The 72,089-nt window shown below is 37.9% G+C and overlaps 2 protein-coding genes across 9 annotated transcripts; one reads left to right on the forward strand and one right to left on the reverse strand.

The window, feature by feature from the left end:
• Positions 1–15,731: 15,731 nt before the first annotated feature.
• On the forward strand, positions 15,732–30,319 carry si:ch211-212d10.1 (granzyme G). 5 transcript variants are annotated; one of them, XM_051693226.1, is made up of 5 exons: positions 15,732–15,947; positions 16,174–16,330; positions 20,732–20,855; positions 21,047–21,274; positions 26,370–26,694. In XM_051693226.1, exons 1-5 carry the CDS (start codon positions 15,893–15,895, stop codon positions 26,565–26,567), a joined length of 762 nt encoding a protein of 253 aa, XP_051549186.1. In that variant the 5' UTR covers positions 15,732–15,892; the 3' UTR covers positions 26,568–26,694. The 5 variants fall into 5 exon arrangements, with proteins under 5 accessions (XP_051549186.1, XP_051549187.1, XP_051549184.1 ...); XM_051693227.1 differs by lacking the exon at positions 26,370–26,694 and adding an exon at positions 21,381–21,623 and having other exon boundaries at positions 15,890–15,947; XM_051693224.1 differs by lacking the exons at positions 15,732–15,947; positions 16,174–16,330; positions 20,732–20,855; positions 21,047–21,274; positions 26,370–26,694 and adding exons at positions 21,832–22,365; positions 27,634–27,778; positions 29,350–29,473; positions 29,662–29,889; positions 29,982–30,319.
• Positions 30,320–30,475: 156 nt separating this feature from the next.
• On the reverse strand, positions 30,476–36,173 carry cirbpb (cold inducible RNA binding protein b). 4 transcript variants are annotated; one of them, XM_051693230.1, is made up of 8 exons: positions 36,065–36,173; positions 35,299–35,405; positions 34,840–34,946; positions 34,055–34,172; positions 33,194–33,371; positions 33,042–33,100; positions 30,844–30,915; positions 30,476–30,688 (listed from the first exon to the last, which is right to left on the reverse strand). In XM_051693230.1, exons 2-7 carry the CDS (start codon positions 35,396–35,398, stop codon positions 30,911–30,913), a joined length of 567 nt encoding a protein of 188 aa, XP_051549190.1. In that variant the 5' UTR covers positions 35,399–35,405; positions 36,065–36,173; the 3' UTR covers positions 30,476–30,688; positions 30,844–30,910. The 4 variants fall into 4 exon arrangements, with proteins under 4 accessions (XP_051549190.1, XP_051549189.1, XP_051549192.1 ...); XM_051693229.1 differs by having other exon boundaries at positions 30,844–32,684; XM_051693232.1 differs by having other exon boundaries at positions 33,042–33,114.
• Between the last annotated feature and the right edge of the window lie 35,916 nt (positions 36,174–72,089).

Genomic DNA, 72,089 nt, shown 5'->3' on the forward strand with positions numbered 1-72,089 from the left:
TTACTCTGCGGGAAGTTCTCGGCAATCAGCCCAGGTGCAATCAGCTGTTATTTCTGATTTGAAAAGGTTTTACAAATGGTATAATAACACAAAAATGCAGCTATGCAAGAGTAATAGGCTGATTTCTAGTTTAGGAGCTACTGTGCCTTACAGGATTTTGTCAAACACAATGTTATATAGCATAGAGAAAGGTAATAAATGCTGACGTTTTTATTAGGGACAGTACATAAACTGAGCTCTTGTCCTTTATGGAGCATTTGAGGAGAGAAATATATCAAAAAAGTGAGACAAAAGAGTGATTCAGACAACTTTTGACAACTTTAACATTAACTAAATTATTTTAACTTTTATGCCATTGTATCCGACTGAGTCAATCAGCCAAGGAGGTCTGCCACCCGACCCAAGCCCAACCAGGCCCTATAAACTGTTGGGGTTTTCATATGTGCTGGGATTGTAATTTGGGGGTCTTGGAGCTCAAGTCCAATCCTGTGCTCAAACCCCTCCATAATGGACAGCATTTATCTTAACCTCATGCCACTCCATGTACACATGCATGTACGTTGTATTTTGGCTTCGCTATACGCAACGCATAATTTAAATGAATTTAAACTGACTGAATACTTTTCACAACACTTTAGACTGTCATTTAAGGGTTAAACTTCTGAAGCACAGAGTCACGTGACACAACAGTATGGCATTGATTTCTGTGAAATGCTTCTACGGGTGCAGAGCCAACAAAAGTGCCTCTGGTATGAAACTTCTAGTTTCGTTTGATATGCAGCTTAAAAAAATTCATTAATTTTTTACGTGTCAGCGCGATTATAAACATGATGTACACATACGTGTATTGTGGGTCATTATTCCCACAACAGTTGAAAAAACATGTTCGTTATTTTGAATAACTTTCCACAATAACAAATATGTGAGTTATTTCGTTTCATTTTATTATAAATTTTGTTATATTTTATTTTGTTATCATTGTACAATATCATTGTACATTCATTAACATTAGTAAATCTGTTCCTATATTCACTGTGCATTTTCTTACTGAGAATCATTGGGTTCATCCAATACCTGAATAATGTTGCTTTCAGAGGCTTTATATAGAGTAAGGATGGAAATAAGGTGCATTTCAAACTGTTCTGAGACCAGTGCAGACAGACAGCACACTGAATAGTCATTCACTAAATAGGAAGCAAGGGGACATCCTATAGCTTTCTATGCAGCTAAGTGCATTCACTCCTAAAATCTGACCAAAAGTTCAGTTTCAGGCTGCAGATGATGTTTGGACCACTCAACATGTTTGGCAGACATGGTACAATGGTAATCAGTATGTAGATTCAGAATTTATAATGTATAATTTTATTTTAACATGGTTGGCAGTGAATGGATGGTGCTGGCCATTACTTTGAATCATAATTAATTATGCTAATTTCTGATGTAATGTTTGTAACGTCTCAAAAACATGAATAACCAACACTTCTGGAAACATAATAAACAATTTAATAATAATAATAATTTAAAAAAAAGACTTAAGACATAGCTTGGTATTATTTAACATCTCTTAACAATTTAGTCCCACTGTCCACATTTGTGGACATACATTTTGAGGAAAACTATTTGCTCTAGAAGTTTTTTCTGGCTTGTTTATTAGTTGTTACTAGTTACAATTCAAAAAGGGAAATGGAAATTGCACACAGCAGTCACACTCGGGTTAATGCTCTCTAAGACTATTTGAACAAGTGAACTTGTAAAAGAAGTCATTAGATCACTATATTTCTCAGAAACAACATATTTGCTAAAATGTATCAGACTTCCTAATGCTACTTGAAAGAGTTTGAGAGAATGCATTTGTTTATTGCCCCAGGTCACTCGGTACAATATGACATAAAACAGTAATGTAGCATTTTGGTTCAGTAAAACTTGTCCCACACAAGTACAAACCAAGCACATCCCAAGTAGACCACAATTCCCATTTGAAACGGCAAGTTAAAAAGTCAGTCTTGTTGCTTTTTGCCCTGGCCTGTGCACAAAGTAAACCTGAAGGAACTGCCTTCTGTCAATCAGAATAATCTTCCATTGTGACTTGACATGGTTTGCACATAACTGAGAGTGACAGGGCATTAGCCTCCAAAGTTTATTTTACTTCTTCATTTGATTCCAATGGTCTTGCCAAGCTAATTTTTCTCAGACCTGAGGCAGATGTCAAAATAGAGTTTTTCTCAGCTAAATTCCAGCAACTACATACATTTTCAACCAGAGCTTGTGTTAGTGTTTTTTCCACCTCGATTAATTTTAAACCTGCATGCCGCCACAGCTCATCGTAGTGAACCCCAGAGACACGCAATAAACAATATGCTCAGCCTATCTGTATCTCACATGCTTTAAGGGTTCTAAAAGTGGAGCACTGTAAAACGGGCCGAGATGAAGGAAATGACAAATGCTTCTAGCCAGACTGACACTCTGATGTGGATAAATAACAGACAGTTCCGCTCACCCAAATAGCAGTCTATCGCTGCTTGAGGTACAAAGCAAAGGAACCCTGACCATTTTTATAACATGCCCTGAAAAATATTGGATTCGCTTTCTAGACAGTTACACTTAAATTCCCAAACAGCATTAACATGTGTATGCTATTTTTCTATAATTAATCAGTTTGAACGAGGCACAATTTTTCTTGCTTGTCTTGAGAGTTGTAATAAATGAAATTGATATAGTGCTTTCTCATGCCTCTGTATTCAATCTTCCTCTTGAGTTTACAGTCTTAAAGGGATAGTTCACCCAAAATGAAATGTCTGCTGTCATTTACTCACCCTCTTGTCATTCCAAACCTGTATGACTTTCTTTCTTCTGTGGAACACAAAAGGTGAAATAAAAAATAAAAAATTGAAGCTGCTCGTGTTTTCCAGAAAAGATTCTGCCTAACATCTCCTTTTGTGTAACATGGAAGAAAGAAAATCATGGGTTTGAAACAACATGAGGGTCAGTACATGATGCATTTTTATTTTTGGTTGAACTACCCCTTTAATTCACTAAATGGTGTTTATTTTGCCAACTCTCACCAAATTTTTAATCTAAAAACTTATAAAACCAATGTTAGCTCAATGGCCAAAGTTGATTTTACATCCCGACAGACACTGTTTTTTCTAAGAGGGTTACACAACAGACTTTTACTTCCCTTTTTTTTTTTTTTTTTTTTTTTTTTTTTTTTTAACGTAGCACAGTTTTTTACCTACACAGGAAGTTTCATCTGTGCTATGAGCATTATCAACATCATCATTACAGGATATGCTGATATGATTGTATCTGAAGTTGCTTGTGATGAGTTGAGATGATGCATGAAGACAGCAACCCAATTACAATGATTGCTTCGCCTCTGCCTCCAGTTACACTACTAGCATTTTTCCATCAGCCTGCACTGGCTATGAATAGTATATCCAGGTCTGAAGGTCTGAATCCAATACCAGTATCTCCCAATCGACATGGGAATGAAAAGTCAGTGACACCGAGCAATTCCAAACATCTGTGGTAGGAATCATGAAATGACAACGGGTACTGTATCAGACTAAAAATTTGAAAATAAAACAATAACACCAATGAAGTGAGTGGAAAACATACCACTCCTCATCATAGGCCTTGCTTTTTGAGGTTATGCAAAGTGTTTTATAGTCCTCGGGCACTAAATCTTTTAAGAGCAATATGAAATAATGGATTCTCAGATGTCCTTCCATTTGGACAAAGGTTGTTATTTTGGTCAAAGGTTTTGGGTGCTCTGAACAGAAAGCTATGAATAAGAACCATCCAATGAAACTGAATAAAGAAGCACTTACAGCTGGTGACGGCTTGTCCGACCAATGTCAAGCAACAATATCAGTTCTCTGGATTGGTCTTCCACAAACAATGAAACCATGTAATTTAAAAATGTGAAGATTTAATCATAGCATGATATTAAAGGCATTACATTTACAGATCTGTGGCCTGCTTTTGATTACCATAGAAAATAATGTGGACTCGTCCCTCAGTTCATAAAAATGAAGGGAAACGTGATTACAGTAATGAATTAATAAGGATTACATTGCTCTTACAATCATAATGTTTACTTGCATAGTTATTGTGCTGCAGTGGGTGTAAGATACAGTCATCTGTCTGTCCAAGTATACATGACAGAATGAGTAATAGAATATTTGAAGGATGGCTTTTGAGCATGCGCACAATGCCATGGCCAATTGTGGCCTGATTAGCATGCATGCTGGACAAATCCGAGCTACAATCGTGTTAAGTCTGTTAGTCCGACATAGCCAAAATTCGCAAAGTCGGACTTAAATTACAGTTTACAATCTGCCAGCTATGTTCACCTCTGTATAAACCTATGTCTACATGATAATACTGTCTGTCAACTTGACCAGCAGGTGAAATGCTATAGTTTGAGAAAGTGTCTCGAATGTTTTCTTTCCCAATGAGCAAATCAACAACACACTCATCACCGCTGCTGCAGCTTGTAGAGAGATGTGTTTTATTTTTCCGACTGGATTCCATGGTTGTTTACTACTGAACTTGTCAAATTGTAGTTCTTCTCATGCGTGATGTGCGAAGAGAGACCAGCTAAAAGGGGTTTTGCTCCATTTACCGTACCAGGGTAAAATTGCTTGTCAATTAGCCCCACATTTTGCAAAGGCATGAATATCGCTTTTAATGTGAAAGGGCCGTTCGTTGGCAATTGGTTTCGCATTATCGTGTCACTTCTTGTGTGTAAAGGCCTGTAATCTTGAAAAAGGCGATCTTTCACATTATGTACTAGGATCACAAGGATTTGTCAATGTTTTGAGAAATGATTTGTTAAGAAAATCTTGTACATGTAAATTGTGTTTTGAGGGCAAGGAAGTCAGATTTGATTGATTTATTGCAAAGTGCCAAAGTTTTTATCTTTTATAACGAAAATAACGAGGAGTAGGAGATTTCTGCTGAAGAACTGAAGCACATAGCATTCTTCTCTTTTAGGACAGTGTACTAAAGGCCTCAGTCTGTTTTCTCTATCCCCTCTTTCTTCTAATGACCAGCCCAGACTGTCTGCTTCACTTGAACAAGTGCAGTAATAATGAACAGTCCCTTATCTGTCATTACCTGTAAAATTGGACTCTTGTAAATGGACTTCAATGATCATTTCAGGAATGTTGAAAAAGGGAATGGTGGGTTGGTTACAGGAGTTGCACAATTGCTCAAAAACAGTTTGTTATCAAATGTACTGTAATGTAACCAAAGCAGTTTGATATTATTGACATTTCTTAGCCCCCCCAGGTTTCTGAATTTGCACATATTATGAGATGTGAGGTTTGATTTTCTTAGGTCAACTGTATACCATTGTTACAGCTGCATTGGTGTCTCTACCAGCAGCTTTATCCTCTTTCATTCTTAGTCATACATATAAATACTTTACTGTTCACATTCTTTTGGTCCAGACCACATCTGGACATACAATTACCCTCCTGGTCCAAACAATGATGAAGGAACTGTCTAAATATAGGTATCGGTTTACATTACCAGATAATTGCCAGAAACTCCTTGCAGACTTGCTAAAAATACAATATTCAATTCTCACGCCTCCAGTTAAATCCTCATACCCACAGTCAGTCTGTTCTATAGATAAGTGATTAAAAAAAAAAAAAAAAAATCTACAATAAATCCTAGATCTCTTCTTTGTTCCTCTAAATGTCTTTATTCTCAAAACATTTCTACTTTAATCTTATAACGCAACAACTTTATTCTCATATTATGGCTTTAATCTCATTTTGTTATGACTTTATTCAAAAAAAAATCTTCAATCTTCAATCTTAGACTCTATGACTTCATTCTCATATTACGAATTTAATCTCATAATGTTACGATTTTAATCTCACAATGCTATGAATTTATTCACATAAAATTACTACTTTAATCTTATAATTCAACAACTTTATTCTCATAATATTACAACTTTAATCTTGTTATGCTACAGCTTTAATCTCATAATGCTATGACTAGTATCAAAAAATGTCTACTTTGATAATGCTATGATTTTATTCTCATAACACAACTTTAATCTTGTAATGCAACAACTATACATTAATACTGTAATCTTATAATGCTAAGACTTTAATATCATAATGTTATGACTTTATTCTCTAACCTCTTTGACTTTTATTCTCATAAAAGTCTTATTATGGGATTATTCTCAAAACATGGATGTCGTCATTATTATTTAACAATTTCATCAATTAATTTATTTGGCCTTTTCACACTAAACATTCTTACTACCAATTTTTAAGTCTCACGACCATCTAAGGGTTGTATGTACACAGGGTTTGAAATCCACTGCCTGTATTGAGGCTATTACATATATAAACTTTATGTAAATGCAAAGAGACTTGGCTGATGTTTATTTGTCTTAGGAATTAATCTTGAGTTGCACGCTGCCTTTGAACTCAAATCATTATCTTTTGGTCGAGAGATGAGTCTGTTTCATCTCTGATTCTATCACATTAAACTGAAACATAAGTGCAATGCTCGAAGGTTTGGTATTTTGAAGCCTTATCTCATCTCTCTCAGAGCTTGGTGCTTTCGAATCAACCCACACTTTCTAGTAGAACAACATCTGTGGGAAGATGTTCTAGAAGAGCACATGTCTTTTTTTCTTCTAATCTCTTTTTGGAGGGTGGGGGTTTGTGGCAAAATCATTGAAATCTCGCTAATTCAATTGGCTTTTGGAGTATCATTGCGAATTGCTCTTCAATATGTAATTTTGGTCATCTGTTGATTGTTTTTTTAAATGAGGGCCTTCTTTGAAGTGGGCAGACAACATATGTTTTACAGATCAAATTCGGAAGGGTAGAACATCCAAAAGTTTGACATAATTTATACCTCTCCACTCTAACATGTCATTGATCTCTCTGTTTGTGGTCTCGAGGGCTTTCTAGTAAAGCTTCATTTGGCAATCATTGGCCAGGAGATTGTTTTGTTGAGCATCATCATTTCCAGTCATTCCAGTGTTTGCCTAACACCACTGTGTCAGGTTTTGTGTGCAGGTCGAGGGGATCTACATCATCATCGTTTAAAATTGTTGGTACCGTATGATTAATTCAATGCCAGAAGCCGCATTTCCCTTTAGTTACAGCTGAAGTGAGCTCCTTTGACTGCATATTGTTTTGAGTGGAAATACACGGACACCAGCCCAACTTTGTAACGTTGTAACGTAACCATTTGAAAAACCATTTGATGAAACAGGTTCTCTATTTACAGGGCCATTATTAAAGACATGAGATCATCCACGTTTGATCCTTGCCAAAGCAAATAAAAATGTAGTGGATGTACTCATTTTGTAACATCAAACCCTGAACCACAGTTAGTGATGGATATCTTATCGGTCTGAGAGGAACAGAGGGAGACAGCTCGGTGCACGTGAGAAAGTGTGTCATGGTCCGTTTTCCAGAAGAGAGTAATAAAACTGTACAAAACATTAAAAATCGCCCCCATGTGCTTTGGCTGATGGTGAGGCCTGCATATTGCTCCATCTCTGTCATAGCTTCTGAATTTATCCCAGGTATCGGTGAGAAACCTATTTAAAAATATCTTATTTTCTGATTTGGTATGTATGATTAAATTGTCAGGCTGAGTGCCAAAAATCTTCATATGACTGTGTTAATTTCTGTGGCTGTTCTGGTGAACTCCACGTTTGCAAAATACAGTCACCATGAACGATGAGTAAAAACAATATAATAAGCCGTTTAAACTTGACAAATCAATGATTTAAATTACAAGCATTACAATGAATGCATATAAGCTTCAAAGTGAAGAAACAAAACTGTTAGAAAATAGTTGTGTAGAATTATTTATACTCCGTCTCATTTTAACATGCACAAATGAGTGAAAGTGAAACATCGTACTGTATTTCACAATAAACAATCACAAAGCTAATTGTGACATTTATTGTAATGGGTTTGGTTAACGTCTTTTACAAGTTGTGTTAATTGTTAAAATATAGATTATTTTCTGTAGTTGTTGCCTAGAAATAATGAACAAAAGCAGAATTTTCAAACAAAATTTTAAATGGCTATAATTGCCAATTTTATTCTCTTAAATTATAATTATATTACTCTACTGATTACTTCCTTAAAAATGTAATCACATTACTAATTACTTTACTTTTAAGTTACTTTCTAAAACACTTTTTTTGCAAAGCAAATTCAAAATAATGTCTATATTTCATTGTTCATTGCCATGCAATCAGTACACTTGTTTCTCCCTTACAATGACTTGTTAGGAGCTGTACCCCCTTCAGCTGTCACAGAAACACAGATGTTCATATGAACATTCATGCACCATTCATGCTTTAAATTCTTTATACTAATGTGTAACCCAAGTAATGTACTTTAAAGTAATTACCTTAAAGGTGCACTCACATTTTTTTCCTCACTAAAAAGGTTTTACTCCTAAAGAAATGAATTGTAATTTTGAAATATAAGTATTAAAACATAACCACTTACATGAGATGAAGACTCCAGTCATATCAGTAACCTTACAAATGCTGTTTTATTCTACATGAAGAGGGTCCCCTCATGGGAGCAGCCATTTTAGGATCACATGTCCAGTCGAATACTACTCGCTTAATCTCAGTAACCGTCCTGTTATTTGACACTTTCACTCAAGGATTAAAGTAATCATGGTAGACTGTGAATAGGAAATTTCTACAATGGCATCTGAAACTGAAAACTATTTTGAATAATTCTGCATCCGCACAGCTAGGTGTCACTGTAAGTCCAAGATGACACAAACAAAAAAAAAATTACTGAGTGCACCTTTAATTGAAAGTCAGTAACTATCTTACTAGAATTTAAAATGTGTTACACTACTTTTGCTTAAAGTATTTAGATTTCAGTAACTAATTACTTTGTAATCAGATTACACCCTAAACTGATCAGTGATAACTAACACAAATCTTTATTAATAAAATGGTAATATAAGAAACCCATTTGAAGATATCTGATTACTCTCTGCTTTTGAAGTCAAAACATAAACTGGTAATGGTGTTTACATGCAACACAAAATTAGGCTAATGGCCAAAATTCTATGTGCCGGTAGATTTTTTGCTTAAACCAATGAACTTACCCCAGTAAATGAATGCAGTTTAAGGCATGTACATGACCTTACATATTGTCAACTTATTAAGCATAGTTGGTGTAAGACATGGTGTAAACATACTCAGTGATATTGGCTTTGATACTTCAGATTGAAAAGAAAATAAGTGGTATCGCCCATCCACTACTCTATAATCCTTTAAAATGCACCTAATTGCCCAACCAAGTAAAAAGGCATATCAAAATCTGGTATACATGAAAGTACACTAATGACAATCAACCTTACATTCATCAAGCAAACATTACCTTTGGGGTATGGTCATGTTTGCTCGATGAATGTAAGGTTGATTGTCGTTAGCGTACTTTCAGTTTGCATGAGCAAGCAAACCATGATACATCTCTGCTCTGTGTCAAACCTCTGTCAGACATGCAGTGGCTTTTAGATTTGAAAGTATATTCTCATACGTTTTGTTTCCTATCAAAATAACAGATTTAATTTTGTTGGCAGGAAGTGTATTCCCATCTTGCATATCCATCCCCTGGACAATGAGAACCTTCAGACTGCACAGCACGCTCACAGCAGGTGTTACTTGAGACAGGAAAAATGAAATGTGATTCATTAAATCAACGCTGTTAAGTAAACAGCTAAAGTCCTATTAAGATGACAGAGAAATAGATCACATGGATGCTGTTTCAAACTTTAAACCCAGGACTGTCATTCATCAAGTACAATGTATTAGACAATGAGTAGTTAGGCAAAAACAATTTTAATTTGGATACTTCTGAAGCACACAAGGGCCAAAATGAATGCACTCAGGTACAAGTTTAAATAGCATTTGACGAAACAAAGCCAAACGAACTGGATATGCTCATATAACTTATGACTGATTTCCGCTTATTTCTTTGCAAAGTACTGTAAGGCTTCCTCATCATAGAAATGAAAAGCCTCAGCTTTTATTCTCTTACAGACTTGAGTAAAAAATTGTATGAGTAATAATACTGGACAAATATACAGTGGCCCCAAAAAGTATTCAGACACTTTTGGAAACTTTAGTCAGACTTAAAGGAATATTCCGGGTTGAATACAAGTTAAGCTCAATCGACAGCATTTGTGGCATAATATTGATTACCACAAAAAAAAGTGCTTTAGTCATGTCTGGAATTCGTCTCCCTTCATATTGTCATTGCATGTCTTGCCATCAGAATATCGGTCTCCTTTCCTACCCTTCACTTCTGTTCTTGACCAGTACAGAGACAAACTCCAGGGACCTGCAGTCATACAAAGTGTTGCAGACAAGCCTTGCATATCCAAACACTTGCTGTACTAACTCAAAACCTCAAACATTTTCAATGTGGCACATAACCCTGTTTTGTAACACTGCGTTTGGAGTCTTTATTTGGCAATCATCTTTAGATAACTGTTGTGAAATAAAGTTGACAGGTGCAGTGTGTGGGTAGATGATGCAATGAGCAGTGAAATCGATTAAGACAGATAGGGATGCAAGACAGCAGTGAGAATTTATGAAGTAATGTCACGAACTACACACCGAACAACATGACCTAGCTCAAAAAAATGAGTAAATGATGAGAATTATCTATCCCTTTAAATGACAAAACATATTCTAAGTATGTAAATGCAGACTCTTCTAGCTACACAAGCTTGGTTTTGTGCAGTGTTGCATTCCAAAATGTGTCGAATGGCAATTCATATCACAACGCAACGTACGTGTTGCATTCTCAAAGTTGCCACAAGTGGAATTATAGCAGACATTAGTGTGAACTGTTTGCTTCTTTGGTGAGTTTTCTCTTTCAAGTCAACTACTGTCATGGCGGAGCAACAGTTTGAAGAAAACATTGCTGAGCAAGTGTAACACCTAGGCCTGCCTAAAGTGCCAGGCTACAATAAACAGGAAGAATTTAACCAACTATGCCACCCAGGATGTTTTTAAGAGCCCCAGAAACTCTTACACAATACAATATGTTCTTTATAATCGAGCGGTGAGCAACAAAAACGATCCACAACTTCTAAAATAATTAAAACACTCTTTCATTAAATACACACAATATTAAAACAGTCTATTTAATTGTTAAAAGAAGTCCATAAGGTGGCGACAGGGACCAGCAATGCCCAGCAGTCTGTTAAATACGTCTTCAGGACTCAGTCTTAAAAAGGAAAGCTCCAACACCGGTGCTAAAGATAAGCGGGGCATAGGAAATCACCAGAGCAACAGCAGCTCCACTAATCCACCTCTGGGAATGGACACACAGAAAAAGGCCGCCAGGAAAAGGTACCGACACGTAATTGAAATACAACTCCCAACTAAGAGTCAAAACTTAAAAAAAACAAAAAACAAAACAGCACTCCCACCCGCAGTGCGTCGCATTCACAACACCATGTGTTGTCGCCGGGACCCGCAGCCAGCTATGTCTACACCCACCCTTACACACAAGCAAAACAGTACTCGCAGTTACCGGGAGCAGACTTATCCGCTACCCGGTCCACGTGCTTTAAGCATCGGTCGAATGCTGTGCTGCTGTACTTTCGGCTTTCCTGCCTTTCCTTCGTTCCACCCTTATCTGTAAAACAGTGGCAAAACCCACCCAAGCACAGTCCCGATTCCCGAATAAGTAATTAATACACCTGTGATCAATCACACAATTACAACTTTGGTTACAGAGACATTCACTAAGGGGCCGTTTACATGACAATGTTTTCAACTAAAAACGGAAAACTTTTTATGCGTTTTGGCTTTTCGTTTACATGACAACGGCGTTTTGGGGCCTGAAAACGCAAACTTTTGAAAACGGGTTTCAAATTGCACGTTTTTGAAAACGATGCCATTATTGTCTCTGTGAAAACATACAAAAACACGAATTTGTGAAAACGATGACGTCATGCACACGCGTATTACGTGTTCAGTCTATAGGCATGCGCGCGAGTACTTCGGACTGAAGGACTGTGGTTGTGCTGCTCAAGACTTGTAGTAATAAAGCAACATCATCGTCCGTCCAGACAAAATTGCTTGATGCTTTTGCCATCTTCATTGTTTGTATTCACCACTCTGTGGAAGAATGCTTATGTGTGCAGGCGCGTAGTGTTTCTTTACAAAGTGACATCGCCAACTACCGGCCTGGCATGCATAATACAGCCTTTTTAGTCGTTTTCGCGGATCCGTGTGAACGGGGATCGTTTTGACAACGTTGTCGTATTTACGCGAAACTTTTCAAAAACGCAAAGGAAAAACTTTTCCGTTTTTAGTACATCGTTGTTGTGTAAATGTACCCTAAATTTTGCCAGTCTGCTTTCATCCTAAAGAAAATCTCTGGAGAGAATATGCCAATACACGAAAGAAAATAATGTGAACACAGCAAAGGACAAATTTAAACCCAAAACAGTGCACACACACACCACACAATATGTGTTGTAAATAAACAAGTTTCTACAAGCATGAGACAAGAAAGTTAAAGTCAATATCTTTATAGCAGCTTACCTGAATAACACATCCAGTTTAATGGACCAGACTTTTGAAGGTTCCTCTACTGCCTCCTTGAGTACTGAGGTTTTTTCCCACCACAGTAGCACAAGAATGCACATTTAGCATAATTAACAGAACAGAGCACTGGAAGTATTTTGGCACTTGAACCTGCGTACCCATACTTGCATAAACTATTGCATACTACCATATTACTCATAATATGTCTGCCATAGACACATATGAAGTAAGAATAGTATGGGTAGTATACCATTCCAAACTCATGTGTTTCTGGCCTGAAATGTCACATGCTTCACAAATATTCCATTTTTTAAATTAATAGTTGGGATTTGCGCAGTGATTGATGGACTTTTTACAACTGTCATTTTGTTCCCTGCTTCTATTGTGACGTCTAATTGCTTAACCATCCCACAGTCTACCCCCTGGTTCTAATAAAGCTGACAGTCTGCTGGTAAATGTCTTTCATACGCCCCCTTCTCTTCTACTCAGTCTGTCCAAACCTCCTCCTGTAATACTCATTACTGTTCAAGACCCAGTCCTCTGCATGCAGACCATTCCCCACTATCTCTCTCTCACAGAAACCTTTGGTTGCGCTTCATTCACAATAATTATAATAATGTCTTGCGGTTCAGGTATGAGAAGAACATACCTCAGTCTAGACGCAGGAAGTTTCTTAATGGGCATTCCTGTGCTGCTACTTGGCGTATTTGCATGTCTCAAGCAAGCATATAGCATTACAGCCTTAAGGAACTATGCGACCACACTGCTAATTTCAGGGGAACTCAGAACAACATTTTGTTGAATGTTCATTCTCGTACCTTCCAGCAAAGCTGTGTAATGAAGGCCATGAAAGTGGATTTCCTGTTTAAGAGGACTCCACAAGTGGTTTAGCCACTAAACTCACGAGTGGTATTATTTCAGTCTGTTATAGAACGATACTTTTTAAATAAAAAAAACAATGCAGATCTGCTAGGGCAGCCTGCTGGTTTACATAATGTTTCTGTATTTATTTGCAATGGCAAATGTTAGTCAATTTATATTACTTTAATTTGCCATATATAAAAGGTAGACCAATATATCGGTTTTACCGATTAATCTGTGTCAGTAGTTATATAATATGGAAGCCCAGGAGTGCCATTTACAAAAGAATGAAGGAATAAATTATCAATCTATTAATTTGAAAATAACAATTTGAATAAACCAATTTATAAATTGACAAATAAATAGACGCATTTAAATGTGAATAAATAAACCAGTTTAAAAAATGGACAAATAAATAGACACATTTAAATGTGTTTATTTAATTCATGCTTTAAAATGTACTTATATTTAGCAATAAAACAGCAATGGTGTGTAGTTCTCTTGACTTTTATTTTGTATTTCAGCTGAATAGTCTAAGTTCAATAACTTATCACAAGTTCAGCCAACAAAAACTTCAATTAAGAGCAGTTATTCTAACTCTACATTTTAAGTTATGATAACTAAAAGGCTAAATATTTGTTTTACACTGCAGCTTCTTCTGGTTTCTATTTAGGCATCCCATTTTATTAATTTGTTCACACAAAGTAATTGTGAAAACATATTATTAAAAGGAAGAAGGAAATAACAACACAGTAGTCCGGCGGACAGTATGTTAAATATTGTATATTGTATAATAGCTGTAAATATTGTATTCTATGTTGCATGTAAATAATAGCTAATAAAACTAACAAAATATAATGGTTTGTATTTTTCTAGTCTAAATGTGTTATTTCTTCATATAATACAGTAGTTTAACCACAAATAGAACTTAGCCTAAATGTGAAATTACTCACTCATTCAATATTTCATATTCCCTATATGGTGAATTCCAAATATAAAGGGAATAGATAGTGATTTTAGACTTTCTGAATACAACTGACTGCATAAAAGCTAAATGTCAGCTGATTAAAGTCACTTCTGATTGACACCACACTAAAAAAGAATGGAAAGCAGCTTTATTGAAAATACTAAACCAGTACACTTGAAATCAACTTAATATATTTATGTTTGAGATGAGAACATACAGTATTATATTGCATAAAGTCTAAGTGATATTCAACACAGTCATCAAAAAGTGATATGATCACATTGCTATGAAATGTTCAAATGGATTCAGACTTCTAATGGATGACGTTCGCTCTTCGTGATTTTGCTTGCTCAATTAACTTTTTTTTAAATGAGCTAATGCCACACAATCAGGCATTTGGCCTCAACCTAATTTAATTTGTTTACAATCCATCGAAGTTCAGTTCACTTAATCCAATTGTGTTGGGACTATGTGAATAATATTTATTGCAATGCATAAAATCTCGCAGATAAAGGTCACGAGCTTCAGTTAATGTTCACATCAACCATCAGAATGGGAAAAAATGTGATCTTAGTGACATTAATTCATTTCTAGGCAAATTGAAACAAGAAGGAGACTTGTTAGTATTTAATGTTCTGTTATGTTGGGATTTAGAGGAGTTTCTGTCATGTTTAATTTTTTTTGGAGTTTCAACCATTGTGGAGAAGAGTGGAGCTAACGGTTAAGTTGAGGTTGGGTACAAAAAAATATAATTTTGTCTTGCGCTGTGTGCAGCTAACAAGTAGGGGATTCTCAACGCCTAAAATGGTGAAAACAGGAAAATGTATAGGTTAATGCTGACAATTTAAAAATACTAAATATCGGCCAATTTATCAATCCAGGTCCTGGAGGACCCCAGCACTGCACATTTTGATGTCTCACAACAGGTCTTTAGTAAGTACTTCAACACCACAACTGAATGTGTCAGATAAGGGAAACATGTGCAGTACTGGGGTCTTCCAGGATCAGAATTTGGAACACCTAAGGAACGATTCCAGCACCTTGTCCATGCCACAAACATTTCAGACTGTTCTGGGGACAATAAGGGCCATCATGGACCACTACACATTTAGAATTATGGTGAATGAGGCCACAGAAGTTGCTCACAAATCAGATGTAACCTTTACATAGAAACTGTTGTGCGATGATAGAGATTGTCCTAAGCGAGCATTTCAGGTCTTACCACCAACGTGTGGTTGCATTGTAAGTCAGCAAAATCTGATGATATAACTGAGCTGTGATCAACTCTTCCTTTCAACAGTCTATAATTGTAGTGCTGTTGCATCAGTAAAACTGATCTGAATGCAGTGAAGCAATTGCTGTCATTACAGTATCTCCCTGGTATGGGCACTTTGAATCACTGTATATAAGCTAAAGACGATTTCTCAGAAGTTCACACAGAGTATAATTAAGTTGTATCTGCAATGAGCATCCTTTGGCTTATAGCTACTCTGCTACTGCTGCATTCCTGTGCTCCAGGTAAATGCCTCCTATCTCCATTATCAGACTTTTACAGAAGTGATTACATTTGAAATTTTTCAGAATATGCATAGTTTAATAGAAAATACCATGAAAATACCATGAATTTGTTTTCCTCCATGCAAAGTCCCTCAAGTTTGCTTTTGCTTATTACAAATGATGAAAAGAGCAAAAGAATTATAGATGCGAATGTAAAATGCTTGACTTACAAGATAATCTTTCATAGGTGTCTGCATGCATCATGGTATCGTTGGCGGAAAGGACTCCATTCCACACAGCCGGCCATACATGGTTTACATTCGTGACTCAGTAACAAGAAAACCATGTGGCGGATTTTTGGTAAGAGAGAACTTTGTGATGACAGCCGCCCACTGCAATTATAAGTAAGTGAAATTATTTAATACATGACCTTTGTCATCAAAAGCTGAAGTGTTGGGAGTTCACTACAGCTAACTGAACAAGTATCTTATTTTCAGCTTCATAGAGTGCAACAGTCTGGTTCCAGAAGTGAAAATCTACATTCTTAAACTACTTATATACTCATCGACCACTTTATTAGGTACTCCTGTACACCTACTAATTTATAAAATTATTTAATCAGCCAATCGTGTGGCAGCAGTGCAATGCATAGAATCATGCAGATACAGGTCAGAAGCATCAGTTAATGTTCACATCAACCATCTGAATGGGGGAAAAATGTGATCTCAGTGATTTTGACCATGGCATGATTGTTGGTGCCTGACGAGCTGGTTTGAGTATTTCTGTTGTGTAGTGAGCAGAATCGAATCTCAGAAGGCACAACATGTCAAACCTTGAGGCGGATGGGCCACAACAGCAGAAGACCACGTCGGGTTCTACTTCTGTCAGCCAAGAATAGAAAACTGAGTCTACAGTGGGCGTACCGTCTGTGTACCTCAGCAGAAATCGAGATTCATCAGACCAGACCAAATTTTTCCAGCAGAAATCGAGATTCATCAGACCAGACTTAATTTTTCCAGTCTTTAACTGTCCAGTTTTGTTGAGCCTGTGCCCACTGCAGCCTCAGCTATCTGTTCTTGGCTGACAGAAGTGGAACCCGACATGGTCTTCTGCTGTTGTAGCCTATTCACCTCAAGGTTTGACATGTTGTGCATTCTGTACAGAGTGGATATCTGAGTTACCGTCGCCTTTCGGTCAACTCGAACGAGTCTGGCCATTCTCCGTTGACCTCTCTCATTTACAAGGCATTTCCGTCCGCTCACTGCCGCTCACTGGATGTTTTTTGTTTTTGGCACCATTCTGAAAAACACTAGGAGTGTGCAGCGAAGCCATTATCTGTATTTGTATCTGTATCTGTTCATATGACAAAATTATCTGTATCTGGTGTGGCCGGGGCTTAACCCGGAAGTGCATCAAAACTAAATGAAACGCCCATTTTTAAGTGTTACTCTTACATTTATAGTTTCTATTAATAAAATATGCCTTTTATATGCCTTTTCATAATAACAGACTAATAATAATAATTATAATTATTATTATTATACAATTATTATTTAAAACATTATTTTATTCTTTTTTACCAGATGAAGCTGAATTTGTAGGCTACATTAACTGTGTAATATTTTTTGGTTTCTCTTGGTATTTCAGATATTAATATCTGCATGAAACAGAATTTTTGTCGCATTATCCTTGTGCTTTTTGGATAATCAGTCATACACATATCAGAATCAGAATCAGAATGAGCTTTATTGCCAACTATGCTTACACATACAAGGAATTTGTCTTGGTGACAGGAGCGTCCAGTGTACAACAATACAAAAACAATACAAAAACAGCAGCAAGACATAGATACAGTGCATCCGGAAAGTATTCACAGCGCTTCACTTTTTCCACATTTTGTTATGTTACAGCCTTATTCCAAAATGTATTAAATTCATTATTTTCCTCAAAATTCTACAAACAATACCCCATAATGACAACGTGAAAGAAGTTTGTTTGAAATCTTTGCAAATTTATTAAAAAAAAAAAAAGAAAAAGAAAAAAAAAAAACACGTACATAAGTATTCACAGCCTTTGCCATGACACTCAAAATTGAGCTCAAGAATGATCAGTGGAAACAGGATGCACCTGAGATGTTTCTACAACTTGATTGGAGTCCACCTGTGGTAAATTCAGTTGATTGGACATGATTTGGAAAGACACACACCTGTCTATATAAGGTCCCACAGTTCACAGTGCATGTCAGAGCACAAACCAAGCCATGAAGTCCAAGGAATTGTCTGTAGACCTCCGAGACAGGATTGTATCGAGGCACAGATCTGGAGAAGGGTACAGAAAAATTTCTGCAGCATTGAAGGTCCCAATGAGCACAGTGGCCTCCATCATCCGTAAATGGAAGAAGTTTGGAACCACCAGGACTCTTCCTAGAGATGGCCGCCTGGCCAAACTGAGCGACTGGGGGAGAAGGGCCTTAGTCAGGGAGGTGACCAAGAACCCGATGGTCACTCTGACAGAGCTCCAGTGTTTCTCTGTGGAGAGAGGAGAACCTTCCAGAAGAACAACCATCTCTGCAGCACTCCACCAATCAGGCCTGTATGGTAGAGTGGCCAGACGGAAGCCACTCCTCAGTAAAAGGCACATGACAGCCCGCCTGGAGTTTGCCAAAAGGCACCTGAAGGACTCTCAGACCATGAGAAACAAAATTTTGGCCTGAATGGCAAGCGTCATGTCTGGAGGAAACCAGGCACCGCTCATCACCTGGCCAATACCATCCCTACAGTGAAGCATGGTGGTGGCAGCATCATGCTGTGGGGATGTTTTTCAGTGGCAGGAACTGTGAGACTAGTCAGGATCGAGGGAAAGATGAATCCAGCAATGTACAGACATATCCTTGATGAAAACCTGCTCCAGAGCACTCTGGACCTCAGACTGGGGTGAAGATTAATCTTCCAACAGGACAACGACCCTAAGCACACAGTCAAGATAACAAAGGAGTGGCTCTGGGACAACTCTGTGAATGTCTTGAGTGGCCCAGCCAGAGCCCAGACTTGAACCCGATTGAACATCTCTGGAGAGATCTGAAAATGGCTGTGCACCGACGCTCCCCATCCAACCTGATGGAGCTTGAGAGGTCCTGCAAAGAAGAATGGGAGAAACTGCCCAAAAATAGGTGTGCCAAGCTTGTAGCATCATACTCAAAAAGACTTGAGGCTGTAAGTGGTGCCAAAGGTGCTTCAACAAAGTATTGAGCAAAGGCTGTGAATACTTATGTACATGTGATTTTTTTTTTCTTTTTTCTTTTTTATAAATTTGCAAAGATTTCAAACAAAATTCTTTCACGTTGTCATTATGGGGTATTGTTTGTAGAATTGAGGAAAATAATGAATTTAATCCATTTTGGAATAAGGCTGTAACATAACAAAATGTGGAAAAAGTGAAGCGCTGTGAATACTTTCCGGATGCACTGTAATAACAAAAACTAATTATACACATACGTACAGACACACACATACACATGGGTAGTGCAAATCTAATACAATCTGTTATGTACAGTGTAAATACAAATCTGTTATGTACAGTGCAAATGTCAGAAGAGGTTGGATAAATATAAGAACGTCTAAACTGTGTATTGCACAGTTATTGCTCAAGGGGGCAATTTAACTGTTCATGAGATGGATAGACTGAGGGAAAAAACTGTTCCTGTGCCTGACGGTTCTGGTGCTCAGAGCTCTGAAGAGCTCTGAATATACAGATTATACGGATGAATCCGTTATTTGTTCTGAAGTCATTATTCGTGCCTTTCCAAAGTATTCGGCTTCGGGCACATCCCTACTAGAGACAATCAGTCATTATACTGATGATCCCTCAGTATTTGCTTCATGAGAAAAACAATACACACTGATTTTTCAGTAAAAACATACCCAACCTTGACCTAACCATTAGCTCAATTCTTCTCCACGATGGTTGAATCTCACCCCCCCCCCCCCACCTCCCCCCAAATAAATCCCAACAGAACATTAAACACTAACAAGTCTCCTTATTTCATTTTGTGTAGAAATGCATTAAAATCACTGAGATCAAATTTTTTCACCATTCTGATGGTTTATGTGAACATTAACTGAAGCTCCTGACCCATATCTGAATTATTTTATGCATTGCACAGCTGCCACACGATTGGCAAATTATATAATCGCATGAATAAGTAGATGTACAGGTGTACCTAATAAAGTGTCGGGGAGTGTATATTTGCATGTATCTGAATATTTTGCAATAACATTTAAATATATTTTTATATACTTATAATTCATAAATTTACATTTTCCGTAGTTTTTAAGATGAATACGTCTCTCACAATGCTTGTTGTTCATTACCTCATTAATGACGTTAAGTACACAGTCTTGTACTTTTTTTGATTTTCAAATACATTTGTGATTGTGATTAACCTCGGTGCAGGTTGGTTTGGTTAATGGCTTAGAACTCTTTCGTGAAGGATGTTATAATATCCTTATGGAAAAATGAATGGCAAAAATGGTTTCGGATCCAAGACGGCTGAGAAAGACTGTTGCGCTATATTAAAAAATATATGGCAGGGAAAGGTAAAAATGTGCCACTGTTTACTGAAACCTATTTGTTAACATGCTTATTTTCACAATTACTGCCATTAAATGACTTCAATTAAACTGACATATACATATAATTATACATTATACAAGGTGATAAGTATCATCAAAATAATTTAGCAAATCAGTTCAGTAAATTTTACACAGTGGCCTCTATGATACCTAATAATTTTGAGTTCTCTTTAGTCATCTCATGGTGTATTTGGGGGTCAGCAACACACACCATTTACCTGTTGGTGTGGCGGTGCATCCCATTCCACATCCAAAATTCAGTATGAGTCCACCAGGTCATGACATCATGCTTCTAAAGGTACCATATAATGTTTAACAATTAACACAAGCATTACCTAGAAACATGATCCTTAATGACATGAAATTGTTATCAGAATATAGTTTTCACCCAGATTAATCAATTTAAATGAGTTTCTTTAACTTCAGTCTAAAGTATTACAGATGTAGGGATTATCTGCTCAAACAATAACTTTACGTATTTCTTTTCAGCTTGAAACCCCAGCAGCTTTGAACAAGACTGTAAAAACCATCGCACTGCCAAAAACTGAGAATGAGGAAATCTCAAAGAACTGCATGGTCATGGGTTGGGGTCAGCAGGATTATGATAAAATGTCTCCATCATGGGTCCTCAAAGAAGTAAACGTGACTCTCTTAGACTCCAAAAATTGTGGCACAATTGACACCATATGCACTGAAGGATATTATGGGCCTTCAGTGGTGTGTATTTCATTTGAAACATCTCAAAACATCTCATTCTGTTCAAACATTTTAAATAGTGTAGTTTGACAATTATGGATAATCAAATCCAACTTTTCATCCTCAGGGAGACTCTGGGGGACCACTTGTTTGTGGAGATGTTGTCCAGGGCATTGTATCTTATTACATACATGAGTCAAAAAACATCTACCGCTCAAGGTACACCCATATTGCCCACTACCTTCCATGGATTCATCAAGTCATGAAGAATCCTAATCAGCTGCAACATGAAACATGGAAGGGGAAGCTGGATAAACTCATTTAATATGTTTGGTTTCAATACTGAGCCATTTAATAATGGGCTGCGTGTCCTCTGCATTACATACAAACTGCAAATGTGCAAGTTTAAAATAAAGTTTTAATCATGCATCACCCTTTCAAAGTCTGTTCAAATGCATTTCACTTTTCCTGTGGCATCATTATATTTATTATATTTACATATAAAATTACTATGCTGTGTTGGTCTCCATTGCCACACCACTGGTCTCCAGATCTGCAAGCACAGCCTGTTGGTTACAAAATCTTTGTGCATTTATTTGCAAAAGCAAATGCCATTTAATGGATACATTTTATCTCAGGAATCACATTACACTGCAAGATTTATAAGACTGTGTATCTATACACAACCTGGTGTCACTTTATTAGGTATACCTTTATGCTTGTTATTGCAACAATCTGATCAATCTCTCAGAAAACCAATGTATACTTAGCTTTTACACAATTCTTATTAATCAATCGGTTAATTTTATCATGCGATTATTGCAGGTCTTATCACCAAAGTGTGGTTACGTTTTGAAACAGCAAAAGCTTATAAGCACTGAGCTGTAATCAGGTCTTCCTTTCAACTGTCTCAGTGCTGTTGCATCAATAAAACTGATCTAAAAGCAGCAGTGCAATTTCTAAAGTTATCTTCCTGATATGCATCCCTTGAATCACTGTATAAAACACGAAGACAACTCCTCAGTAGTCCTCAGAGCATGACTGAACTATATCTGCAATGAGCATCCTTTGGCTTATAGCTGTTCTGCTACTGCTGCATTACTGTGCTTCAGGTAAAAAGCTCCACTTCCTGTATGTGTAAGACTTTAGTAATTACATTAGACATTTTTTTTTTAGAATATGCATTTCCATAGAACTGACTGTCATGATGAGTAATGTACTCATAATACAGAATATACTATGAAAATATCATGAATTTGTTTTCCCCCTGCAAAATCTCTCATGTGAGTTTGCTTTTACTTATATTACACATATACAATGAGAAGAGCAAAAGATGGAAAATGCAGACTTACAAGATAATCTTTCATAGGTGTCTGCATGCATCATGGTATCATTGGCGGAAAAGTCTCCATTCCACACAGCCGACCATATATGGTTTACATTCGTGACTCAGAAACAAAAGCATCATGTGGCGGTTTTTTGGTAAGAGAGGATTTTGTGATGACAGCTGCCCACTGCAATAAGAAGTAAGTGAAATGATTTAGTACATGACCTTTTTCATCAAAAGCTATAGTGTTGGGAGTTCACTACAGCTAACTGAACAAGAAGCTTATTTTCAACTTAGAGTGCAACAGTCTGGTTCCAGAAGTGAAAATCTACATTCTTAAACTACTTATACACTCATCGACCACTTTATTAGGAACATCTGTACACCTACTTATTTATGCAATTATCTAATCAGCCAATCATGTGGCAGCAGTGCAATGCATAAAATCATGTATATACGGGTCATGAGCTTTAGTTAATGTTCACATTAACCATCAGAGTGGGGAAAAATGTGATCTAAGTGATTTCTACCATGGCATGAGTGTTGGTGCCAGACAGGTTAGTTTGAGTATTTCTGTAGTGTAGTGAGCAGAATAGAACCTCAGAATGCACAACATGTCAAACTTTGAGGCGGATGGGCTACAACAGCAGAAGACCATGTCGGGTTCCACTTCTGTCAACCAAGAACAGAAAACTGAGTCTGCAGTGGGCTTACCATTTGTGTAGAAATCGTGATTAATCAGAGCAGGCTATGTTTTTCTAGTCTTTAACTGTCCAGTTTTGGTGAGCCTGTGCCCACTGCAGCCTCAGCTTTCTGTTCTTCTGCTGTTGTAGCCCATCTGCCTCAAGGTTTGACATGTTGTGCATTCTGAGATGCTATTCTGTTCACTACAATTGTACAGAGTGGTTATCTGAGTTACCGTAGCCTTTCTGTCAACTCGAACCAGTCTGGCCATTCTCCGCTGACCTCTCTCATCAAACAAGGCGTTTCCGTCCGCAGAACTGCCGATCACTGGATGTTTTTTGTTTTTGGCACCAAACTGATTAAACTCTAGAGCAGTGTTTTCCAACCACTGTGCATGTGCCGTGAAAGAATGTCAGGTGTGCTGTGGAAAATTATAAAATTCCACAAAATAAATAAATGTATAAATAAAAAAATTATTTCAGGGATGCAAATTCCTCACCTTTCAGCAAAATTAGCAGTTTTAAACCATAATCGATCACTTTTGTGATTGTGAAGAGCTATGATTAATGTGCAAAAGTGACTATATTTATAAATGTTAAGGGGCTTTCACATGACTCGTGTCAGCGCTGCAGAATACATTGAAGTGTATGACGTGACGCCATTTTACACCAAAGTGTTTTTTTCACACGGGTCTTTGCTTCACAAATAATGTCTTTGATAGTACAAAGCAACAAGAAATATTTAAAAACTGTCCAAATTTGTGAAGAGATATTGAATGTCTCATAATTACTTTTCATTAAATATTACCTTATTTCCAAGTCTCAGAGAGAGACCCCAGTTATTGAACGCATTTCAACTCACCAAGAAAACGCTAAGACCTAAACATACAACGAGTCCTTTTATTACTTTCTGCTATCTCTTTCTTCCAAATACATGTTTTCAATGTTTATTGTGTACATCTCCCGCTTTTTTTGCATGGCAAACTCGTAAAATCGCCCCTCTGTGACGCTTTCTGCAATGTTTGTCATATGGAGGACAAAGCACTGCTTGACGCCTCAACTCAAATCATGTAAAATGCACTTTATGATGACGAAAGAACATTATTGAAACTCAAAATTATTATTATTAGGCTATTATTGTTGTCTTTTCTGATAAAAGTCATGCTCAGCAGTTTAAATACTGTAGGAAAATGATACAGTAGATCTTCTTTATAATGCTTAAACATTCTACTGAAGTAGATTTGACATACATACTTAAATAAAGGGGAAAGTAAGGATGTTTTTGATCCTCATATTTATTAGACTATTATTGTTGTCTTTTTGGATGAAAAGTCATGCTCAGCAGTTAACAAAACTGAATGGAAATTACAGATCTGCTTTGTTCTTATAATTCTTATACATTCTACTGAAGTCAGTAGGTTTGTAGTCATGCAAGTTTTAATGTAGGAGAAGGTAAGGACGTTATTGAAACTCACTATTTTTAGACTATTATTGGAAAAAAAAATGTACATGCCGTGGTATTTTTTTATTTGTAAAAAGTGTACTGTGGCAGAAAAAAAGGCTGGGAAACACTGCTCTAGAGACGGTTGTGTGTGAAAATCCCAGGAGATCAGCAGTTACAGAAATACTCAAACCAGCTCGTTGGGCACCAACAATACTACCATAGTAGAAATCACTGAGATGACATTTTTTCCCAATCTGATGGTTGATGTGAACATTAACTGAAGCTCCTGACCTGTATCTGCATGATTTTATGCAATGCACTGCTGCCACATGATTGGCTGATTAGATAATCGCATGAATCAGTAGGTGTACAGGTGAACCTAATAAAGTGGTCGGGGAGTGTATATTTGCATGTATCTGAATATTTTGCAATCAAAATAAAATATGTTTTTATATACATATAATTAATAACTTTGTTTCCCGCAGTTTTTAATTCCATTATGTCATTTGCAATGCTTCATAGGATTATTGTTCATTCCCTCATTAACAATGTTAAGTGCACAGTACACACTTTTGTCTTTTTGTCTGATTTTCAAATACTTTTTTGCTTATAATGAATAATGCTTTGATTAAACTCAGTGCAGGTGATTAATGGCTTAGAACTCTTTTATGAAGGATGTTATAGTATCCTTATGGAAAAATTAATGGCAAACATAGTTTCGAATTGTAGATGACTGAAAAAGTGGGTGAGCACTGTTGCGCTATATTAAATGTCTATATTATGTCAGGGAAAGGCGAAAATGTGCTACTGTTTACTGAAACCTATTCATTAACATGCTTATTTTCACATTAAACTGCAATGACATTACTTAAATTGAATTTAGATATTGTATATAATTTTACATTGTACAAGGTGATACCACAGTATCAATTTTAGCAAATTATTTCTGTAAATCTTACACAGTGGCCTCTTTGATACCTAATCATTTTGAGTTCTCTTTAGTCATCTCATGGTGTATTTGGGGGTCAGCAACACACACCATTTACCTGTTAGTGTGGCGGTGCATCCCATTCCACATCCAAAATTCAATAAGAGTCAACCAGGTCATGACATCATGCTTCTAAAGGTACCATATAATGTTTAACAATTAACACAAGCATTACCTAGAAACATGGTCTTTAACGGCATGAAACGATTGATGTTATCAGATTATAATTTCACCCCAATTAATACATTTAAATTAATTGAATTTCTTTTAACTCCAGACAAACTCATTACAGATGTAGGGATTATCTGCTCAAACAATAACTTTACGTATTTCTTTTCAGCTTGAAACCTCAGCAACTTTGAACAAGATTGTAAAAACCATCACACTGCCAAAAACTGAGAATGAGGAAATCTCAAAGAACTGCATGGTCATGGGTTGGGGCTGGCAGAATTACAGTATGGAGTCTCCATCAAGGGTCCTCAAAGAAGTAAATGTGACTCTCTTAGACTCCAAAAACTGTGGCCCAAATGACACCATATGCACTGAAGGATATTATGGGCCTTCATTGGTGTGTATTTCATGTGAAACATCTCAAAACATCTCATTCTGTTCAAACATTTTAAATAGTGTAGTTTGACAATTATGGATAATCAAATCCAACTTTTCATCCTCAGGGAGACTCTGGGGGACCACTTGTTTGTGGAGATGTTGTCCAGGGCATTGTATCTTATTACATACATGAGTCAAAAAACATCTACCGCTCAAGGTACACCCATATTGCCCACTACCTTCCATGGATTCATCAAGTTATGAAGAATCCTAATCAGCTGCAACATGAAACATGGAAGGGGAAGCTGGATAAACTCATTTAATATGTTTGGTTTCAATATTGAGCCATTTAATAATGGGCTGCGTGTCCTCTGCATTACATACAAACTGCAAATGTGCAAGTTTAAAATAAAGTTTTAATCATGCATCACCCTTTCAAAGTCTGTTCAAATGCATTTCACTTTTCCTGTGGCATCATTATATTTATTATATTTACATATAAAATTACTATGCTGTGTTGGTCTCCATTGCCACACCACTGGTCTCCAGATCTGCAAGCACAGCCTGTTGGTTTACAAAATCTTTGTGAATTTATTTGCAAAAGCAAATGCCATTTAATGGATACATTTTATCTCAGTAATCACATTACACTGCAAGATTTATAAGACTGTGTATCTATACACAACCTGGTGTCACTTTATTAGGTATACCTTTATGCTTATTGCAACAATCTGATCAATCTCTCAGAAACCAATGTATACTTAGCTTTTACACAATTCTTATTAACTTATGGGTTAATTTTGTCATGCGATTACTGCAGGTCTTATCACCAAAGTGTGGTTACATTTTGAAACAGCAAAAGCTTATTAGCACTGAGCTGTAATCAGGTCTTCCTTTCAACTGTCTCAAATCTCAGTGCTGTTGCATCAGTAAAACTGATCTAAAAGCAGCAGTGCAATTTCTAAAGTTATCTTCCTGATATGCATCCCTTGAATCACTGTATAAAACACGAAGACAACTCCTCAGTAGTCCTCAGAGCATGACTGAACTATATCTGCAATGAGCATCCTTTGGCTTATAGCTGTTCTGCTACTGCTGCATTACTGTGCTTCAGGTAAAAAGCTCCACTTCCTGTATGTATAAGACTTTAGTAATTACATTAGACATTTTTTTTTTAGAATATGCATTTCCATAGAACTGACTGTCATCATGAGTTATGTACTCATAATACAGAATATACTATGAAAATATCATGAATTTGTTTTCCCCCTGCAAAATCTCTCATGTGAGTTTGCTTTTGCTTATATTACACATATACAATGAGAAGAGCAAAGGGTTTGTAGATGCTCCGAGTTTAAAATGCTTGACTTACAAGATAATCTTTCATAGGTGTCTGCATTGTTGGCGGAAAAGTCTCCATTCCACACAGCCGACCACACATGGTTTACGTTCATGACTCAGAAACAAAAGAATCATGTGGTGGTTTTTTGGTAAGAGAGGATTTTGTGATGACAGCTGCCCACTGCAATAAGAAGTAAGTGAAATGATTTAGTACATGACCTTTGTCATCAAAAGCTATAGTGTTGGGAGTTCACTACAGCTAACTGAACAAGAAGCTTATTTTCAGCTTAATAGAGTGCAACAGTCTGGTTCCAGAAGTGAAAATCTACATTCATAAACTACTTATACACTCATCGACCACTTTATTAGGAACACCTGTACACCTACATATTTATGCAATTATCTAATCAGCCAATCATGTGGCAGCAGTGCAATCCATAAAATCATGTTGCTAGGGGTCATGAGCTTTAGTTAATGTTCACACTAACCATCAGAATAGGGGAAAATGTGTTCTAAGTGATTTCTACCATGGCATGATTGTTGGTGCCACACAGGTTGGTTGAGTATTTCTGTAGTGTAGTGAGCAGAATAGCATCTCAAAATGCATAAGACATCAAACCTGGAGTCAGATGGGCTACAACAGCAGAAGACCACATCGGGTTCTACTTCTGTCAGCCGAGAACAGAAAACTGAGGCTGCAGTGGGCACAGGCTCACCAAAACTGGACAGTTACAAGACTGGAAAAATGATGAATCTCAATTTCTGCTGAGGTACACAAATGGTAAGCCCACTGCAGACTCAGTTTTCTGTTCTTGGCTGACAGAAGTAGAACCTGACGTGGTCTTCTGCTGTTGTAGCCCATCCGCCTCAAGGTTTGACATTGTGCATTCTGAGATTCTATTCTGCTCACTACACAACACAAACTGATTAAACTCTAGATAGAGACTGTTGTGCATGAAACTCCCAGGAGATCAGCAGTTACAAAAAATACTCAAACCAGCTCCTTGGGCACCAACATACCATAGTTGAAATCACTGAGATGACATTTTCCCCCCATTCTGATGGTTGTGAACATTAACTGAAGCTCCTGACCCCTATCTGCCTGATTTTATGCACTGCTGCCATATGATTGGCTTATTAGATAATCGCATGAATCCGGTGTACAAGTGTACCTAATAAAGTGGTCGATGAGCGTATATTTGCATATATCTGAATATTTTGCAATAAAATTATATATTTTATATCCTTATTAATAACTTTGTGTCCCGCAGTTTTCAATTCCATTATGTCATTCGCAATGCTTCATAGGATTGTTGTTCATTCCCTCATTAACAATAATTGCACAGTACACACTTTTGTCCGATTTTCAAATAAATTTTTGCTTATAACGAATAATGCTTTGATTAAACTCAGTGCAGGTGATTAATGGCTTAGAACTCTTTTATGAAGGATGTTATAGTATCCTTATGGAAAAATTAATGGCAAACAGTTTCGAATTGTAGATGACTGAAAAAGTGGGTGAGCACCGTTGCGCTATATTAAATGTCTATATTATGTCAGGGAAAGGCAAAAATGTGCTACTGTTTACTGAAACCTGTTCATTAACATGCTTATTTTCACATTAAACTGCAATGACATTACTTAGATATTGTATATAATTTTACATTGTACAAGATGATACCACAGTATCAATTTTAGCAAATTATTTCTGTAAATCTTACACAGTGGCCTCTTTGATACCTAATAATTTTGAGTTCTGTTTAGTCATCTCATGGTGTATTTGGGGGTCAGCAACACACACCATTTACCTGTTGGTGTGGTGGTGCATCCCATTCCACATCCAAAATTCAATAAGAGACAACCAGGTCATGACATCATGCTTCTAAAGGTACCATATAATGTTTAACAATTAACACAAGCATTACCTAGAAACATGATCCTTAATGACATGAAATTATCAGAATATAATTTTCACCCAGATTAATCAATTTAAATGAGTTTCTTTAACTTCAGTCTAAAGTATTACAGATGTAGGGATTATCTGCTCAAACAATAATTTTACTTATTTCTTTTCAGCTTGAAACCCCAGCAACTTTGAACAAGACTGTAAAAACCATCGCACTGCCAAAAACTGAGAATGAGGAAATCTCAAAGAACTGCATGGTCATGGGTTGGGGTCAGCAGGATTATGATAAAATGTCTCCATCATGGGTCCTCAAAGAAGTAAACGTGACTCTCTTAGACTCCAAAAATTGTGGCACAAATGACACCATATGCACTGAAGGATATTATGGGCCTTCATCGGTGTGTATTTCACGTGAAACATCTCATTCTGTTCAAACATTTTAGTTTATTTTGACAATTATGGATAATCAAATCCAACTTTTCATCCTCAGGGAGACTCTGGGGGACCACTTGTTTGTGGAGCTGTTGTCCAGGGCATTGTATCTTATAACAAAGATGAGTCAAAAAACATCTACCGCTCAAGGTACACCTATATTGCCCACTACTTTACATGGATTTATAGCATCATATACCATAGAAACATAATCCCGCCTACTCAAGAAACAAAGCAAAATGAGAAGCTGATTGAACTGATATCACTATGTTTGCGTTAATGTTCCATTTCATAATGGGCAGCAGAACAATTGTGTGATTAGTGTAAGTTCAGAATAAAGCATAACTATCCCCCCAATCGTATTACACCGTTTCAGTTTGCGGCTTCCATAAACATCTATTTGCAAATCAAATCTTGTAGTTGGTCTCCACTGCCATCATGTGGTGAAAGGCAACTCATACATGGATAAAACGCAAGCCTTAATGATCAAATCTATTTTCTAATGCAAGGTTCTGGACATGCACTAGGAATAGAGATTCATTGACACCAAAATTTTAAATAATATTTTATTAAGTTGCATAATCATGTTTACTTACAACAAACCTTTGAAAACTTGGACAGCACTTAAGCAATACACAACACACCAACTTCAACCTAAAGGTCAGGGAGATGTTGCCATCAGCAAACCGTTCTGATGCTTCCATTAAATTTTTTTTGGGTGAGATGGGAGTTCATCTGCACAGCAGGCATTTCATTTCCAAAGTTCTGAAATCAAATATTTGAGTGATTTGAACTAGCGGTTTTGCACTAACCAAATTACAGCAAACACAATTACTACATTTAAATGCAACAAAATGCATGCACTTGAAAAAAACCAATTTTCTAATAAAAGCCTAGTCCAACATTTTATTCTAACATACCTCCCATCTTTGCCATGACTTATTTCAAAGATTAGCTTGATCCTCAAGTTTCACCATGTCCAGTGTATCAGCCTGAAAAATAAAAAGGTATCTTATTGCATTGAAGAGACAAATTATGCAGTTACAAGTGGTCTAAAACAGAATACTACTTGGCACATTACAATTAAACTAGCTAGAAAAGTTGTGAACGTCAAGATACAGCCGGCAAGGCATTTAAGGGACTCCATATAGATGAGCCGAACAGGACAATGGAGGTACTGGAAAGACTCGCATTTTACATTGACATTAAGTGCCCAAATAGGACAATCTTTTAGTAGGACAAAAAAAACCCTCAGCACAAGGAAATACTCCTACTCATTTTCAGTGGCTGCATGAGCCAGAGATTTACCACCAGCATGAGCGAGCTACCTATAGTCATGCAGCTTAAGTCCGCAAAACTGGACTGAAAAGTCTGGAGATGTGAAAAATCACTTGAGGTACTACTCGCAGGAAACATGGACAATGAGAATTGTAGGATGCGTACAGGAGAGCAAAAGGTTTTACCTCACATTACAGGCCTATCTCCACAATTGACCTAGCCAAGAGAGCAGCTTTCATCTCAGGATTCTTGAGTTGGAAGTCACAACACTTCATTCTCCAAGGACATTGTGGACTTCCAAAATTGCTAGCAGAGAACTCTTGGATCCAATGAAGCATTATACAGAGCCATTACCATCTATAGCACATAACAGCAAGGTTTCCACCTTTATTGCATTTGCTGTATATACACTTTGTTTTATTGGCCTAGTAAAGAATATTGAAAAATACTCAAAAGGTTTGTTTACTGAATCCCCAATTAGCCCTTAAGAGGTCCATTCCAAAACACTTCTGGCTTGTATTGAACTTGATATTGGAGGCATAAATAAATCAGAACATTTTCCATCCATTTTTAATGGGCTTCATGAAGCCAGTTTTAATACAAAAGAAAAAAGGATTGAGGTGTTGATATACAGAACAGAGCACATTTCTTTTTCTAGAAGGAACACAACCTTGACACATTTAAGAGGATAAATTCAGTCCACAGTAGAGCATACTTTAAAAATAAATTCTAGGTAAGGCAAAGAGTAAAGTACCTTGGGTCACCAAGAGAAGACTGTAATTGAGGCTTAACCCCATTGAAGTAGTTTACTCTTTGTATAAAAAGGAATATTTACAAATCTTTAGCAACTTCAAGGAGGGTTGCTGGAGACGACTCCAATGCAACATGCCTGCCTTGCTTCACTAAAGGAATGCATCACAAAATGGAGGCAGCAAGGAGCCATAAAGAGCACATCACAGCTTATCAAGCTTCTATTGAGGATCTGATTAGAATATACTTTCAGGTGGGAGGTCTGCCACTTTAAAATTCAGTTTAAATGCAAATGCCCGCAATTACAAATTGGTCAAAAGATTTGTGTAGAAATTGGTCTCAGAAGCTCTCAGGCTGTGTTGGACAGGTCAATTTTACGCATTTAGAGACAGTTTTTTTTAAACACATACTAAAAGAAACAAAAAAGGACAATTTCAAACCCCTGTGAGCATCTACTACACATCACAAGGTAAAATGGTAGGTACAGGAAGCCTCAACAGGCTTGAATTCATACAGTAACTGAAAGCTCAGATTTTAAGTAGCACCTCAATGGAGGAACAACTTGTGGATAAATTATCACGGTTATATATATAAAAAAAAGTCTGTACTTTAATAGAACACTTGAACCAGAAAACAAAAGTAAAAATAAGAGGTCTTCCAAGAGCGCATCTTTTTAAATACAGCCAGCCAAGGGATGATCTTGCAATCAGGATTTTTTTTTACTCGTGTGAAGCTGAGGACAAGAAGTAGGCAAGAGTGTAAAGGCACTGGAGTATTTTGAACATCCAAATAGTGAACTGACACCAAGACATATCCATTTTCATGATTTAAGGTCTTACGGACTTATAATGGTCATGTGCACAAACTGACTTTGGTCCCCAACATTGAGAAATGTTTGACTCTTTTGGAATTTAGAAAAAAAAGGGCAACTTAGTTGACTTTCTACTAAAAGACATCTAGATATAGTATTCCAAGGCAACTCAAGAGGGCTGGTATTCAAAGACCTGTGTAGTTTGCACTTGTTCTAGAAAAAGTAATTTAAGTGAATATTTCCCTCCTGGTAATTTTAAACATTACAATTAATACATACCATAGCTGTCATAGCTGTCTCTGTAGGAGCCACCTGAACGGTCATAACCTCCTGTGCTCCTAAAAATCAAAGACTTATTTCAATGGTTTGATTACGCTATAAGAAAATATGTTTATAATACACAAGCATTCCATATGTAAGTTATTTCTCACCTGTTGTCTCTATATCCACCACCGCCAGAGTATCCTCCACTCCTGTTGGAGTATCCACCACTACTGTAGGATCGGTCACCTCCACCATAGCTCCTTTCCCCACCACTGTAACTCCTATCACCTCCGCTATAACTACGGTCACTGCCATAGCTTCGGTCTCCACCGTATCCTCCACCACCTGTTTCACAAAGAACACCAAATGGAGATATTCTACTACATAATCAAATGGGCCATCAGCTTAATAAGGGATAATGTACAGTCAGGCTGTTATTGCAAAATAACCCAGTGTTATTACCCAGAAGGGGTTTATGGTGAAAACCAAATGACCTTTAAGTATCCCGTTTATTGCACGGCTAATAACCAAGTAAACGCACAAAACATTATGCATTGAAATTATGAAAGATCGTACAGTCTCCCACTTATTGCTACCAACTAAAAACATTGATTTGTTGAAATTATGCGAGAAACACTACAAAGCTGAATTCCACCTTGGAGTTCTGTTGGCGATTCAGCAAATTAATGTCTGACTGTTCATTATCCAGCTTATTACAAGACTACTTGCAAAATACAGTAAAAAGGACACGAAACATTGATTTGAGTTCAAAATTATTTTATTAGCTTACAAGTAGGAATGATGAAACGCAATACCCAGATAACCGGTCTGATATGTCATGTTGTAATCCCCGGATGTGCGGTTGTTACTCAGATATACAAGACCGCTAGATGGCGCCATTGGTCAACCGAGTACTCCAGAGACCCGTGTAATAAGTCTTGATAATTACATGCATTCGGAGGACTACATTAATACAAATGTGGCTCTTTGGTAGCATGTAATTGTATTCAAATTTCACCAACTCCCACCTCTGCCCCTGCCGCCCCTAAAGAACCCTCTGCCACCGCCAGAGCCTCCTCTGAAGCCACCAGATCGCCCACCAGATTTGCCAGCTTCATCAACACGAATCATGCGGCCGTCAACAGACTGGAGGAAAAAATAAGTTACAATCACTTTAGAAACCCATTAAATATCAAATTGTTACAGAATTGCTGTTCACTCAAAGTTCTCATTTACTCCTTCATGCAATCCCAGATGTGCATGAACTCTGCAGAACAAAACTCTGAAGAATCTGAGCAGTGAATAGAGAGAAAAAAAAAATTTCCAAAATACACCAGGGGATTAATCCATGACTCCTGAAGCAATCCAATCAATTTTGGGTGAACCAAAAATGGAACTCATTTTTAACTGTACATCTCACCACTGTAGCTTCTAGGAACGATCATTTCAATCTTCATTACACTCCCTAAAGCTTGAAGCATGCATGCTTCATAGTTCCATGTAGTGCCATCAAGCTTTAAATGATAACCATAGTCAAGATTTATGGCAAAAGGAGTTATATTTTGGTCTGTTCTCAACCAAAACCAATTAGATCACTTCAAAAGAACAGATTAAACAACGAGTCCTATGGAGTACTTTTATGCTGCCTTGATTTGCATTTTGGAGCTTCAAAGATCTGATCACCAGTCACTTGCATTGTATGGACCTACAGAGCTAAAAATATTCTAAACCTTAGTGTTCTGCATAAGTCATACACATCTGGGATGGCATGAGGGGGAAATAAATGATTAGAGAATGCATTTCTAACACTCACCTTTCCATTCATTGCAGACATGGCATCCTTGGCATCCTCTGGATTTTCAAATGTAACAAAGCCAAATCCTCTGGACCGGTCAGTCTCACGATCTCTGATTACATCCACTAAAATTGAATTGAGAGATTACTCTTCAGTAACAGTTACAATTCTATACAAGTGAATTCTAAAGTGTAAAATAATGTTAATTTGATTTTTAAATTTAACATCACCCCCTTGAATCCTTTTGCCAGTTCATGAATAATTTTGTTTATTTTAAATTGAAAAGGGCTTCATGTCTATCCTTGTATTTCTCATCTGGCCGAGGTTCATTAGGGTTTTAGAAATTAGTCAGTGCAATTACTTTTCAGGGTGTAGTTAGATTTAATTACACTGTAGAAAAACTGAATTAGTAATTTTTTTATAAATTAGTACCCAACACTCGTGTGTAATATTTAAGTCTAGAAAAGCACTACAAACCTTTAGCAATGGTTCCATATTTGGAGAAGGCCTCCTCCAAGGACTGCTCTGTGGTATCATAGCTCAGACCACCAATGAAGAGCTTTCCTTCGTCAGACATGATTTAACTGTAAAGGATGCAAAATAGTTAAATATCAAGATATACCGATGTAAAAACACCACATACACACCCACTAACACCAGACCAGAATAAAAGCGTAAACTACTAGATAAAGAGCATCGCGTTTCAAGTGCGTCATCGGTTTGTAAGTGCGCCACAAGGAAGCGCCATTTTCTGCCCGTCTCCTCCCTCCTCGCAGCATGTCGCAGCCATTTTACCACAAAGGAACACGCTTTATACGAGTACAACATTCCGTTCCATATTTGTTCATAAGGAACACCGATTAACTTTTGGAATCCACAGTCAAACATACACTAGATTCCACTTACCATTCGCGCTAGTTTCAGTGAAATGTAGGTCAGTAGGACTGGGTCACGTGAGCATTCATTGCCCACTTATAACGAACAAAGGAAGCTATAAAATATTTCACAAGCACTAATACGCCATATGTTTGTATGCGGAGGTACACCATCACTTAAACCAAAACACTTGTAAAATTTGAATTTTAAAACATCAATAAGACTTTGAAAACGCCCAGACGTCCAATAAACACGTTAAAATACGAATAATGCATTATAATTACAGCAAATAAACTAAAACAACGCAACATCACAAAGTAACGTCTAAATATAAAGCACTAAATCTAGAAAAAGCTGTTTATCTCACCTCGATGTATTTTCTCAGGGACACAGAAGAGCTGCTGAACACGACGCAGACTGCGGCAGAATGAGAGCGTGCTTAGAAAATGGCGACAATTTATAACCATCACGTGACCACTGATCACTGGGGGCGTGTCCATCGCAAACAATCACCCCACATTGCAGCCATATTTGCATATTAGTATAATTATAACTTATAAATTATAGCATGAAGCTGATTGTTTTTGTGTCCACCAGATCAGATGTATGCTAGATATGTGAAACATCTTATTGATATTAATTCTAGATTTGTTCTGGTGTATTATTCACTAGTTTTAATAAGCCAGCTGTATTCCTTTCCTTTGTTCCCTGCTTTAGGCCTAGATGTAATATGACTGAACAAAGATGACATTCTCAAAAACGTTCGATATTTTCTCTAAACTCTACAGATGTGCAGATACATTCTGAAACCTTTATACTTCCAATCCTGATGTTAAATGTAAAATATATTATTATATTTGATTAAATGTTGTATGTGTAGGGTTTGAATGAACATATTTTTGAGCTTGCATCTCTGGATTAATACCCACATTTGAGGACAAAATTAATAGCAATTTTACCATACCTAAGCGGATTTACCTCTTAGACGCTTTTTACCAAACAACTTGCAAGATGAGGAAAATAGCAATTCGTCATACAAAAGCCAACAATATCTGCAGTATCATACTGCTAAGTTCTAATTGTTGCTGGAGTAGTACAAAAGTTAGAGCCAAAGAAAGAAACAGATTTGTATTTTTATTAATAAATATAAACCGCCTTACGTTTGTGGACTGATTAAGTACTCAATGAAGAGATGTGTATTCAGCTGTTTTTTTGAATGTTGAGAAGGTCTCAAAAGATCGGGTGGGGGTTGGAAGCACATTCTGAGGATGCTGGTAAACCAAAGAACAAAATGAATTGGAAAGAAAATAGGAAGAAAATAAAGATAAATTATTTGTATGTAAGAGAGGTAAATAATCGCTGTTAATAATAATTGCTCTATACTTCCTTACTCAGGGTTGGGGAGTACCGAAATACATGTAACAGGATTACGTATTTAAAATACAAAATATAAGTAACTGTATTCCACTACAGTTATAATTTAAATAATTGGTATTTACAATACAGTTACATTCAAAAAGTATTTTGATTACTGAAGAGATTACTTTGCATTTTATTGTCATTTGTTTAATTTAATATTTAGTCCTTTCAGATGGAAAACATTTATACATATAAATGATGCGATCCTAAGTGCATTTGAACAGCGGTGAAACACTTTCTTATGATGTGTTACATTCATACGAGTAGACAGAGAAGTAAGATTGAAGTAAGTTTGGAGCAGAAGAAATAGAAATAAACCTTGTGTAAATTGTCAGCTTTACGCTAAGCTAAAATGCTATTTCTAGCCATTTTACATGCACGTGTTACCAGACACGATCATATTTTTTATCAAGAAAATTCACGTTGGATCATAATTTCTTTTTTTCTAGTAAGACCTTTGATATTAGGGCAAAAATCATATTCTTGATAATAATTTTTGTATTGTTTTCCTGTAAAAATATCTAAAAATCCTTAAAACAAGATCAATTTGATTTATCTTGTTTTAGAAACAACACCACATAAGATATTTAGGTTTTTCAGAGAATGTATTTTTAACGTGTGTGTTTTGTCTTACTGTACTGGCAGAGTTTTTATAGTCAAAACAAGTGAAAAAATCTACCAATGCTGAAGAAGTAATCCAAAGTATTTAGAATACATTACTGACCTTGAGTAATCTAACGAAATACGTTACAAATGACATTTTACAGCATGTATTCTGTAATCTGTAGTGGAATACATTTCAAAAGTAACTCTCCCAACCCTGTTACTATATAGTATGCCAAAAACAGTATGCCAATTTAGTAGTATGTCCGAATCCTCAGTATTCATAAAACAGTAAGCAAGATACCCGGATGCCCAATTATTTCCAACGAGATTCTGAAGTGCACATAGATTGACTGGACACTTTACAATCCCATAATCCCTCGGGAGCTGAGGCGATGTCACGTTCAAAACGCTGGATTTTAAAGAACGCCGTGAACTGCGAGTTGGATGACTCTTTTCAACTGTAAGTGATATACCAAGAAAGTACAACCACAAATGTTTGCCAGAACTTTGCAGCTCTTCACTTGAAGTGGTGAACCTACCAGATGAATCGCTTCTATTTGTTCTCCTCATTTGTAATTCGCTATGGATAAAAGCGTCTGCTAAATGAATAAATGTATATGTAAATTAACCTGCAGCAAACCTTTGGCAATGAGAGTTTGCCGCTAAGCTCATTTGCATGTGAAAATAATGAGTGGCGAATTTGCAGCAAGTTGACGGCAAGTTTGTCAGAACTCTCGATTTTTGTAAGTGCTATGTCCGAAATCTATTCACGCTTCTCGCATTGATACCTAAAGAAAGTACTGTTTTACCAGCCAAGAATTGTGTCGATCATTTAATACTGTGACAGTATGCAATTTCGGATGCAGGGAGTAATTTTTTTATCATGCCATCTTGGAATTACACTGACACATAGGGGCATGGATGAAGCATAATTTAACGCAATAAAGCGCAACAGTGCCCTCTCACTTTTTGAGATGTCTGGGTTCCAAAAGTATTTTTCACATTCAATTTTTCCATAGGCTTTTCATAAAATCCTTACAAACCAACCAGCTCAGAGGTGAATCACAACATTACAAACTTTGATTTGAATTATTTTAAAATCTGACAAGAAGACAATGGTAGGCCTATATATAAAACTGTTGATTTTAGGTTGTTGGTTATAAGTATAGAAACAACATATTTAAGGTTTACTGCAAAATATTCAGATATATACAAATATATATGTAGTTTGAGGGTGCAGAGAGACCGAATCGATTTTGTCATTCACAGTGCTTCATAGGAGTGGGCGGTTGCTGCTGGATTTGTTTGGTGGGCTTTGTTGGCAGTCACAGTTCTCTGATTGGTGGAGCTGTCTCTGCTGGACCATGGGTAATGTAGTTGTTCACCAGGAATTCAGCTATTGAACACAATGTTTTAAATAATGCAGATTGATGGCTTCAAAAAAGGCATATACCCCCAATGAACAACCTCAGAGCTCACGGTATAGGTTTGTCTTAAAGATTTATAAACTATTGTCGAAATAATTTTTTGTGGTAACCAACATTTTGCCACAAATACTATAAACTGAACTTAACTTGTATTAAACCCGGAATATTCCTTTAAAGTAGAGAGTAGATTTCCGCTGGTCATGTGATTCTAACATGGCAGCCCCCATGAGGGGACCCACTCCATGTACAATAAAACAGCTTTTATAAGGTTACTGATATGACTGGGGCCTTCATCTCATGTGAGTGCTCTTGATTTTTTTTTTTTGTTTGTTTTGTTTTTTTTACATATGTTTTAAAATTACAATTCATTTCTTTAGAAGTAAAACAACTTTTAAAAAGAAAAAAATACTGAGTGCACCTTTTAAACCCTGTTAAATGATAAACAAAAAACAAAGAACTCTGTTTTAATACTAATGCTGATGATAATAATAATGCTTATTCAGATTTGTACTGCTAAAATCACAAAGATGCTCTTTTTATGTAAACAAGAAAGCCACTAAAAGTATTGGTATTTTACAGTATCGTGATACTGGTCTTGGTAATGGCCCATAAAGGCAAATCAGTGTGCTTCTACCTCATTACCACAACAGTATCACCCATCTCTTATGTGCCTCTTTAGAATACTAAACAATGTGGCAGATTGAGCATCCCTGCAGGGTTTTGATGACACCGCCCAAATCATTTGGTTGCAGTGTGGCACAATGAATGTAAATAGTTAACTAATGGTTCTCTCTGCGTATGTGGGACAAGCTTGATCAGCATGTGCTAGCTTATGCATGATCAAACAGCTTTCTATTTTCTGCCAAGGCTTTGCCATTTTAACAAGTTAATACACACATCCAACAATTAGGAAAGAAATGTCATATAATGCAGTTTACAATTAGTAAAATCATATACAAATGATTTATATTTTAAATCACTCTTGTGGTATGTTGGTTGCCATGATTTCAGTGTACAACACCTTATCTGCTCTTGCAGAGAGCTATAAATAAAATCGCACTCTGTTGTGCAGTGGCCTGGATAAAGATGCTCTGTCTTTTTCAAGGCAATAGAAAGCATGCTCAAGCAGGGGTGAACCAGTCAGGTTATAAATATCGTAGCCTCAGGACCTTGAGAGCTGTCCTCCGCTTCGACCACCCACACATGCACTTCCTGTACCATACAACAACTTTCCATTTCTCGAACATAGCCTCCCCCACAGTTCAGCCTGGTCAATATATGATATGACACGGTCTACGTATACAAAATAATAATAATAAATATACATTTAAACCTCATTTACCTAATCATTTGAACCCCAGAATAAGTTATTCCAATGCATTGTAGTACAATGCAGGCATGCCATTGTAGCCTAGACAAAAAATAATCCATAGTTTTCACCATTGCAATTAGCTGCTTGGGCAGTGGAGGGCAGTAATTGCATGTATCTCTGAATATGTTTGATGTTTTGTGACTGACTCTCATCTATCTTGCAAGCCTGGTGGTTACTTAGGTCTCCTGCTACATATTGTTTGTTACCTTGAAGCCCATCATCCAGTTTTTACATGTAGACTACTGTGATGAGCAGTTAGAATTACTCAGTAACAAATATCAGAACTATATATTTTCTATGCATAACAAATATATCCAGTAGTGCAGTCTAGGGTATACGCAGGCATACGCCGTATGCCCACCTATCTTTCTTGGGATTTTGCTAATGCCCACCTAAAATAAGTGATGATACGTATGGCCGCCAGAACAACGAAGGCTTTTGACCCAGAATTTTTCAATATAATAACGCGATGCCGCAGCACTGTTAATTGAGTTTATTATTATTATTATTATTATTATTATTTTAAAAAGTGTACAGAGATTCTCTCTAAATGCGCACAGAGCATCGGGAGGCGGGAGCGCAACTGATGGCACAGGAAAGACTCAGCTGATCCACCAATCAGAACGTTCATTTCAGACGCGATTGGATTTTTGCTAACCAATCATATTTTCCGTTTCAGTAAGGGGCGGAACATTTCCAGCGTCTGATGATAATTCACAAGCAACCCTGGAGTAACCATAATTTGCGCTGTAAATGTATTTCTATGCTAAACGTAAATATATACATTTAAATTTAACTTATGCAATGAAACTTTGTGAAAATACTGCATGTTATTGCACCCGTGCCAGTTTTTGATGCTCTTTGCAGATGCTGGACAACTGTGTCCCTTAATTATATAAAATAATTATATAAATTATTATTATTTATTTATTTTTATTTTTTATTTTTGGTTGTCTTTTACTGGTGCCTTTTTCTCGTGATATCAAATCATTTCAATTTATATTTCTTAGTAGGAAATAAATTCACAGTATGCCCACCTCTTCAGACACTACCACGCCAATGAATATATCTGTACAGTAAGTGACCAATATTACACATACATAGGCTACAGTATGTAGTTAATACTTCTAACTTATCATCACAATATATGTTCAAACTAGATGGGCTAGTTTCTTGTCCTAAGGATTGAGTTTTATCAAATTGAACAGATTTAAACTTTTTTTCTTTTTGTCACGGGAATGTCACATTAAAACTGACTTGGATATTTTTATTTTATTTTTTACCAGGCCTTCATCATTTATTTTTGGTACTTTTCAAATGCCGTTTATGTATAGATTTTACTGTTTTAGTGTTGTCTCAGACCAAGACTTTCAATATTAAATTATGAAAATCCATTAAAAAAATACAAACTATTGCATGTTTATAACTATGATAATCTAAACAAATAGAATAAACATAATCCATTTAAATATTTATTGTGTGAAAATTATTTTATTTAATATATATATATATATATATATATATATATATATATATATATATATATATATATATATATATATATATATATATACACACACACACACACTAACGGTCAAAAGTTTTGAAACACTTACTCATTTTTTACTATAATTTGTTTTTTCACATTTTAGAATAATAGTAAAGTCATCAAAACTATGGAATAACATAAATGGAACTATGGGAATTATGTTGTGACTAAACAAAATCCAAAATAAATCAAAACTGTGTTATATTTTAGCATCTTCAAAGTAGTCACCCTTTGTCTAGAATTTGCAGACATGTACTCTTGACATTTTCTCAACCAACTTCTTGAGGTATCACCCTGGGATGCTTTTTGAACAGTATTGAAGGAGTTCCCATCTATGTTGGGCACTTATTGGCTGCTTTTCTTTATTATTTGGTCCAAGTCATCAATTTCAAAAACTTTTTTTTTTAAATTAAATTTTAGTTTTATAATAAAATAAATTAATATGGTGGCACAATTATATTTTTGTCTACAAAACTAATTTCAAACATTTAAGCATACGCCTTCAGATCAAAAGATTTTTAAGATCATGAGAAACATTTCGGTCAAGTGTTTCAAAACTTTTGACCGGTAGTGTGTGTATATATATATATATATATATATATATATATATATATATATATATATATATATATATATATATATTTATTATTATTATTATTATTTTAATTTCTTTCTTTTTTTTCTTCTTCTTTTTTTTACTGTCCCACAGCTATGGCATCATTTCCACCACACCAAACAATTTTGCTCCTGTTACTTTTTATTTCTATTTATTTATTTATTTTTTTTAAGTTAGTGTACTTGTTAAGTCGAAAAAAGGTGTCAGTAAAGAACATGCTTGATGTGAAATATGAGACAAGCGATGTTTGAAGAAAACAAAGAAAATTCAAGGTAAATATCACTTGAGAATGTTTTTACTGGTCATTCTATTGAACACAATACAGAATTTGAGATATGGTGGAAATTATACTGTGGTGGGAACTTTCTGGAAAAATGACATAAATCTCCTGTGATGCATGTACATGCACTCTTGGATAATGTTAGTAGAGAAATAAAAATTTCTGCACATCAGTGCTATAGTGTAGTAAACTTAACTGTATTTCACATCACTTGCACTAGGCTGTACTGATTGGATTCTGCCAGACCTTTGTGCAAGCTCCCATTCTTTAAGAGGTAAGGCGTGAGCTCTTGTTTTGTTTACAAGCTCACTGTGGGGGTGGACGGACGGTGGTTACTGCCTTTGTTAATTGCACAAAACAAGACTATGCTGTGCTAACGTAAGCACACAAGTATATATTTTCATTCACATTCAAAACTTAGGTTGCATAACACCCTGAGAATCAAAATTCTGAGCATTTCTTAGCATCATCCTCATGACACAATACACATCTTGAAAATCACTGAATCAGATGTCTGATTGCAGCTAATGTGCCATGTCTGAGAAAAGGCTAGGACGTTATAACTTTTTACAGCAGGTTAATTACACAGCCACAGACTTATCGGTTTTGCTGGATGGCTCATTGCTCGGTCAGGTGAGGCTATATTTCAAATGGGACACTCTGATTATGTCAGGTTTATGCCCACTACTTGCAAAAGAAGGGGGGCATAATTCTCACAAATGTTATTACTGGATGCATATGACTCATGAAAATGTGTGCTTGCATATACAGTATATTCAGTCAAACCTATGACTCATTTGCTTTTCAGTCCAGACTATATGTTCTATAAAAGCCAACTCACTCTTTTATTAAAAGCACCCATAGTCCCTTATCCTATAATAGAACGGCTGATGGTATTATTTTATACTCAGTAGTTTTTATGTTACACTGGGTGAAATGGCAGTCGTCTTATACTGACACCTAATGGCATGGATGCATCATCATGTAAACCAATAGTTTTTGGCTATTGTATAAATGCGCTATTCTCAGCCATGATTAATTTATTAACTGTGTGAAAATGTCCAGTAATAGGAATGATACCAAGATAAAATATGTAGTATTCAGCTAGTCATGTGATCTCAACATGGCGGTGCCCATGAGGCAGCCCAGCTCCATATAAATAAAATAGCTTTTATAGAGCTGTACAGCTTGTAGTCCAAAAACGAGAATTCTCCATGGGTTCCCTCTGGATTTTCCTGTGGGTTTTTATAATGGGGTTTCTGAACTTATGAGGAAAATAAGGTCTGTGGTAAACAATACTTGACAATACATGGACGTTTTGTTCTACAACATAAATTATACACAGTCATACCTCAAACGTGAATTTTGAAGCCGTATTGAATTACATACTTTTAAAAAAAAAAAACACACAGTGGCTTCGAAATTCACGTTTGAGGTATGAACTTCCAGGTTCGCCTACAAACTTACATCACGTCTGAACAGCTAAATTTGGTATTGATAACTCTGCGTGATTTTAAACAAGTTGGGGGGGTGGAGGGGGTTTGGTGCTTGTGTTATATCGTCTGACCGGTCATGGCTCCCCTGAAAACGATGACATATTTGTTGTCATGTGATGCACCTATATGATCCATTCAACCCAAAACAATCAAGATGGCAGCCCATGTTGTAGCGGCATTGTTGTGCCTGCTATTCACTTTGATAGCATTGTTAAAGATAAATGTTTCTTTGTACAACCTTCACATTGCATTCCTTCAAAGGTGACTGGAAGTTTACTTGGAATTGCTGTCCAGCGTTGGAACACAAGGGCAATTGCGTTTCAGACTGTAAATGCAACGGCAATTTTTTGCATGCGCAGTAAGGGGATTTAAAGGTTTTCATGAAGTATAGGTCTCTGCCGAACAGAAATGGGCATTTCCCAATCAGTGGGCATTTTCAAAACAGGATGGGCTATTTCCAACTATCCAATGAAAGTAGGGAATCTCTATATACTCATCGGTGGCCGTTTCCAAAGCAGGATGGGCGTTTTTCTGCAGAGACACCAATCTTGTTTTAGTGTGGAAGAGCAACATTTGGGAAACGCCTGAAACAGCAGTGTGGACGGAGAGTGTTTTAAAACAAAAATGGCATTTTCAAATGTATCCGGATTAAAGGAACCCTTACGAAAATCGATATTTCATGGCAAATTTGCCGCAAACTTGCCGCAAAATGGTAATGTTCACGTGCAAATGAGCTTTGCGGCAAACTGGAGTGGTGGTGGCATAGTGGACTAAAGCACTGAACTGGTAAGCAAACGGTTGTTGGTTCAATCCCCACAGCAAAAGCACTTCACTCCAGGTTGCTCCAGGGGGATTGTCCCTGAAATAAGGGCACTGTAAGTTGCTTTGGATAAAAGCATCTGCCAAATGCATAAATGTAAATGTAGAACTTGCAGCAAATTGTCCATTGCTTCCAAAGGTTTGCTGGAGGTTCACCACTACTGCTGAAGAGATGCAAACATTTGCAATGAAGCAAAAGCTCATTTGCATGTGAAAATAACAAGCGGCAAATTTGCAGCTAGTTTAGTTTTTTTGTAAGGGAAGATTCCGGGTTCAATACAAGTGAAATGTGAAACTTACAATTTTCTAAAAGCACTTTCATTAATTCTTCTGTTAAAATGTATATATTATTTGAGCTGTAAAGTTGTTTAAATCACAATTTTTACAGTCATTTTAGGGTTTGTTGACATTACATTGTCATGGCAATGAAGTTGTAAAATTGGCCATAACTTCACACAGAAAAAGTTAGTAAGCAATTTTATCACACTAAAATCATGTTAACATGGACATTGTTTACGTCTTGTGGCTATACTTTTGAAATAGTGACTATTTTAACATTTAAGGATTGGCCCCATTCACTTCCAATGTAAGTGCATCACTGGAACCCAGATTTATGCTTTTTTTTTTTAAGAAACGAAAGGACTGTTCAAAATTAATTTTTATGGTAATCAATATTATGCCACAAATGCTGTTGATTGAGCTTAACGTGCATTGAACGCGGAATATTACTTTAATGTGAATGTAGCCTCAGAGGTTGCTCGCACGCAATGCATTATCAGTAGTGCTAGATGAAAATGTGTTCATGCTTGAATTGATTCAAAATTGTCTGATGGGGGATTGCGCTTGTCGGTAATTCAGCTGAATGGGGTTGATTTCAGGGTACACAAACTTTCAAAAGCAACATGATGATTTCCAGTTGAGTGATCATGTTATTGTTTTTTTATGCTAAAACTTTTTGAATGAGGATTACTTGGATTACTGATTACAACTTTTGCGTGAGAGCTGTTTGCAATTATATTCGTCTCTGCAAAATGTCCTCCATGATAGGGCATATTTGTCCTCTGATGGCTCTCTTGAGCAGGTGTAACACAGCAGTTGTGCGTCAGACTCTCAGCCAAGCTCGAAATATACTGCCATCAATGGAGAGGACACGCTGTTCCGAGCGAGCATAGACTGCAGCTGAATGTCCTGTCCCCCTACCCGGCTAAAAGAGACCCTCTCGAGCACCACGCCACCACTGAGGAAGAGTACATGCTGGCCCATTGTCATAGCAACTGGACATACCTGCCTGCCCTAAGAGCATGCCACTTGGAGTGGATCATCATGGAATATGATACAGTATGTAGGGCGTACTTAACACGAGGTTGAGTAAACAATGATAGAATTTTCATTTTTGGGTGAACTATCCCTTTAATAACCAAACTCTGATATAAATAAACAATAGATAATCAAGCCACAGGATATGAGGGTAGAAGGGTGTTGGCTTGTTGTTGTGTGAGACCTGGGAATGAGGCATCTGGTGTCTTTCGGTATCCTGGGCAGTACACAAACAACGCTCGTTGCCGTGGGCGTGAACTGGTACTTGTTGATTGACGCACTTCCACTCCACCCTCCTTCCTCCATCTAAATGCTGTTACGCAAGTCACACAGGTCTCCATTCATACAAGGTGAGCTGCGGCTGACATGGCAACCAACAGACACAGCATCTTGTCATCATGTACATGAAGAGATGTTTCTGATAATCCCCATAGCTTAATTTTAGGCTGGAATTGGTAACTTCCGGAATCATTATTTATGGAACATAAAAGCAATATTACAGCAAATATGTCACGCAGAAATAAAAGTATGCAAATAGCTATTAAAATGCTAGACAAATGTGAAATAATAGAGGGAAAGATAGACAACATATTTACATTTTCCTGTCAAACAATTTGCTTTGAGCGGATTGAAGCTTGTGTACACGACTGACATTCGCTGATGGAAAAACAGTCGCCCGACAGCTTGCGCATTGCATATTATAATTTTGTTTGTGTTTATTGCCTTCCTGCAGGTTGTACTACTAATTAGACTTTTACAAGCCAATTATACACTAGCTGATGCCAACGAAACACTCCTGTTTTCTTGTCTACCCTCCTCTCGCTCAGCGCTCAGAGAGTTATTCATCATCACGTTGATGGACGCAGTATTAAGTATTTACCGAGATGTGTGCGCTTCAGAGTATGATAATATTATTTAAGCTACTTTGATGTCAGAGATGGTTGATCATTTACTTGGGGGTGGAGAAAAAAAGATTAAAATCCTAAGAGGATGTTGAGAGGTGTTTTAAAGATATTTAGGGTTAGGGTTAGATATTTCTCACCTAGCTACTTCGGTAAACAAAAATGGTTACAGTAAGGCACTTACAATGGAAATGCATGGGGCCAGTTAATAAATGCTAAAAATAAACATTGTTTCAAAAGTATAACCACAAGACTTAAACATTATACACTGCCTGGCCAAAAAAAAGTTGCATACTCTAGTATTTCGTTGGACTGCCTATAGCTTTGGTTACGGCATGCATTCGTCGTGGCATTGTTTCGACAACCTTTATTTCTATCCAGAGTTGCATAAATGTTTGGCCGAGATTTGTATTGATGATGGGAGAGTCAAACCACTCCGTAAAATCTTCTCCAGCACATCCCAAAGACTTTCAATGGGGTTAAGGTCAGGAATCTGTGGTGGCCAACTCATGTGTGAAAATGATTGCTCCCTGAACCACTCTTTTACCATTTGAGCCCGATGAATCTTGGCATTATCGCCCTAGAATATGCTTGTGATGTCAGGGAAGAAAAAATCCATTGATGGGATAACCTGGCCATTCAGTACATACAGGTAGTCAGCTGACTTCATTTTACTCCCGCATACTCATTTGTGCACTCATTTGCATCTTCGTAAACACAAATATGCAATTAACTTTATTTGAAAGGAGGATTGTCACTTCAAACAGCTGCACAATATTTATCACGTATCTCAACTGACTTATTGACCATATTTGGCAAATGCCATGAACAAAGACATCAGTAACTTACTGTCGTTCTCTATTAATGTCTAAATGCATGTCGGAATAACGTGAGTATAATAATTAAGGGGGCAAGAGATTATAAATAGATCCTGTCCTGATTTGATCCAACACATTTTTTCTGGTTTAGATAATTAGGCTGTATGAGTCATAATGTTTCAGTCCATGCACTGTCTCTTTGGATGAGCTGTCTGAGTGAAGAGGCATGTAGAGGTGTGTGTATGTGTGTGTGCATGTATCATATTTGTGTGGGCCCTAATGTGTGAGGTGGGGGAGAGAAAATGGTGTAAAATGAACAACTGCAAACAAGCCAAACCGCAAAAAGCTTTTTATTTGTAGAGCTCGGAGGATCAAGTGCATTACGTGCATGTGTATTTCTTGTACATGTGTGAGAGTCCACAGCCAAACAAATGCGTGTGTATTGTGCCAGCCCACGTGGGTGTGTGCTGTTTTAGTAGGAGCTGAATCGATAACCTGAGGGCAGGGAGTGGAGACGCACAAGGAAATGCAATTCTCTGGTCGCCCACCTCTTCCTGTCCCACCTACTCACCAGCAGCCCACAGACCAGCTCGGCCTCCGAAAAACCTGTTTGATTGGGGGAGAGAAAATGAAACCAAACAAATACATGATGAAACAAATATAGTGGAGTTCAAAAGTCTGTAAAAAAAAAAAATAAAAGCAAAAATCGCAGTTACATCGAGGCACTTACAATGTAAGTAAATTGCACCAGTCCATAAACGTTACAACAAGGTTCCCACTCTTTTCAAGGCACAATTTTTCATGACATTTCCAGGACATTTTATTTGCCCAACAAGTGTAATATTTAAGCAAAAATACATGTGTCCATTTAAACTGAGCTTTTATTTTGGTGTTTCTGTGTGTTTTTGATGGTAGATTCTCACTTCCATATAAGGAGTTACTTACATGGCCCAGTGTGATTATTAATCCACATAAAGCTGTGATTTAATTAAATAAATACATAGTCTGTATGTGCAGCACACTTCAGAATGTTTCGCTTTATGTCATCTCACACACACACACACACACACACACACACACACACACACACACACACACACACACACACACACACACACAAGAGCGCAAGTGATTATCATGATGTGATGTTTTTAGTGTATGAGCGGCCGGCTTCACACATTCATTTTAAAATGCGCAACACATGCAGATGATATCTTTATTCAATTAAATCATAGACTTTTGCAGTTTAATTATAACACTAGGACATATCGCAACTTTAATTTGATTAATTGTGCATTCAAACATTCATTTTCGTCCAAATATGTCATATTCCATGGCATTCTGCGTTTTATAGCTAATGACAATTTTATAACTAGATTTTGTGATTCCGTCCATGTTTTCCGCATACTACAGATGGTAACCGCAGTATAACCAGACTCAGATCGCTGAATTATTGAAAATTAATTCACATCCCAAAGTGTAAAGGCCGAATCACCACGCTACCATCTCGGGGTGCAAGTCCTGATTGTTACCATGTTTTGCGCATGCATCAAAAACCTTGTTAGCAACACAGTCAAACAGTTCTATTGTACTGAAATATTTTCCAAGACAAATATTTATTTTACAGGACATTTAGGTATTTTTCTAATTTTCCATGACTTTTCCATGACTGGAAAACTGCACTGAAAAATTCCAGGTTTTCCAGGACATGTGTACAATACACACCATTTAAACAGTATAGCCACACGATGTAAATATTATACATATTAATATGATTTTAGTGCACAAAAATCCAGATCACAGGGTTTATCGGCATTTATGTCGTCATGACAATGAAGTTATAATATCGGATATAACTTTACACAGATAAGGTTAGTAAATGATTTTATCACGCTTACATAATGTTAACACATATAATGTTTATTTCGTGTGACTCTACTTTTAAAACAGTGTGCATTTTAACATTTATGGACTGCCCCCTTCACTTCCATTTACAGGTTTAAATAAGATTTTGAAACTCCACCATATACGTAAGGATGCAAATTGCTCAAAACAAAAGCAACAATGGTAAATGCACCAGACAGGGAGGTGCAATGTTACACACTTCAATGACACCTTTGCATTGCCTCATGGTACAACAATACCGCCTTGTTTGCAAACCCTCCTGTATTGCCTAACAATCCAGAATTCATCTCGTCTTCTGATTCCTTTGTCTTGTTCCATGCACAATAAAATAATGCTGTTTGAGTCAGTGTGGTTTCTATGCCATGCATCTGCCGTAACAGGGAATTTTCCTTTGCGCAATGTAGCAATGCTGTGTATTAGACCTAATATGATACTTTATATGGGCAGTTGACATGACATACTTTTGGAAAGTTGATATGTTATGTGACGTGACATGATGTACTCTATCTAAAACTATTATAAATAACTTTTATAACTTTATGCATGCAGTTTTTATAACCTCATATTAATTGAGAGAGATATTAATTGATTTGTACTTTTAAAAATTCATATGTCACACTGAAGGACCATTTGCCGCAGGTGATGAAAAAGGTAAAAAATATGTTGACAAGTTACAGGACCTGAGATATACACTTTAAATACACTGCCTGGCCAAAAAAACGTTGCACACTCTAATAATTTGTTGGACCGCCTTTAGCTTTGATTACGGCGCACATTCATCGTGGCATTGTTTCGATAACCTTATGCAACATCACAACATTTATTTCCGTCCACAGTTGCATTAATTTTTGGCCAAGATCTTGGATTGATGTTGGGAGAGTCGAACCAGCACATCCCAAAGACCCCAAAATGGGGTTAAGGTCAGGAATTTGTGGTGGCCAATTCCTGTGTGAAAATGATTCCTCATGCTCCCTGAACCACTCTTTCACAATTTGAACCCAATGAATCGTGGCATTGTCGTCCTGAAATGTGCCCATGCTGTCAGGAAAGAAAAAATCCATTGATGGGATAACCTGGTCATTCATTACATTCAGGTAGTCAGCTGAATTAATTTTATTGCCACACAACATTGCTGAGCCTAGACCTGACCATTTGAAGCAACCCCAGATTATAACACTGCCTCCAGAGGCTCGTACAGTGGGCACTATGCATGACGGGTGCACCGCTTCATGCGCTTCCCTTCTTACCCTGGCACGCCCATCGCTTTGGAATAGGGTAAATCTGGACTCATCAGACCACATGACCTTTTTCCATTACTCCACAGTCCAATCTTTATGCTCCCTAGCAAATTGAAGTCATGTTTTCCGATTAGCCTCACTAATAAGTGGCTTTCTTGTGGCCAAACAGCTTTTAGTCCCAATCCTGTAAGTTCTCGTCGCATTGTGCATGTGGAAATGCTCTTACTTTCACTGTTAAACAGCCGTGAGTTCTACTGTTGATTTTTTGCGATGTGACTTCTCCAAGCGTTTAAATGATCTCTGATCACGATCATTCAAGATTTTTTTCTAACCACATTTCTTCCATGAAGCTGATGGTTCACCACTATTCTTCCAGGTTTTAATAATGCGTTGGACATTTCTTAACCCAATTCCAGTGATTTCATCAATCTCCTTAGTTGTTTTCTTTGCTTGATGCAGGTCAATATTTTGCAACATTAACATCTTTTTCATGACCACGGGACACGTCTTCTGACATGGTTGTTTAAGATCCAATCATAGGCTTTTAAGTATCTGCTTATTTAAATCCAAATGCCAACTTATTTTTCTTTTTGGCCAGGCAGTGTATATAAACTCAGCAAAAAAGAAACATCCCTTTTTCAGGACACTGTATTTTAAAGATAATTTTGTAAATCCAAATAACTTTACAGATCTTTATTGTAAAGGGTTTAAACAATGTTTTCCATGCTTGATCAATGAACCATAAACAATTAATGAACATGCACCTGTGGAACGGACGTTAAGACACTATCAGCTTACAGACGGTAGGCAATTAAGGTCACAGTTGTAAAAACTTAGGACACTAAAGAGACCTTTCTACTGACTCTGAAAAACACCAAAAGAAAGATGCCCAGGGTCCCTGCTCATCTGCGTGAACATGCCTTAGGCATGCTGCTTGGAGGCATGAGGACTGCAGATGTGGCCAGGGCAATAAATTGCAATGTCCGTACTGTGAGACGCCTAAGACAGCGCTACAGGGAGACAGGAAGGACAGCTGATTGTCCTCGCAGTGGCAGACCGCGTGTAACAACACCTTCACAGGATCGGTACATCCGAATATCACACCTGCGGGACAGATACAGGATGGCAACAACAATGCACAATCCCTCCATCAGTGCTCAGACTGTCCGCAATAGGCTGAGAGAGGCTGAACTGAGGGCTTGTAGGCCTGTTGTAAGGCGGGTCCTTACCAGACATCACCGGCAACAACGTCGTCTATGGGCATAAACCCACCTTCGCTGGACCAGACAGGATTGGCAAAAAGTGCTCTTCACTGACGAGTCGCAGTTTTGTCTCACCAGGGGTGATGGTCGGAGTCGCGTTTATTGTCAAAGGAATGAGCGTTACACCGAGGCCTGTACCTGTACAGCTTTACGCTAAGCTAAAATGCTATTTCTAGCCATTTTACATGCACGTGTTACCAGACACGATCATATTGTTTTATCAAGAAAATTCACGTTGGATCATAATTTCTTTTTTTCTAGTAAGACCTTTGATATTAGGGCAAAAATCCTATTCTTGATAATAATTTTTGTATTGTTTTCCTTTAAAAATATCTAAAAACCCTTAAACAGATCAATTTGATTTATCTTGTTTTAGAAACAACACTGTATAAGATATTTAGGTTTTTCAGAGAATGTATTTTTAACATGTGTATTTTGTCTTACTGTACTGGCAGAGTTTTTATAGTCAAAACAAGTGAAAAAATCTACCAGTGCTGAAGAAGTAATCCAAAGTATTTAGAATACGTTACTGACCTTGAGTAATCTAACGGAATACGTTACACTATGTTATCTGTAGTGGAACACAATTCAAAAGTAACCCTCCCAACCCTGTATATACCTATATAGAACTCCCTGTTAATGCCTTTGAAAGAACAGGCTTGATTTGCAAAAATAAACCCAGTGTTAATTTTCATTCAATTTTTATGTCCAACATCAACACAGAATGTATTTTGCATTGGACCAAAAATGTTTCACAAAAGGACATAGCAGTTGCACAAATGTACCAGAAGGGGTCTCTATGTGATTACCTCATCCCTGGGGCTCTGGAAAAGGATGACAGCACCCTTAGTAGGTTCTGTGAACTGAGCTGCTGTCAAAGGCACTTTTCCTATTTATTTTCCATAGTGACTTTATGCCATACCAGGTCCCTGCACAGTTGCCCACACCAGCCCCCATCGCTGTGTGCTAGTCACTCCTATTTTGCCCCTTTTGGGCTCACACATGCCCATTCAACCCTACGCCCACTCACAGAGGAATGCCTGGGGGTGGGTGCGAGCAAAGGGTACAATGCAAAAAATCTCTGTATTTTTTTCTTGTTTTCCAGTACAAATACCTAAACTTCCTTAAAACTAGATACATTTACCCGGAAGCAAAACTGCATAAGATATTAAGACTTTTTTTTTCAGAGACTATATATTTAATTAAAGGGACAGTTAACTCAATATTAAAATTCTTTAATTATTTACTCTCCTTCATGTTGTTCAAACCCGTTTGACTTTCTTTCTTCCATGGAACACAAAAGGAGATGTTTGGCAGAATGTTAGGGATTGACAGTCTCAGTCACTTTTCATTTTGATGGTATGGAAGAAAAAAAAAGATGCAAAGAAAGTGAATGGTGACTGAGGCTAACATATACTTTTTGTGTTCCACGGAAGAAAGAAATTCATACCAGTTTTGAACAACATGAAGGAGAGTAATGTCAGAATTTTAATTTTGAGTTAACTGTCCCTTTAATTAAATATATATTTTGTTTACCCTTGAATTTATTTTATTGTTTTAATCATAAATCGAACAAAATTTTGTGAGGATAATGCTTGAAAATAGATAGGTGAAGGTTGTCATGACATGTTGTGTAGAATAGTTTAAAATTGTTTTAAATGGTTGAAGTTTAAAGGTTATAGAGGCCTTAAACACAGACAGTCAGACAGTTCATCAGCAAGTGGTTGCAAGGTTGTTCTGGGTGGTTGCTAGACGTTGCCACACTGTTTTCGCTTTTCTAATAGTTCTGTCTGGTTGCTAGGCATTGCTATGGTGTCTTAGTTAGTTGTTAAGAGTGTTACCAGCTAGCTAGCGATTGTTCATTATGGGAAAACCATAATTCCAGCTAGCAAGAAAAGACATAGCAACCGAATCAGAACAGTCTGAAGGTCTGTGCCAAGTTTGTTGGATGTAGCTTGAAAGCTTTAAGAGGAGTTACATTTCATAATGGTCTTGGTTTAGGACTTTAAATCCTTAACCCAATATGTAGAATAACAGTATTTTGGCTTTGTCAAGGCAAAATAACAACTATAAATATTTGATAAAGGATATATTCTCTGAAAATATATTTTTAGTACACAATTTAGCTTCTCAAATTAAATGTATCTTCTTTTAAGGATGTTTAAAAAAATAGCAGTGTACAAACCAATAGCAAGAAAATGAGAAAAGATGGGACCAAAGAGGGGAAGGAAAAGCAGTGAAATTGGTGAATTTTTTAAGTCAATAGGAACAAATGCAGGGTTCCCTATCTGTCACTCATTCAACGTTGTGTCGATGTAGTGACACTAGGGGTCACTCTTGGGAGCCCCAAACACCTCTGCTTTTTGAAAAAAGGCCAATAGGAATTGGCCAGTGGAATTTGCATGCCATGCCCTCGGACATACCAGTATAAAAGGAGCTGGTATGCAACCACTCATTCAGATTTTCTCTTCGGAGCCGAGCGGTTCTATTCATTGAAGCTGAATTCATCCGCGAGTTCATTCACCTCATCTGCTTGATTTTACGGCGCATTTCAGCGGCTTCTCCCCTTCTGCACCCGTGAAGTGCAGAGAATGCCCCTGGGCGCTTCGGCAGAATAACAAAACAGTATATTCTAAAAAGAGTGTATTTTCATTCTAAAAGAGCGGCATACACGGAACATCTTTTTAAAGATGCCTTTCCGTTTGTGTGTTATTCCTGGTTGCGGTCGTTATCTCTCCGCTTCTGACGGCCACGATCGCTGTCTTACGTGTCTGGGTGCTGCCCACGTGGAGACATCGTTCGTGGATGGGTCTTATCCTCATTGCGAGAACATGACCATGGCAACGTTGGGGTTGCGGCTTGCATTCGTAAGAAAGTAAGCCACCCCAGCGGCTCCCCGCCTCGGTCCTTTCTTCCTACGGGTATGAGGCCATGCCGGTTAGCACTGGGGGTGATTTGGGGACATCAATGGGACCACCTCCACCGGGTATCCCCCCACGGACCTCCCATTCCCCAGCACGCTCGCTTGCCCCGGTCGGGCGCTCGGACGAGACCACCGGCTCGTCTCAGGGCGAGTTTGACCTCTTGTTCGGAGCCCGGGAAGACGATGAGTTATCGAGCGCAGCATCGGAGAGCGGGCTCATCCAGTTGGACGCAGAGGCTTCGGCTGGGCTTCCTCCTTCGGGAATGGTCGCTCAGTCTCAGGCCGACGCGGAAATGACGGACATGCTTTCCCAGGCGGCCGTGAGCATCGGGCTAGAGTGGAACCCTCCACTCTTCCCAGAACCTTCGCGGCTCGACGACTGGTTCCTGGGCTCAGGGTGCCGCCCACGGCCACGCCCCGCCCTGGTTCCTTTCTTTCCGGAAGTGCATGAGGAGCTGACAAGATCGTGGGAGGCACCTTTTACTGCCTGGTCCAGGACTTTCAGCTCCCCCGCTCTCACTACCCTCGATGGTGGAGTGGCCAGGGGGTTTTCAGTGATCCCCCAGGTGGATAAGGCGCTCGCGGTGCAATTGTGTCCACAGCTCCCGTCCAGGGCCTGCAGGTGAGTCCCCTCGACATGGCACCTCGAGCTCCACCCCGCAGCGAGGTTCCACCCGCCAGTACGTCCGACATGATCATTCACTTGGTCCCCCTCACCCAGTGTTTGGGTGCGTGGCTAGCGCTTTCCAACCCGTCGCGATGGCTGACCCGGACCGTCTGACTTGGCTACGCGATTCAGTTCTCCAGGCGCATGCCCAGGTTCAGCATCGTCCGCTTCACCTTGGTGAAGGGTGAGAACACTGCTACCTTGCATGCGGAGATTGCGACCCTTCTGCTCAAGGGCGCGATAGAGCCTGTCCCTCCAGCCAAGATGAAGAAAACCACACCATCTTTTTCCAGAGCAGCCTGTATTTCTCGTGAGGTTACCTGTGGGTTTTTCTTTGTATCCCAAACAATTCTTCTGGCAATTGTGGCTGAAATCTTTCTTGGTCTACCTGACCTTGGCTTGGTATCAAGAGATCCCCAAATTCTCCACTTCTTAATAAGTGATTGAACAGTACTGACTGGCATTTTCAAGGATTTGGATATCTTTTTATATCCTTTTCCATCTTTATACAGTTCCATTACCTTGTTACGCAGGTCTTTTGACAGTTCTTTTCTGTTCCCCATGGCTCAGTATCTAGCCTGCTCAGTGCAACCACGTGAGAGCTAACAAACTCATTGACTATTTATACACAGACACTAATTGCAATTTAAAAAGCCACAGGTGTGGGAAATTAACCTTTAATTGCCATTTAACCTGTGTGTGTCACCTTGTGTTTCTGTAACAAGGCCAAACATTCAAGGGTATGTAAACTTTTGATCAGGGCCATTTGGGTGATTTCTGTTATCATTATGATTTAAAAAGGAGCCAAACAACTATGTGATAATAAATGGCTTCATATGATCACTATCTTTGCATGATCAGTCATATTTTCAAAATCAATGCCAAAATTTCACAATTTCTGCCAATATATGCAACTGTATGTAAAAAGGGGCCGAAAATATTGTTCACTGTTAGTTCATGAAACCTAATACATTAACTAAAATTAACATATAAAATTCTATGGACATGCCGGCGGATCCAAAGGGGGTGCTATGTAGTGAAAAAAAATTTACGCTTAAAATGTTCTCGTATACATAAGTCAGGCATATGAGATCATTTGAAAGATTAGAATCTGAACTTTTCATAAATAACCATCACTTCTGCATTAATGTTACACAAAATAACCAAATAAGACCTCAAAACATTTGCGCCACAAATTAGAGCCCCTAAAGGTAATGGGGTAGAAATATTTATATAAAATTAAACGTTTTTCACAAAACACCTTAAAGGACAAGTTATATAACAAATGAAAGCTCTCATTCTTAGGACTGTGACTATATGTGTGATTATACGTGACTATAGTTTATTTTGTTGCCCTACCACAGTTTGAACGATTTTCAAAATTATTCACTAGTCCACTCAGAGGCCAAGATGTTCAATGAAACAACAAGGGTGGTGTATGAACAGAAAATTAGACTGAACGTCTATGGACGAGCACATCTGTTAGGGCTCAAATGCATTAGAGCGCCACCTACATTTCAGATCTGTACATTGTGATGGAATGTGATACAGAAAATATATTTTTTCTAGGGCTTGCTGCCATCTAGGGGAATGAAATAAGATTTTTCAAAGTGAGGCAGAGTGACCAGAACCAGAATGACATATTTACAAAGTTATGACAAGAACAAAAAAGAAAAAAAGAAAGAAAGAAAGAAAGAAAGAAAGAAAGATTACCAAGGAATGCTGTCAAAGAAATACCAAGGAATGGCCTTATTTGGTATGCAAGGCTGGTGATTTCCAAACGGGATGCTAACAACCTTGAAGCACAAGCACACACACTTAACATACCCACAGCTATGCATGATGTATAAGGGTTCGGCACTGTGTGGGAGTCATTCAAACTCAGTTCACACAAGCCAGGGCAGGTGGTGTTGACAGAGGACATAATGACCCCTCTTTAGGCACAGGTGGCCTGGAGCAAGGCCTCTCCTCACTGGGTATCCTACAATAAAAGGGTGGAGGATGAGGCCATTACTATTTCAACTGACCCCACAGAACAAGCTGCCCTAGGGTACCATACGGACTGTTCTTTAGATTCTCTGGGACACCAAACATAATTTTCCACACTGCCAGTAATATGAACACTGGGAAGGGTAGCCTATTAAAGTTTTACCCTTCTGTTTTTGTAAGTCATTCAGAAAATACTTTGTATTTACACATAAACTCGCAGTAAACATGTAATTTAGCTCTATAAAGGCCAAAGTATACTTTGTATAAAAGTGTACCCCAAGTATATGGCCAAACAAGTATACGTCTTTTCCAGGTGCTGCGCACAGTGCGTGTAACGCAAATTATGTCATCAGCACAGTACACGCGTACTGTCCGCGTGCAACCCAGTTTTTGTTGACATGCCGACAGTCCGTGTCTTTTCATGCCTGGTATTTACTATGCTATGGCTTAGTGCTTATGGGTTGAATATGTCCGTTTGGGCTCACGGTCAAAAGAGTATACTCTAAAGGCTGAGCGCTCGACCATGTCTAAGGCTGAAGCGGCACATGGAAAAACAAAGTGCACCACGAAGCTGAAAAAGGCACGGACTGTCCGTGCGTATGGTGCTGATGACGAAATTTGCATCACGTTCACTGTGCATGAGATGTACCGTTATGCTGGAAAACTGAAGTATACTCTGGCCTTTAGGTGGCAGAAAAATTAAACCCAACTGTCTGCACTTCCATTAATAGTCACGCATCGCATCGCTGTACATTTGCATAACGTTGAACTCTGCTCATCTTTTTTGCCTCGCCTTTCTTGCATCGTCTCAATTCGTCTCAACTCTTATTTAAAATATATATATATATATATGTCCAGTTCCTTTGTTTTAGCAATGGGAACACCCATTATTGATGGTTCTACACACCCGCTACTTCTTGCATGTATGTTTATTAAATATTTAATCAAATTTGACAAGAATTCTGAAGATTTTCAACAAATATTAGTGCAGAAAATACAAAATGTAGACAAATTCTGTTTGGGCCTTGTCATATGTAAAATTGAGCTAGTTTATATTGACGTCCTTACACTGATAATGCTTACACGACAACATGTGTGATAATGAGAATGCCTTAAATGGAGTACGGTCTTAAATGGTTTCAGCATAACCGATCAGCACAGGTAGATTTTTGCCCGTTTCCCCGATTTCGCATTGCATGTAAACAGCTTTACCTGCGTGCTTACCAGTTTATGCAATGTGTGCAAGTGTAGTTCGCATGCCTGTTTAAGTTTTAACATCGAAAGCAGAGAATAATCCAGTAATTTCAAGTCTTGCGTAAACGCGTTTTTCTTACATTGTCGAATTTTTTTAATAAGCTAATTTTTGCTAGTCATTAGCTTATTCGTGTGCACATGAACATGCTCAATGAAAAGAACATTTAGCAGTTTAGCATCTTTAGCATTTTAGAGTAAAACTTGAGAGAAAACATGGAATGCGATACGCTATATTTAAGGTAACCGGGCACTTTGTACAATAACTATACTAATATTTATTTATTTTATTGGAACATCAATAATGTCTGAGTGTAAATTGACTGTGTCCTTTGTATCCCTATCTTCCTCCTTCCGTCTGCCAAGATGGATTTTTACAGCTGCTTTAATATACATAACGATGAGTCAAAGCTAAACTGGCAAAACACACGCTCAGCCCTTGATTAACATCAAGCATATAAATCCATGTTTCGAGAGAGTCTATTTTTCCCACTCACTTCATGCCTACTCAAACTGAAAGTGCCTTTAAGGACTGTGCGCATCTATTTGGCGGAGGCAGGACACCTCAGCCAGACGCTTGCTTTCAAAAAACAGGTGACGGCGGTTAACGAGGGGAAAGAGAGGGAGCAGCGCTCCGTTTAGAGCACAGAGCGCTGGGTGTAGGCGGGATGGTGGTGCATGGGTGTTTCTGTGCAAAGGGCAACGTCTGCGCGGAGACGATTCAGCAGCCATGAGCCTTGTCACCTTTGAGCTGGACGCTCATGGTGGCTGCCACCCACTCCCCCTTCGCAACCCCCCCACCCCTCCCCCCTCCCCCCTCCTGTTTTCACACTCCAACTCGGGCTCTGAATGTGTGTGTCTGTACTGTACTCAACCACCCCCAGAGAGGCTGCTGGAATCAGTATGTATGTCTGGCTAGGAGAGAGAAAACAGTACAATTGTCTGACTGAACTTGAGTCACTTAAAATCACATGAATTTTAGATGCATTTCAGCTTTAGAAAACTCTCATGTGCCTGTGGTTGTAAACTTGAAAAGGTCATGCCGTGGTTTCTGCATGTATAAAGATGGCCCACTGACCTTCTAGTATGAGTCTAAATAAATTTTTTCAACCTGGTCTCATAGAATCACATTACAACACCTCCTAGATTTTAGCAAAATTATTTTTACGTGCCTCGTTGTACGTATTGCGACAAAATGAAATGAACTCAAGAGGCCCTACAACAACAATGACTTTCATGCCCTCTCACACAAATCACGAGTTAAATGACAGATTATCACGTACTTTTCGCCCTGACCCTCACACATTGCTATCTTATGACAAACACTTTTACTATAGCGTATGACTTGAAAGCCGATACATTTTAACTTTACAACAATAATGAATTTAATGCCCTCTCACACAAATCATGAGTAAAATGACAGATTATCACTTACTTTTCACTCTGACCCTCACACATCTTATGACATCAGACACTTTTACTATAGTGCAATGCTTGAAAGCCGATACATTTTAACTTTTGCGTTACTCAACCAACTGGATTTACAAACTTGTTCAATTGCGATCAAACTAATAGCGCGTTGCATTTGTATCGAGATACAAGTCTCGCAGAGCATGCGAGTCGACATGTAAGCCAAAAGTGTCATAGAAGCACCATAAAACCTGTATTTATGCTACATTTGCTTTTTTGATACTATCGGATAAGTTTAGGTTTAAGGTTTAGGGTAGAGAGGTACATTTTGTTGATTTAGAACTTGATAGAGCATTAACCTTAGAAAATTAACTCGCTTTTAGTGCCACTCAGTGGCACACCTCGGAAATGCTGTAATATGTGTAAGAAACCATGTAACATCATTTTGCAAAAATTATCGCCAGTCACATCATTTTCATGAGATCAGGCTGAGATTTTTTCAAATCAATGTGCCTTTTTTGTTCAGTTTTCAAAGATGAGGAAATGTCATGTGACCTGCCCATGTTGGCATCTGCTTAGTTTAACAGAATGACAGATGAAAATGCGGCAAAATACCATAAAGCTTGATTGGATGAACAACTTTTGTTATAAAAATACGGGAAGCATGTTCACCCAAAAATGATCTCATCATTTACTCACCCTCATGCCATCCCAGATATGTATGACTTTCTTTCTTCTGCTGAACACAAACAAAGATTTTTTGAAGAACATCTCAGCTCTGTTGGTCCGTACAATGCAAGTGAATGGTGACCAGAACTTTGAAGGTCCAAAAAGCACATAAAGGCAGCATAAAAGTAATTCATATGACTCCAGTGGTTTAATCCATGTCTTCAGAAGCAATATGATGTGTGTGGGTGAGAAACAGATCAATATTTAAGTTATTTTTTACTATGAATTCTCCTCCCTGCCCAGTAGTTGGTGATATGCGCGGAGAATGCAAATTGCCAATTACACAAGAAGAAGAATGTGAAAGTGGGGATCAATCATAAAAAAGAACTTAAGTATTGATCTGTTTCTCACCCACACCTCTCATATCGCTTCAGAAGATGTGGATTTAACCACTGGAGTCTTATTGATTACTTTTTTGCTGTCTTTATCTGGTTTTTGGACCTTCAAAATGTTGGTCACCATTCACTTGCATTGTATTGGTCAGAACAGACCAAATGGGTCAAGACCCACCAGTTCAAAACCACTGACTTACAATTTATATCCTAATGGCAGATTTGAAAGTACTGAGGGTCGGCAGTCATGCACAATGGGAATAAGCCGGGACCAAGGAGCACATAGAACTCCATGACCCATTTTTCAGTGAGAATTATGCAACAGGTCGGCAGACAATGACATTTGAATGTGCTGACTCTCTTGCAGGCAGAATGTGTATGTGATGGAAAAAGATGAACTTCTCGATTGAGGCACTGTTAACACCGCATACTGCATTCCTGCCACTGCAAGTAGACTCACTTTCTTTCTATCTGCCAAATGTTTCTCTTTAAAGAGATAGTTCAAACAAAACTAAAAAATCTGTTGTAATTTACTCACCTTTCAGTTCCGAACACAAATGACTTTCTTTCAAAACAAGTTATACATATATGGTATATGGGTATATAGAGTATGTATAACTTATTATAGTCTGTTCTGTATGCTGTAAATGAACTATGCTGTGTAAATGTATTATACTGTGTGGCCAGCTTAGAAATGAAAACAACTAAAAAACAACCAAACGTAGACATTCTTTGGACTTATAATGAACAAAACATACAATAATAGGATGAATAAGAAGCAGGCTCCAAAATGTCACCTCACAAAGTCTGCTATTGTGTTGTATTTCCCTCAAAAAGTCAGTGTGTACTTTCTATTTTAACTCCCTGACTTTAATTTCCAAGTCTAAGACCTTAAATGGGAATAATATGCATAAAAAAAAAAGGAATTTTAGGTTGTTTGAATGTCATTCTTGAACTTGGTGAGTGGGATTGAAGCCCACTTCCAGTACGACGTCCATGTAAACAGAGCACGTCAGTGTGAAAGAATGCAGGGGGTGCACGGGGCCCTGGGGATGGGGCCAGGGGGCAAAAGAGTAGGAGGAAGTCTGTCAAACAGAAGAGGGGGTGTAGCGCCTGTGGGCAGAAAGAGAGAGTGAAAGGGGAGGAACGCGGAGGAGTAAAAAGGTAGCCTCGAAAAAAAAGAAACAAGAGAAAGAAAGAATCCATGTGAAGAAGGCTGTCTGGCTGAGGAAGAAGCCCTAAATTTCAAAAGCCAGCAGAGGTTTTGCTGCTTTAATTATTTAGTGGTGGTGCCCTGCTGAAAACAATTAAAGAAGACCTTCAGAAGACTCTGCTGATCCCAGGTCAGGCCCTCTGTTGCCTGTGATGAAGGGCAGGGCTGCTGGAGCCTGGGAAACTCAGGCCAACATCCAAAAAAGTAAATGACCCTGTCCAAGCAACTGCTTGTTGGTTCTTTCCAGATGCAATGATTTAAATATTAAAGATAAACATTGGGTTTGTTTGGGGATGGTCAGATTCATGAAATTTGCCAGTCAAGGTTTACTATCCCTGTACTACTGTACTGTAGTAGCTGCTATTTAAATACTAGATACTAATTCATGCAGCAAGCCTTTCGTATTTGCAAATGATTTGTTGCTTGCAAAGCATTATACATACTGTATTTTGTCAGATACTGCAGAAATAGGCTGTCACAGAGACAGGTGTGATTTCTCAGGACACCAATTTCAGTGATATCTGTCAGTAGTAGGTATATTTTATGTGTGGTATTCAGAGTTTTAAACCTGTCAACCCGTTAAATGAGGGTTTCATCTCATGAAATATGCGTGACAATGACAACATTTTTGCAAACCAAAATGAGGTGCTTCATTACACGTTTGGATGCAGTTTCCCAGTGAAATGTCCAGCAGGGGATGCCAAAAGCTAGTGAAATTAAGCTGTAATCAGAGGAGGTTTTTAAGGTTAATTTTACATGGATGTTTAAATGAGTAAAACGTACCTCCTAAACCGGAAACTTTAACCAAAACTTACCATTAGTTTCTTAAAAGATAAATAAAAGATAAACAAAACAGACATCCTTACACTTAACCAACACCTAAACCTAACCGAATGTGTTTTAAAAGCAAATTTGACATGAAAAGCACATTTACTGAAGCAACCACGTCATATCGTGTCGCTTCTGTTGCACTTTCGCTTCAAACATCCTTGGCTGCGGGCTCGAAAAATCCATTCTGCAGAATTCCCTAGATTTTCCAAACCCTTACAAAAATTGAGAGTTCATTGCAAATTTCCCCACTGATAATTTTCACATGCAAATGAGCTTTGCGGCAAATTGTCCATTGTTGCCAAAGGTTTGCTGCAGGTTCACCACTTCTGGTAAAGAGCTGCAAACTTCTGGCTAACAGTTGTGGCAAATCACAAGCTAATTTGCATGTGAAAATAATGAGGGCACATTTGCATCAAATTTGAGGCAAGTTTGCGGCTAGTTTGCCAGAATTCTAGATTTATTTGTAAGGAAAAGAATCAAAACAGAAAATCCAAAAAAGTGCACAGATTCAGTCTTGATTTGCTGATGGCACATTGTCCTTATCCAAACAGAATCAGAAAACTCACCTCATCTTAACAGAATCTCTTGCATGAGTTTACTTTCAATTGGACAGCATTTTCCAAACTACGGGAAGAGTGATTGGCAGTAGTGAGTCATAAGCCGTGCGGGCCAGCTCATAAAAAGCAAGTCAGGAATACGTGATTGAGGCCTCAAATGTGTAAGAACTGAAAGTGTATGAAAGGGTTGGCGTGCCCTTGACTGCAACAGTTCAGACTGCATGTGTGTGTTTGTGAGTCATACATTGTTAAAGTTGTTGAGCTGCAGCATTCGTCATCTGCTGGGTTGCCTGGTCTCCAGTGGAGGAGGGAATTGAGGGAAAAGGAGGGAAAGAGAGAATTAAACTCATTCACCTTTCCTCCTGCAGTCCCGTGACAGGAAGATATGAGGGAGAGTTTTGTAGACAAAGAGGAAATGAAAACAAGGCTTGTGGCTGATGAAAGGAATAGTTAATCCAGAAATTAAAATCTGTCATCTTTTACTCACACTCATCTCATTCCAAACCAGTATGTTGTTATTTTTTGGATGAACTATCCTTTTAAATTTTGGGTTGCATAGTTGGTGTGTGTGAGAGGAGGTTGGATGTCTCTCATCCATGTCTGTTTCCATGTCCACGGCATGTTCCTTCAGTTTGCGAGCATTTGACTGTGTGAAAGGGTGTAAATGCCTGCGGTCTGCCCATTCCTGTTCGGGGCATGACAGGATGTTCATGTGACTGGTGTGTGTGGGGGCGGGTGTTACTCTGTACTGTGTGGGTTTATGGGTGTGGGTTGTGATTATAGCCATCTCATGCCAAGAACTCACAGCACTCCAGTTTGACACAACAACAACAAACCGCCAGCAGATGCAAGCAAACTGATAGGAACATGTCTTTTTCTCTCTCTCTCTCACACACACACACACACACACACACACACACACACACACACACACACACACACAGACAGACACACACACACACACACACACATGTTGGTGCAGCTATCTTTATGAGGACTCTCCATAGACATAATGATTTTTATACTGTACGAACTATAGATTCTGTCCCCCGACCCTACCCTAAACCTAACCCTCACAAAAAACTTTCTGCATTTTTACATTTTCAATAAAACATCGTTTAGTATGTTTTTTAAGCGATTTGAATTATGGGGACACTAGAAATGTCCTCATAAACCACATTTATAGCATAATACCCTTGTAATTACTAGTTTGTAACCTAAAAAAAAGTCCTCGTAAATTACTTAAACCTGCCCATTTTCATTCCCTAATTCATGACAATTCATATGTTAAAGGAATAGCTCACCCAAGTCCATCACGTTACAGCAAAATTAGATGACCAGATTTTTTCCAATTTGTCCAGTAAACTTTATAATTCTCTGACACGTTGGCAGGCACCAAAATTTCTTTGTGGAAACTCTGATGAACAGTCAAGAATTTCCTGTCTATTTAATGTCCAAGCTATATGAGAGACTTATACGACATCACTAATTAATCAGTATGGTCTAGTCATTTATCTAGTCCAGATTTAGAGTGGTTTTGAATTATGAGAAATGTGTGAAAACCTTTGGCTGACTTTGCTAATTGCTAGCTTTTATTGCTAGCTGATGACGAAATCCCCACATAAGCTCTGTTCCAAAACATAGTGAGCTGGCTTGCTGTCTGTTGCCCATATAGGCAGCTCCCAAAGGCCAAAGTATACTTCGGTTTGATGTGAACGCTAAGCGTCTGTGTTATGCAAATTTAGTTTTGAGCACTTTTTTTTTAACCACGCGTACTTTGAACGTGCAGTATGCACATGCGCCTGGAATTATTTGCACTAATTAGTGGGTCCACAAGGTTGCTACACTCACAGTTGAGTCGTTGCTGTCACGAAGAGTGCTAGAAGATGTAATCGCTGCTAAACAACAGGAGACGAAGGTGAAAACAACAACAGTGGATGTGCACATCAAGAGCACGTGTGTGAGCATTTGTATAACTCGAGTCTGAAGGACTATAAAGACATCTTTATGGATCTAAACTCCTGAAGAGACATAGTACAGTATCTCATAGCAGTCGTAGCACGCATGTGCCAACTGCCTGTGTATGTGCGCACAGTCAAATGGAGTATACTTTGAAAGGCTGAGCGTTTGACTGTACGCAGAGACACGCTGGAGACTCCACTCACTATTGATGTTAAAGGCTAGGTTATACTTCATTTTTCTGCATGCTGTACCGTCTTGCATATGGATAAGCGCTCTAGCTTTTCAAATGATTCTCTTTTGACTGCACTAATGGCAAAATTTACGCCTCACGGACCCGGCATGGGAAAACCAAAGTATATTTTGGCCTTAATAGGGATTAGAGTTAGCATGTTGCTAAGCTAATTACGTGACATTCCAATAAGCATAAAATGTATTGCCAAGCACACACATATTGGGTAAGATACTACATTTGTAATTACATTAAACTATTAATTTCGAGATTCGAGCCTTGGATATTTTTTTTCACTGAGCATGGTGCAGTCCATTTGTAGCTTGTCCTGATCATCATGATAGCTCTTTGAAGACTGTAATAAAGCCTGTTATGTCGACAGGTGTCAAAGGACAAATGCAGCCACACCTACAAGAGTCTATTTCTGGACATAAACTCATCCATATTTGGAACTGTGAGGCATAAACAAATATCCCAAAGGTCTTGTATTGACCCAGATGAAGTGTAGGCTTGAAATCTGTCTACTTCTGTTTCAGTAGCAAATAGATTTTTCATCAGAAAGAAAATGTTGGGAGACACATGTATGTGAGACATACTGTAGCCACTGGTTTGTCATACTGTACGAAATATGTCTTTGCATGTATGTGTATATTTTGACTATAATTTGGCACCCTTTGAGAGTTCACATAAGTCACATAACAGCTGGCTAAATTAATTCCATGCTGTTCACACTATTCCAGAAAATGAAGTCTGTTTCATGCCAAGTCAAGTCAAGTTGTTTTTATTTATCATTTCATGGGCATTGACATGCTGAAAGGGATATTTCAGCCACAAATTTAAATCCTGTTTTCATTTACTCACCTTCATGTCATTTCAAACACTAAGACATTATTTTCTTCAATGGAATACAAAATACATTAACTTTCATCATATGGAAAAAAGATGCAATGAAAGTGAATGGTGACTGAGGGTAACGAGAATCAATATATTTGCACTTGTTGCACATAGCATTGAAGTCCTATGAAGATGAATGACAAACAACTTAGGCCATGTCCACATTAATCCTTTTCCATCTGAAAACACAGTTTTCAGTTTCTTAACGTTATTTTTTTCAAAAGTATGTGGTAATATAGAGCATATTCAAAAGTAATCATTTTTGGTGGAGGAAAACGCTGTTCTAGTGTGGATAAGAGGCGTAACATAGCAAAATCAATGCATTTTCAAATAAAAACACACTAGTGCGGACATGGCTTTAGTAAAAGTTTGCTATATATATATCTCAGTTTTGAAATGACATACACTTAAAGGTGCTGTAAGCGATTGTAGCCATTCTGTAATTTCCACAATCTGAGTCGTTGGATTAGCCTCGCCCTATTTTTCCAAAACCCTGCACTCCAAAGATGCCTAATGAGCTTTGATACCAACACCAAGCAAAGGCGGTTGTCAAAAACAACAGCAGCAAAATAGTGCTCTCAACTGATAACTGTTATGAACATGGCATAAAAATGGCATTAAGCCCCAATAATTCGCTGCAACTACAATACTATGAGAACACACAAAATGATTGACAGGCACAAAGCGTCAGAGACTGAAATATCTCAGGACACTTATTTCAGTGATATCTTTCAGGGTGTTGGAAAATCTTTTGCATACCTTTCCATGTAAAAAACAAATGGCTTACAGTACCTTTAACATAAAGAATTGCAATATTAACATAATGTGACCCAGATGTCCACAAAATATTTTATGGCAAGATCCCTGCTGATTCCCACCCCTGAAGATGAGAAGTGCAAATATAGCATCATATCTGTAAGGAAAGTGATATTGCAGTAGTGACAGAGTGCTATTTCCAAACTGCGACTCGGCATGTCCCTGTGGTAGAGTGTTACTGGAAGAGATGCTTGGTCATGACTGGACTTGCTGTAAGGGGCATGTGATGGCCAGTGCCTTGGGTTTGGTCATCCGGGAGGGTTAGGGTACATGATGAGAGTAACGTTCTTCCTTTGAGTCACATCAAAAACAGTGTGGTCTGAATGCAATGCCATGCTTTTTGACTGAGTCTCCAGTCTGTTTCCTGCTTCCTGTGTTCTTTGCATGTATTGCAGGTTGTGACACGCTCACCCCAAATAGTGCATTCACACCTTGGAAACACATGGAATAAAACAATGTTGATTGGTTTCCCAGGAACTTTCTTGAAACTAAAGGAATAGTTATTATTGAATGCACAACTATTTTGTTTGCTCAGTTTCCTTGTCCAAGGATTTAGTGGCACAAAAGGGCATATTTTCCGAAAGTTTTCTTGCATTATTGGTCTCATATCCTCAAATTTAGCCTAGCTAATTCACAGCTGTTGTGTGTACGAGGGGTTACGATGGTTGAGAAGTCTGCTAGTCATCCAACAACTGACCTGTTGATTAGAGAGTTTCACTAGTTTATCTAGAATTTTTCATCTATTTTATTTTCTTATATTGGTTGGCGTGTCAAAAATAGTAAACAAAATAGTTTTAAAAGGTGTCGCAAGTCCCTTGCAATCTGTTTCCTTCTATTTGACCAATTTATCTGTTTTTGAATGCAAGAATTTGTCTTATGTAAATGCCCTCCAAAGCCTAATTTATACAGTGGAAGAAGCCAACTTTTTTCTAGTAAATGAACTAAACTAATTAAACAAACTAAACTCGTAAACAGCTTAACAAATTTTCCGTTTGGCTGATAAGTTTTGGAAGCCATGATGGCACAGAGAATCACCTGCCTGGATGTGTAGGAACCATCTGACACATACAAACGACCAATCGCAGTTCGTTACGATTTTACTAACCAAATATCACTAAACAAACACCTTAGCATAACAAAAACATAAGTCATTTTGTCAATTTTTTTTTGACAAATTAAAAGAAGCCTGTTCACCCATTAAATATCGATTAGCCTTAAAAAAACATGTCTGATCGAGTGTAACCCAAGATTAAAGACCAGGGCTTAAAGACCACTTAGAGGATTAGTTGTTCATGCAACCCATCTATTAGATGACTTTGAAAATATTTTGTTTGCACATCTCTAATTGTGAGAGGTTTGGTGGTGTTTATTTGGGAAGATGCAACTTTCCTTGACCCTCTGTGAAGTCCAAGCTTGCACAGTTTCCTTTCTGCTGTGGATGACACTCTTTTAGCAAAAAGCTGTGGCTCAGCGTATTCTCTCAACCTTGAAATGGCAATTACCTATGATCAGTACATTAATTAATTTAGGGTCTCCATGAGTGAATAATGGTAAGATTTTCGACACCCTCTACGTGCTACGTGTGACGATGTTAGTCCACTCACTTTTCACAAACCACAGGAGACTTCAAAGGAATAAGAGGCAAGACAGTGACCGTGAACCAAGGCCCCGATATACTTCCGGAGAAGTTCTTCTTCGCTTAGGGGTAAAAAGAATTCACAAAAATCCTGTTTTCATTTACTCACCTTCATGTCATTTCAAACACTAAGACTTTCTTTTCTTCAATGGAATACAATATACATTAACTTTTATCGTATGGAAAAAAGATGCAATGAAAGTGAATGGTGACTGAGGCTAACGAGATTCAGTATGTTTGCACTTGTTGCACAAAGCATTGAAGTCCTATGAAGATGAATGACAAACAACTTAGGCCAAGCATGTGAGGGCCAGTGCCTTGGGTTGGTCATCCGGGAGGGTAAGGGTACATGATGAGAGTAACATGTTCTTCCTTTGAGTCATATCAAAAACAGTGTGGTCTGAATGCAATGCCATGCTTTCTGACTGAGTCTCCAGTCTGTTTCCTGCTTCCTGTGTTCTTTGCATGTATTGCAGGTTGTGACACGCTCACACCAAATAATGCGTTCACACCTTGGACACACATGAAAAAAAACAAACAATGTTGATTGGTTTCCCAGGAACTTTCTTGAAACTAAAGGAATAGTTATTATTGAATGCACAACTATTTTGTTTGCTCAGTTTCCTCGTCCAAGGATTTAGTGGCACAAAAGGGCATATTTTTCCAATGATTTCTTGCATCATTGGTCTCAAATCCTCAAACTTAGCCTAGCTAATTCACAGCTGTTGTATGTACGAGGGGTTACGATGGTTGAGAAGTCCACTAATCATCCAACAACTGACCTGTTGATTAGAGAGTTTCACTAGTTTATCTAGAATTTTTCATCTGTTTTATTTTCTTATATTGGTTGGCGTGTCAGAAATAGTAAAACATTTTTTTAAAAGGTGTCACAAGTCCCTTGCAATCTGTTTCCTTCTATTTGACCAATTTATCTGTTTTATGAATGCAAGAATGTGTCTTATGTAAATGCCCTCTAAAGCCTAATTTATACAATGGAATTAGCCAAACTTTTTTTCTAGTAAATGAACTAAACTAAATAAACAACCTAAACTCGTAAACAGCTTAACAAATTTTCCATGGCTGATAAGTTTTGGAAGCCATGATGGCATAGAGAATCGCCTGACTGGATGTGTAGGAGCCATACTGAGACATACAAATGACCAATGACAGTTCGTTTCGATTTTACTAACCAAATATCATTAAACGAACACCTTAGCATAACAAAAACATAAGTCATTTCATCATAACTTTTAGACGAATTAAAAGAAGCCTGATCGCCCATTAAATATCGATTAGCCTTAAGAAAAATGCCCGATCGAGTGTAACCCAAGATTAAAGACCAGAGCTTAAAGACCACTTAGAGGATTAGTTGTTCAGGCAACCCATCTACTAGATGACTGAAAATATTTTGTTTGCACATATCTAATTGTGAGAGGTTTGGTGGTGTTTACCTGGGAAGATGCAACTTTCCTTGACCCTCTGTGAAGTCCAAGATAGCACAGCTTCCTTTCGGCTGTGGTTGACACTCTTTTACCAAAAAGCTGTGGCTCAGCGTATTCTCTCAACCTTGAAACGGCAATTACCTATGATCAGTACATTAATTAATTAAGGGTCTCCATGAGGGAATAATGGTGAGATTTTTCGACACCCTCTACATGCTACGTGTGACGATGTTAGTCCACTCACCTTTCACAAACCACAAGAGACTTCAAAGGAATAAGATGCAAGACAGTGACCGTGAACCAAGGCCCAGATATACTTCGGAGAAGTTGTTCTTCATTCTTTGTTCAGGGGTAAAAATAAGATCTAAACAACAGTATACTGTTTGCGAACATTCAGACACCCGCTACACTGCTGTGGGAGGTGTTTAGAGGAGCATTTAAATATGAGGATGCTACATGTAAATGACATTAAAATGTGTTTTCAA

This window comes from Myxocyprinus asiaticus, chromosome 49 (assembly GCF_019703515.2).
Source record: "Myxocyprinus asiaticus isolate MX2 ecotype Aquarium Trade chromosome 49, UBuf_Myxa_2, whole genome shotgun sequence".
Classification (NCBI taxonomy): domain Eukaryota; kingdom Metazoa; phylum Chordata; class Actinopteri; order Cypriniformes; family Catostomidae; genus Myxocyprinus; species Myxocyprinus asiaticus.

Excerpts from the sequence above, each read along its gene's own strand:
- si:ch211-212d10.1 (XM_051693224.1), top strand. The coding sequence starts at position 22,311 with ATGAGCATCCTTTGGCTTATAGCTGTTCTGCTACTGCTGCATTACTGT. Across the intron at positions 27,779-29,349 it reads GCTGCCCACTGCAATAAGAA|TCATCTCATGGTGTATTTGG; the intron begins GTAAGTGAAATG and ends AGTTCTGTTTAG. Across the intron at positions 29,474-29,661 it reads ATGACATCATGCTTCTAAAG|CTTGAAACCCCAGCAACTTT; the intron begins GTACCATATAAT and ends ATTTCTTTTCAG.
- cirbpb (XM_051693229.1), bottom strand. The coding sequence starts at position 35,398 with ATGTCTGACGAAGGAAAGCTCTTCATTGGTGGTCTGAGCTATGATACC. Across the intron at positions 34,947-35,298 it reads ATATGGAACCATTGCTAAAG|TGGATGTAATCAGAGATCGT; the intron begins GTTTGTAGTGCT and ends ATTCAATTTTAG. Across the intron at positions 34,173-34,839 it reads TGTCTGCAATGAATGGAAAG|TCTGTTGACGGCCGCATGAT; the intron begins GTGAGTGTTAGA and ends TTTTTCCTCCAG.